The 71808-nt window shown below is 42.9% G+C and overlaps 1 protein-coding gene and 2 long non-coding RNA genes across 5 annotated transcripts; 1 reads left to right on the top strand and 2 right to left on the bottom strand.

Annotated features, from left to right (window-relative positions):
- Window positions 1–13256: 13256 nt before the first annotated feature.
- LOC148133417 (uncharacterized) lies at window positions 13257–37586 on the bottom strand. Of its 3 annotated transcripts, none has more exons than XR_015746767.1 (4): window positions 37224–37586; window positions 29312–29564; window positions 17370–17488; window positions 13257–14910 (listed from the first exon to the last, which is right to left on the bottom strand). It is a non-coding gene; the product is annotated as an uncharacterized LOC148133417 (long non-coding RNA). The 3 variants fall into 3 exon arrangements; XR_015746768.1 differs by lacking the exon at window positions 37224–37586 and adding an exon at window positions 29910–30790; XR_015746766.1 differs by lacking the exon at window positions 37224–37586 and having other exon boundaries at window positions 29312–29604.
- FOXG1 (forkhead box G1) lies at window positions 34153–37187 on the bottom strand. Its single transcript, XM_026664274.2, has one exon. It carries the CDS (start codon window positions 36691–36693, stop codon window positions 35260–35262), a length of 1434 nt encoding a protein of 477 aa, XP_026520059.1. The 5' UTR covers window positions 36694–37187; the 3' UTR covers window positions 34153–35259.
- A 26264-nt stretch (window positions 37587–63850) lies between the features above and the next one.
- Window positions 63851–67476, top strand: LOC148133416 (uncharacterized). Its single transcript, XR_015747385.1, has 2 exons — window positions 63851–63927; window positions 67379–67476. It is a non-coding gene; the product is annotated as an uncharacterized LOC148133416 (long non-coding RNA).
- The last annotated feature ends 4332 nt before the right edge of the window (window positions 67477–71808 follow it).

Genomic DNA, 71808 nt, shown 5'->3' with positions numbered 1-71808 from the left:
GAGGCCACCTACTTGAGGGAAAAGGGTCAGGAAGCTGATGATCATTTCCTTGGAATACCTCGGGAAAGAGAGTGAGCATATTAAAGAAGAAATGCTTTTCCTCTTCTAGGCTGGTTTCTCTATGTGTATTTCAAACTAGTTGAGAATGCATAGAGCATTGTACATTTTAAGAGTCCTGTCTGCCAAAATCCTTGATGCATTCTTAGTTCCCTGCCAGAGTTCTAGATCACATTTCACCATTCCAAGTTTCATTTTCTTGGCAGCCTAGTCAAGCCTAGAAGAGTTAAATAAGAAATTATATATGATTGAGGATGAGGGTTGAGAGGTTCATTGACATCAAAGTCAGTAGATAAGCATTCAGGTTGTTGTTGTTGTTCTTATTATTATTATTATTATTATTATTATTATTATTATTATTATTATTATTATTATTATTATTATTATTATTATTTGCAGTCAGCCAGATGTTCAGACTGGGTTTGGCATTTTTGTCTACCTATCGAGTCCTTACCAAGGACCTGGGAAAGGCAAATCTGGATGTTTGATGGTGTTACAAATATTACTGCAGGATGGAAGCTGTTGTTGTTGTTGTTGTTGTTGTTGCTGCTGCTGCTATTGTTGCTGTTGTTATTTAAAAATCCTATCAATGTGAAGCAACATATACCAGTGTGTTTGTTTTAGGAAAGCCAATCTTACTTTACAAGTACGATGTGGGCTCATTAATACAATGGGCCACAAGGAAGAAATTTATAGTTGTGTTTTTGTGCTCTTCAGGTTGTAGTAAAGGAACATGAGAATGTCTCAAAGTGTGATTGCCAGGGCTCTGACAAGTCATAACATCATGGATCTACAATAAATCTACATCTGCAATAAATGTGAAGTTTCCCTTGAAACCACTCAAGGAGAGAACAATTTTGGACAGAATTGTTGCATTATGCTTGTCTGTTTATTGTGTTCCTGATCCTCAGACTTAACCTGACTATCTTTCAGTCTTGAGCCTGACCTTCTTATTTGGACTGCTCATTAGAACACTTGACTTTCAGTTTGACCCTGAATAGAAGATAGGAATGTGATGTCTTACTTAAGAAGCAATTACAAAAGTAATTATGAGTGGTTTATCACTAGTCTGTTTATATTCAGCTGGAGCTGTGTTTGTTTGTGAAACTCAAAATCATTAGACCATGCTGCCCTTGGTAATCAAGTCCTTGCTGTTAAGCCTAGAGTGCTTCTGCCTCCTTCTAGCGATCTGCTAAGTACCAATGTCCATTTCCCTAACCACAGACATGCCTGCCCTGTTGATGACAACAGAAGAGGAAATGCCTGGCAAGAAATATGTTTTATTATGATTAAGCATGCATAGATACCCATCATGTTATTCCTTTTCAGAACAAGCAAAATTATGCAGAGTACACAAAAGGGAATCAGAAGTGATAAACAATTAATTAAAGGCAGATTTTAAAAAGGGAAAGGAAATATGGCGAAAACAGGCACTAGGAGCTCTTAATTACACTCACATGAGCATTCCTATAATTCTTGCAATCTGGTACAAAAAATATACTGATATAAACTGCACTGCATCTTGTTCTACCTTGGTATCAAGATGCAGTCCCTGCGATTTTAATATGGGACAATTCAAAAGCAGCAATTGTGGATTCCTTTGACTGTTTCCCCTCTGTTGCACATCCAGGGTCAATGCCAGGTAGGAAAATCACCATCATAGTCCTTAAGAGATTGTGGCCCAATCTCTTAAAGAAAGTTAGTTATATTTTTTTTGGGGGGGGAGATAAGTATGGAAGCTTTATCCACTTTTCATGTGGTTGGAGTTTGGTAAAGTAGGTTGTTGACAGTAATTGAGAAAATAAATAGAAGGGAAAGGGAGAACGTTTTAATGGATAGTTTTCTATGTATATATGTATGCATGTATGCACGTATGTGTGTTTTTCAAATTATATGACTGTCCATTTAAAATTCCTGACTTTGGCTATCAACAATTAAATATGTTTTTTTAAAAAAAAAAAAAACTATAAACTGATCTTCAGAATTAGCCTTTAATGCACTGCAAATTAACTGGATGTTCAGTTAATAACAGAACTTTGCCTGCCTCTAAAATTATATAATTTGCATCCCCAACCAGCAAACCTCTAACATGATTACAGGCATTTCTTATATATTTCACCAAAAATAAATTAGAAAATCAAAAGGACATCACACATCCCTGTCTTGTGTCCTAATCCATGTTGAGCTATTAGCTAACGGTTCTCTTTATTCTCATGCATTCCTTATTTCCTTCCAATAGCACATTTAACCAACCTTCAACACTATAGTCACTCAAAATGTTCCATTGTTCAGCTATTTGCCTTATCAGAAGCTTTTTCTATATCTGCAAACGTACAATAATTTATTTTTTCTCAGATCCATTTATTTCTCTATGACCTGATGAAGAGCAAAAAAAAAAAAAAAAATCTGATCCCACCTCTCTACCCAAGCATAAAACCACAGTAGACTTCACCAGATATTCTTTATTGTCAACTCTTGTACTCTTTCAGTGAGGATTTTGGCAAAGACTATCCTAGGCACATTCAGCAAAATAATCCCTCTCTAGAGATGTCCACTTTTGTTACCTTTCGCTTTGTGTATGAGAACAATCATAGCATTCTTACTATTGTAGAGTACCAACAAAGTCTTTACTCGCATGTCAAATATGTTGCACAATTATTCCATAAGCAAACCACATCCTTATTTTAATAGTTCTACATCTACACTGTGTATACCCACAGCTCTATCATTTTTCAACATTATTTTAACATGTATGCATTCCTCTTCTTTTTTCTTTCCTTGGGCACATATTTGAAAATGTGTCTTTCTATTCCATTTTTTCAATTACATCTGTCATCCCCATACAAAATTTTTAAATCTTCTTGGCAGCATTCTCTCAATTTAGTTTCATTGAAAATAAATCCATCATTTCTAGCTTTAATCCCATTCACAATGCTAAAGGTCCTTCTTTAGCCCTCTTCATCTATTTCTGAAAGATTTTTCTTTATTTGTATTAAAATCATTCTGCATATCTCCTAATACTTGATCTTGGTCATAACCATGTTGTGCTTTCTTTGACTACATGCTTAGCAAATATATTTTTCTCTATATACACATTTTCTTTCACTTTGCTACTTCAAGAAGCATCATTTTTCATGCTTCCCATTAATTTAACTCAACATGCTTGTGACACTCTTTGCATTCTCTTCCAAGTAGATTTCTAGTCCTCTTTCTTTATACCCATTTTCCATTCCTTCTATTAGAAGGTTAATTTGTCTTCGAGAACTTTTTTCGTTTTTTGGTGCTTTCTCTTCCTGCAGTCTATCCACTTATCGTTCCCTATGCTACTTTGTTTTTCTTCGAAGTCCATTTTCTTTTGTGTGCATTTTTTCTCCATTTTACCACTCTTGACACTTTTTAAAAAAAGGAATGAACTTTATAAACATCCAGAACTTTTCATTATTCTTGAATCTTTTACTGTATCTCAATTTTTTCATCATAATCAATTAAACCAGTTATGGTTTTTGATTAAATTTATTTTTATTTATTTATTTAGTCATCATTTCTATAGCTGCCCAACACAATCAAGTGACTCTGGGTGGCTTACAATTATATCATTATAAAACAATTAAAATAATTAAAAACAGTAAAACCACAAAATATATATTATATTGATTCCTTTCCCATGTTTATGTATGAATGTATGAATAGGCTTATGTTTAAGTCACATATGTATAACATGTCTCTTTCCAAACAGATATTCCCCACTCACCATACTTACTTCTGTTGTTCCAAACAGCCCAAACTTTTTTTTCATATTCTCTCTTCCCAACCCATTCATTATTCATGTCTCCTGACAGAATTCCCCTCTCCCATTCTTTATACCATGCTACTTCTTTGTGTAGGAAATTTATACGGCTCAGCAACTCAAATGATTGCAATTCCAGGTGGCACACACAATCAGCAAACAATAAACAGCAACAAACTTGCACCAATGGACAAGTACCTTGTAGAGTATGATATTCTATATTTATACATCCAGAGTACTGAAATACTTACAATGAGCAGCAGCAATTAATTGACTCAATTATCATGCTGTTGCACAATGTGCAGTGACACAGTCCATAGAAAATGTGGTGGACAGATTTAAGAAAAATTGTTAAACATACTAAGGAAGATCTCGTCAGGGTTGAATTTGAAAGGGATGTGGGTTCTGCAGTTTAGTCATTTCTTCAGCTCAATCACAGAGCATGGAGAGGAAAAGCTCAACCTTAAACACTAAAAGCTGGCTCTGTTTCACATGACTTTTCTGGGAGGCTTCAGTCTAGCCACAAAGAGTGCAAGCAAAGGCAATCATGGGAACAGAGATTTCAAGGTGGCCAGGCAATGGCAGATTAAGACCCACTGGTGCCCTAAGCACTGACAAATCTTGGTGCTCCCCTCCTTTTTTTATCGATTTTTTTACAAATCTTCATTGTTGTTGTTTTTCTTTCTCAACTGCCCCCTTTGGGCCTGGTGCCCTAAGCACGTGCTTAGTCTGCTTAATGGTTAATACATCACTGTGGGCAGAGAAGTCATCAGAGTGTGGGTTTGTGTAATGGTATTATCTTCTTTGAGGAAGGGAATTGCCCCTCTAGCTTTAAGGAAGGCCATATGAAAATGCTCCCTTCTTGAAAGACAATTGTTGGACTCTTCCACCCTGAACAATTATCAACTAGTTTCAAATCTTCCCTTTGTGGGAACGTTCATAGAGAGGTGGTTGGGTAGCAGCTACAGAGGATCTTGGGGCAGAAACAAGGGAAAATGATTACTTAGACCTGTTTCAGCCAGGCTTCAGATCAGGGTTCAGCATGGAGACAGCACTGTTCACACTATGATCTTTGGCAAATAGTGGTATTCTATCCTTGTGTTCATTGATTTCTTAGTGGCTTTTGAAACTGTTGACCATGGTACCCGTCTGGACCTGCTGCAGGGATTAGTAGTGTGGGGCATTGTTTTGCAATGGTTCACCTGCTTTCTCAGAAGTAGATTCCTGTGAGAGCTGTCAGATTGGAGAAATAGCTCCTGTGGCCCCTCATATGTGGCTCCTTTGGGATTCAATGCTCATATATATATATCTTCTGTTTAATAACTGTATAACATGGAGTGAAGTTTGGATATACCAGTTAAGGGGTTGATAGCACATAGTGATGCCACTTAAACTTATATACCACTACATAGTGTTTTACAACTCTCTCTAAGCAATTTACGGAGTCGGCACATTGGCTCCAACAATCTGGGTCTTCATTTTACTGCCCTTGGAAGAATGGAAGGCTGAGTCAATCCTGAGCCGGTCAGGATCGAACTACTGGCAGTTGGCAGAATTAGTTTGTGATACTGCATTCTAACCACTGCACTCTTGAAGTCATCAGTCCATGGATGAGATTCAATTGTATATCCTAATGCTGGCTGTACAGGTGTTATGGAAATGGCTGAAGTAAGGAGCATGACACTGAAGAGTAAAATCAAGCTTTATTGAAACAATTGTTGGATGTCTGCTTTACAAAAAAAAAAAGAGAACCCAAACAATAGAAAAGCAAATATTTTAGAGAAGGTGAGGCCTCCAGGGCAAAAAAAAAAAAATGCTATGGATCTGATTTGCTGGCCAGTTTGGGGAAGCTAAGTAGGTCCTTGTATCTGTACCTGGGATTATGTCTATTGTTAATCAAAGTAGTCCTTTCAGGAGGACAGCAGGACAGGAAATGTTAGAGGTAAAAGAGATGGAATGTTGAGGTCATCATCTGAAGAAAAAGAGAACACTGGAGTTTCTCTATGTTACAATTTCTCTCTAAGGACTATACTGTGAGCTGGTGGGGAGGCTTCCACTCTTTGATCTGGATGGTCTTGTAGGGAGGGCTTTATCTGGGGTCAGGAAGGGTCAATTTGGGTCTGATAGGATTAGGGCAGGCAACCCTTTTACTCTCAGAGATCTGCCTGCTGGGAGGAAATCCTTCGAATGGAACTAAAATGTTCATGATTTTCTCCCTATTCTTGCCACCTTCTCTTCCAGCTTCCCCAGAAAGTCAACGAGGAAGACAGCAAGGAAAGTTACAAGTGGAAGGACAGACGGGAATCCTGAAAAACTCTGTGGGGCTGCAGGAATGGAGTTGAAATCTTCAGGATTTCAATTCTGTTCCTACACCTTGCTGAAGGGTTTACTCTCCCCTCCCTGTGGAGAAGAAATCCTTTGTGGGGCTACAAGAATAGAGCTTGTATCTCCTACAACCCCACAAAGGATTTTAGCTCCCTTCCAACCCCTTTCCTTGTAATCCTCCCTGCCAACTTCCCAACTGACTTTCTGGGCAAGCTGGCAGAGATTGCAAATAGTGATCAAATGATTGTGGGGTGCTTAGCAACTGTGATAAATGCATGCCAGTTGCCAAATGCCAGAAACGTGGTCACAGGATCGTGGGGGGGGGGGAGGTTACATTTTGCAATGGCCAGAATGGGGTATAAAGCACCCTTTCCAAGGCTGTCATAACCTTGAATGGTGATTAAATGATCAGTCATAAGTCAAGGACTACCTGAAGGTGAAGCTGCCAATGTATTGTTTCCTGGAGGCTATTTGGGTATAAATGGGGAAGAACACATTTCAGTTCAATTTTGACAAAATTGAATAGCTGGGATCAGGTCAAGAATGTTTTAATTGTTATATTTTCACTGTTGCTAAAAATTGTTATATTTTCACTTTTGAGGCTGGGGCCGAATTTGAGGGAGGGTTCACAACTACTGGATTCACAACTACTGATGAGCAGAAAGCAGCTGTGACCAGAAGAGACTTTGCATAGGTTCATCTTGTGAAACAGTTAACAACCTTTCCTCAGCTGGGAAGCCCTTCAAACAATTACTCACCCCTCACCTTGGCACTGATTATTGCAATGCACTTTACATTTGGTTGCCATCCAGAAGCTACATCTGGTTTAACATATAGCAACGCAAGTAGTAATCAGCCCGGCATTGGTTACCAGTTGGCTTCCAGATATAATTCAAGGGGTTAGTCATTACCTATATAGCCCTTTGTGGCATAAGGCTGGTTATTTGCATAAATCCAATAGCTTCTGTCACCTAGTACATTCAGACAAAGTGGACGTGCTCCTGATCTCCTCAGTTAAATTTATGGATCCAAGAAGTACACATTCTCTGTTACAGTCCCTGCCATCTGGAATAGCATCCCCCAAGAAATATGTATGGTGCCCACTGCCCACTATTTTAATATTTTGAAAGGTTCTTAAGATCTGGCTTTGTTCCCAGGCCTGGAGTTAATGTGTCAATGGAGTTCCTGTCTTGTTTGTTGTTGGTGTTGGTGTTGGTGTTGGTGTTTGTTCTTGTTCTTGTTCTTTACCTATTATGCCTGCTGTCGTCGTCATCATCCTGACCATAGGAAAGCTTCACTACTGTGTGACAGAGCAGTTCTGGAGCTGTATTTATACAATGCCATTTTTATACAAGGCTGAAATAATACAACACTGAAATTATGGAACTAGCTCCCATGTCCAGCATAGAATATTGGAATGTTGATGTTTCCACTGTCTCCATATTGGCCAATTCCATTTGCAATTCCCTTTCAGAAAAAGATAATATTCTGCAGTTGGTCTATTTTAGTTCTTTACATGTGTATATAGGATAGTGCACTCCAGCCTCATCCATACTGGACCAGTTGGAGATGCAGTGTCATCATTATATATCTTTCCATTCTCCTCTGCCACTTACATAGCCTTTAGAAGAGGATAGAGAGAGACTTTGTGCATATGTGTATGTGGAAAAAGCAGACATTAACATGAGTAGAGAGAATGCAGGAGTTGGCACACACTGGGCAAGTTTGAATCAAACAGTACTCTTAGCAACACTAGCTGTCCAAATATAAAATAGGAAAGAGAGTGGGAGGAGAAGCCCTGCTGGCTGGTGACATGCTGAAGAGAGATGACAGCAAAGCTGAGGAGCAAACCAACTGCTTTGCCTATCACAGTTTATAAACACACAAATCAGGACAATACCATTGAGCAGACACAATAGAGGGACGATGTAGATTGGCAACAAGGACAGCAAAAATTATGCTGCTGTTATTTTCTATCTAAAAGGTTAGATAGCATTTTAATTCAGTTGTAAAGGAAGACCCAAGAATATTGGGTGAAGCTTACATCCCATAATGAGAAACCAAGAAGAACCAGCAGGGGTTTTTTCCCCCCTCTCCCCACCTCAATCTCCTTACTCATCTTATTTCATGTCGCTGTTTGTAGTCTATGGTGAAACCAGCTTCATTATTGGTGCAAACAAAAAGATATGTACCTCTTTGTTGGACTTCATTTGAATTTCATTCAACTTGCCACCTTGATTAATTCCACATTGCCAGGGGAAAAAAGGTAATCTGTCTTGGACTCGTGTCCCTTTAATTAATAAGATGATTCTTGTTTATTTAGATGAAGCTTGCAAAACAATAATTATCAGCAAAATATTCCAGTGTGACTTAGGTTATTTCTACATGCCCAGGAGAAGTCAATGGAAAGAATCCCAGAAAAGAGGCCTGGTCCTCTTCCCCTTATTGGCCTTCCACCCTTTGATAGGGACCCAAATAAATGGTTTGCCTCTATTCCAGTTCTTTAGGTTGCTTAGAAAGTGTTCCTTTTAGGTTTGGAACATGGAATTGCCAAAGTGTGGGAACCAGATCCTAAATGACCCTTTGAACTATCTAAGGCTACAAGGAAGGAGGAACAAATGGTTAAAACCCCTTTCTATAACCTACAATCTTCCAAGGTAGATTAGACTTAGGTCCTCATAAATCTAAGCCAAAACAGCTATTTGATGCAAATTAGAGGTGCTGAAGCTATTCATGACTAGAGGACTTTAAATTGAGGAATACTGGCATAGGCTACTCAAATCTTTCCTATCATGGTGAGTTAATCTAAAATTGAAACAGCTTATAGTCAGTCAACTCCAATCCTTTCTCACCATCATAATTCAAAACAAGAGTTCCAACTTAAATTTGAAACCTTCATTGAGGAAGAGTTTCTTCTTTCTTCCAACCACATTAAGTAGCAACAGCTAGTTGAATTTCAGTGCTGTGTATATTTAAAGTAGTTCACTATATTTCCTGGAAAACACTCCCAGATAAATATGGAGAGGGACTACCACTATTGAAACTGAAGCAGTATTCGTATACACATTAACTTCAGAATGGTATAGCTGCTGAAGAGTTAGATTAGCACTGGGGATTTTAATCCAGCTCAGTTTTAACTCAGATTTTTAGTCCATAGACAAACATGAAAATCCCCTGGAGAAATCTATCATCCATCTATCTATCTATCTATCTATCTATCTATCTATCTATCTATCTATCTATCTATCTATCATCTATCTATCTATCTATCATCTATCTATCCTTATAACATTGGGATGCTGCTTTCATCAGACTACCCAGCAATGGAAGGGATATCTTGTGTCATTTTGTAGTCCCTTCTATCCCTATTGTGTGGAGAGAAATAAGTGACTCTAGATGGTGTTTAGGGCATTTATTTCTTCGTGTGTTTTTATGTATATTCTTGCATAACAAATAAAATTTTAAAGGTAGTCCAATCAGTGGAAATTCAATTAGTCTGTTCAAACAAACAAATATAACATAGTTACTTACACCATTAATATATATATATATAAATATTTAAAAATATTAAAATGCGCAGAGATGGACAGATGAACACTAAAAACATGTACAATTTTTTTTTTCACTGAGAATAAAAAAAAAATGAAGGCAAATGAAATTGACATTATGATTTGCCATGGCCATTTTTAAGATGGGCTGTGGGTTGGCTTAAAAATCATGTCATTTCTTCCAGCAATTCTCCCAGGAAACAGGGTCAGTCTCTAACATGGTGTACTTGTTTACTAAAAGTAAATGAAAGCCTATTAAAGTCAGTGGGGAAGAAAGGTTAAAACAAAAGCCTGAAGCCCTTTGCAAAGAAAACTTTTCTCTTGCTGACTGTTTTGTGTCTCTTAGCTAAGAAGTACATTCCACTAAAGTCAGGAAGGTACGCAGTGGGAGCTTCCACAACACAGCCAAGGCAAGGAAATACTTTCCACCAAATCCATCTCTATGCTAAGAAGGCAACATTAAATCTATTGCGAGTATTTAAAAAAAAAAAACCTGTCACAATTGAAATGCTAAGGGAGAAATTCAGTTAATGTATATATTCTCCAATTTCCATATTTCAAAACCCATTAAGCTACAGCCCTTCAGTTTAAGTAGAAGTAAATTACTTCTCATTTCAGAGAAGATGAGTCTATCCATAACTATTAAGGAAACAGTTCTATGGGACTCCCATGTTGGAATATTGAGAAAGATGAGCGGAAAATCTTCGTTGTTGACTAGCTCAAAAGAGGGCATATATAAAAAAGTTCAAAAAAAGTCAAGACAGTGGGCACTATTGCAAGATCCTAACCCCACCCCTTTTGGGGGGTGCTTCATGAAGCCTTTGAAAATCAGACCCAACCATTAGGAAATGAAATCAACCTTGATGCTAAATTTGTATTTGTATGAGCTGCATGGATCTAACTGAGCTTTTTAGTAGTTGTCATCTGTTATTGGCTTGTCTCATATTCTGATTGCAATAACTGACCATCTCTCTGCATGTCTACATATTTGTTGTGTGATGATGCTTCGGACATCAGGTGCACAATAGTCTCTCCTTTCTTCTCTTCCTTAAAATAGTCCTTTTTCAAATAAGCCTGGAAAAAGGTGCCATTGCTTTAAAAAAAACCAACTCATTAAAGTTAACACACTTCTTAAAATAGTAGCACTATTTTATTTTATTTTATTTTTCCCAGGATCATGGGAAAACTGAAAAAAGAGAAGCCATTTTAATGAATAAAAGAATGGGGCTGTGCTTGCTTTTCAGCTTGCCTGAGGTCCAATTCCTTTTTTGAAATGTCCAGAGTCCTAATATACTGTGGGCCTTGTAGAAAGTGTTCCTTTCACAATGCCAGCATCCTCTCTGCACATTTTAGCCTGGTTTGAGAAAAGTTGCTTTATTTTGATTTAGGCCATTTCCTTACTTGCTTTTTAAATTCGCATCAGAATGCTCAAGCAATCCTACCATTTAGCCTAGAGTCACAATGCTGGCCTTGTCTTGTTCCCGGCCTGTACTTTTCAAAGACTTAAACTGATCAACTGCTAGAAAATAAATATTTTTCCCCTCCCTGAAAGGCCAGAGTAAGTGAACTTTGCTTCATTTTCACTCCTCTTGGGTGGGGGGGGGAGTTATGTTTATATGACAAATCCTGCCTTGATCAATCATTGATAGAAACCCCGGCCCTGACTCTTATTATGTGAACTGGCAAATACATATCGTTGGTAGTACCTTCTCCTATGATCACCATCTGTCAATCCTGCACAACTCTCTGCAGTTTTCTTGATATGATTTAAGAAGTGGCTTGCCTGCTTCTCAGGGCTGAGAGAGAATGACTGGCCGAAGGTTACCTAGTTGGCTTTGTGACTAAGATAGGAGTAGAACTTGATTTCTGGTGGGGTACCTTAACCACTACACCAAACTGGCTCTTATTACTATCACTGAAAAATATTATATTCATCCTGCAAGAACCAAAGAAACTTTGTCTTTTTGATCCTAAGCAGTGACCAGTGCTAAGCTATAATGTTAAAAGAAGCCCTTTTCAGTCATTTTCACAGGCAAAATATCTTCCTCCATTGCTCTTAACCCAACCTAAAATTTCAATGGCTCCAACTAGCCATTTCTAGTCTACCCTTCTCAGTCCCGAGAAGTGGGTAATGCAACCAAAAACTGGTGCTACTCTTATTGTGTACTTCAGGACAAAACTACCAATGAATTCCCCTGCCTATTGGAAGGCAAAATGGGGTGGATGTTCAGGTGGGCACTTGCAAACTCAGCTACCTCCTCCATTGCTCAGATAACAGGTTTCAGGCTCAGAAGTGTTCCATGCCTGTGGCTATAAGCTGAGCTCTTTCTAAATACAGATCTAGCTTTTCTGAAAGAGCACTAAGGACTGTGTCCAAAGATAGCCCAGCTGAACAGACAAGAAGGGAAAGAGCAGTCAAGAACAAATAAGCTCAGTTCTCGGCTAGCATTACAAAGGAATGACAGTGCTGGCAACAAGTCCGGGTCTGTTTTTGCAAATGGCAACAACCAGAAATAAATAGCCCATAGATGGCCGTAGAGCCAGACTGAAGTAGGCAAAATGATACTGCCTCCTCCTCTTCCTGTAATAAAAACAGTAAACATTACGGCTATGTGAAACCTTTTGTTGACAGAAGCAGAAAATCTGTAATGTACCTGAAGGTGACAGAATCAGAAAACACCAGCCCTATTTCCTGGTTTCAATCAACTAGCACAAGCATAGCACATTTTTTAATGATCACTTAAACCTTTGTTTACAGAAATCTGCAAATGTTATGAGAAGTACTCTAACATTACGTTCTCTCTCTCTCTCTCCTTCTCTCTCTCCCTCTCTCTCCCCTCCCCTTTCTCTCTCCCTCCCTCCCTCCCTCCTGCTCTCTCATCTCAGTTCTCCTGCAGAAGAGCCAAAACTGATAAGGAAAGTTCATTTCCAACAACCAACAGGAGAAGCTATGCCCATGGCTGCCTCAAGTGGCTCATAGGATCTCAAGCGCTTTAGCCCTGGTCAAATTAGCAACCATATATAACCAATGAAGCATGGTAGATTATACCCATGCCAAAAATAATATAGAGAGAACAGCAAAAACATGACTTGGAACCCAGGAAAGTTACCTCAGCTGTCAGCTGGGGATGAGGTGAAAGCAGTGAGGACGTGACATGTTAAAAAAAAAATATTTGAGCCCCAGTTGAAGGATTGAAAACCAAGGCAACATTTTGCATCATCAGCACTTCTGTGCAGACATGCTAACAATGCATAGAGGCTTTATATTATTCCAGCACTGACTGGGTGACTTGGTAAGATGCAAGAAAATAGATAAGTAAATGTTCTTAAATTATTGTATTGGTTTGCTATTGGGATCATTTGAAATAATTGTTTTGGAGCAATTTGTTTAAGGGATTGGAGTGGGGTTTTTTTTGTATGGAAGATGAAGCTGTGAGTCCTAATGAACCTTTAAAGAAACCATCCCCTTGAAGGAGATTTATTCCCAGGAAAAAAATTTATTCCCACTTTAGAATCAGACACAGAAATGTGTTGTATAAATCAAATCCATCATCGAGCAAGAATGACCAAAGAAGGGGATGGAAGACACAGCACAGAGGTATTTCCGGTAATATCCCAGAGCTTTTTTTTTTTAATAAATGAATGAGACATATGGGATCAGTAACTAGAAGTTTGATCTAGAGATGCAGCTGCTGGCTATATTTATTGCCTCTTCTGATTCTAAAGTGGCTCTCCTAAGAGATGAAGAAGGTAACTGAACTGGTTTGGAGATTTTTTTTCTTACAGCAAAATGAGATGATATATTTCTGGAGTGCAAGAATAGTTTGTGACACTTGGTGTTACAGATGGAGAAAAGAGTTTGACTATTGAAGATTTCTGATCTAACCACTGCTGTGCTAATTTAACACCAATAAAGAGAAGATTTATTTTATGATCACTACAATGATTAAATGGCATGTTAACATGCTATAAAAAGAAAGTTGTGTTCAAATCAAACAATCAAAGGGGTTTTAGCTCATTCTCACCTTCTGCTTCCAGGGTGATTAGGACATGAGGAAACACCTGAATGCATGTTTTTCTCTTCTTTTCCACCTGAAGTCCATCCCCCTACTTGGGAATCCACTCCCATCTTTTCTTTTCCTATCTTATCCTATCACTTGTGCTTGAACAGGTAAGTGAGAGTACTGTATGATTCTGGAAGCAAATCCAAAGTTGTGTAAGGTGTTTGTGGGTCCACCAATCTGAACTTTCTTCCCCAAGGCCCTTGTTCAAAAAACAAAATCACTTAGTCTGCAAACTATGAAGAGTTGATGCTATCAAGGGAAAGTGGCACAACTAAGTAATGAAAAATATTATTTTGTTAATCTTTCTTTCATGCAGACAGAACTGAATTCTTGTCCTGAAGCCCTAATCTGGCAGCTTTTGTGGAACATGGTCTTGGAAGTTGTCAGATCAATAGGGGATTCCGGGTGTCATTGTAGACATGTGAACAATGCACTGAGGGAACAAACACACACACATCCTTTCAGATGGCAAGATATCTGACTACCTTGACTTCTATCTATGGGACATGAGGTCTGCCATGTCTTCCTGTTTCTTCCAATGAATGGAACCTTGGGCTTCTGACCCAAAGTTCTGCCTGGATGAATGAAGCAAGCAGACCCTCCAGAAGCTTGTCTGAAATGACCTCAAGTGTGAACTGAAAAAGGCAGCCAATAGTAGATGCTGAGGCTCTGTGGAAAATAAGAAATTTGAATGAATAGAGTAGTGGCCATAGAGCTCCTGCAAGCTGTTCTAGGCAGGGGACCTCAGGGATAGTTTCTGGGTAACAGACAATTAACTTAGTCCATTCTTGGCCCACATCCTCTCTGACTCCTTGGTCTGTTCAGTCACAAAATGTACTCAACATTATTTAGCCACTGTTCCCCTGTAACCTTAACAATGTGCACAGAAAAGGACATGACACACCATCCGAAGGCCAGACTCTATTTCATTTACACTGTTTTAGTACCTTCCACCCTATCCCCAAAGCCAACAGTGTTCCCTTGTATGTGTGGCTCTTAACTCAATCCCCCACCCCTTTCAAGCCACTTTTCTCTTAAGAATTTTTTTCCCCACTGAGGGATGTCCGTTTGGCCACCTTAGGTTGTGGGTCTCTGCCCTGTAGCACTGGTTCTCCATTCTTGGAATTACCTGAAAGAAGCAAAAAAAACATGTTGGTAATCAATGCATATGACTTTCCTCTGCACCTGCTTTGGAAGAGCAAATAAGTGTCTGTGCATGCACGGGAAGAAGGGGACCTGCTTGGTCCCACAAATGAAAACATGATGTGTAACCATCATAACAAGAGCAACAAGAGCAGCAGCAGCAGAAACAGATTTTAAAAAATCTCAAGGAAAAGAGACACCACCCAGGGATCTGTCAGCAAATTCGCACACCCAGTCTTCCGTATTATGTTCTTCTCCCTCAGATGTCTTGACTTCACTTATTTAAAGGTTTTTGGGCCACCACTGAGGACTTCATTTTTCCTGTTCAGTAAAGGCGAGGGTAGATTGCACATACTTAGCTGGGAGCCTGCAAGAGAGGAGATCAAAGCAGATTTCAACTCGTACATGCTCAGAACATCTTGTGCTGAATCTGAGTAGCAGTGGGAGGAAACCAATAAACGAGCCAACTGCTGGGTTTGAATTTGAAATCCATAGCTGGCAATGCTTTTATTGGAATCAACCAAAGGGACACTGCAGAACAGTCCAAAAGGTGATACCCAGGTCAGTTTTTAGGGGAAACCTTTGCCCACACACCTTAAAGCCATTAGGACCAGTAGTCCCAATGAGTTGATATTTTCCACCATTCTTGCTGTGATTCTGATGTGCCAAGTTTATATTTGAATAAGTTGTGCAAGCTCGAATTAAGGAGAAGGGGCCTTAGCAAAGTATTTTCTTCCTCCAGGAACATGGGTGGAACACAGGTGGAAACCCATTACCTAGAAGCTTAACCATGCACCCAGGAAGGGAGTTGAAAGTGGTCAGGACATCTTCCATGCCCCTCCCCCTATTCTAGCTGCAACCAGCCATCCACCACAGGAATGCACTGAGTTGTGGGGATGGCAAAAGTGTTGGAGTAGAAGCAGAGACAGCTATATTCTAGTCCAGTGGTCACCCACCAGTGGGCCGCAGCCCACTGGTGGGCCCTGAGAAAATTTTGGTGGGCTGCAGAGAAATCTCACCCCCAGAGCACCCCCCCCCAAAGCAATTAATCCAGGCTGCACAGAAACACGAGGCTGTGCCGTCCACATGGCCCGCAGGAATGCTCCCCACCCACTCACTCCTTACCCTGCAAACTTGCCTGCTAAAATTGCTATTTTTCCTTTTTCCAACCATCATCTGTTCTGCTGTGCCGGGAGATTTAGATTAGCTAGGAAGCAGAAAATGGTTGGATTTCTTGCTTTCTAGCTAATCTTTAGATCTTCAGCTCTGCCAAACCTCCCTTAGGACTGAAGGTTTGTTTGCAAGCAAATTCAGTGCAGCCTCACAGCAAGCAAATTTGAGAGACTGAGCTAGCTGATGGCAGATAGATAGATCACTGAATGATTATGTGAGCAACTCAATCTGCCTGCTTTGCCTGATTTGGGGTAAAAATTGTTCTTTTTTATATAAAAAAATCAATATTTACATACATGGTGTGTTGTGAGTTAATTTTGTGAGTTTGCTTGCAAGCAAATTTTATGTGACAGACTGAGCTAGCCAATGGCAAATAGATAGATCTCTGAATGAATCTGTGATTCTGTGAGCAACTCAATCTGCCTGCCTGCTTTGCCTGATTTTGGGTAAAAGTTGCTCTTTTTTATAAAAAAAATTCAATATTTATATAAATATTTATAATATTTACATACAAGCCATGCCCAGCCAGTCACATGACCACCAAGCCACACCCACAAATTAGGCCATGCCCACAGAACCAGTTAGTGGTCCCTGGGATCAAAAATTATGAGTTTGGTGGTCCCTGAGGTCCAAAAGGTTGGCGACCCCTGTTCTAGTCCACCAACAACTAAGGAAGCCCCCTGGGTATCTCTGGGCTAATTTTTCTCTCTCAGTCCAATCTAGTTCACAGGATAGCTGCTGTCAGGAGAAATTGGAGGAGGAAGCACTCTTTGTACTTGCCTTTGTACTCGCCTTAAATGAAAGGCAGGACACATTGCTAAACAAATATTCTTCCCTGGTGAAGAATTCTGGATAAGTCACAAGCTTGTATAATTTTTGTCTTTGTCAGTTAAAGAACTATTAGGTCTAAGGGTGGATTTTTGGTTTTTCTTTCTTCTTCAGAAAGTCTCAATTTTTCCCAAGACAAAGTGAGCCGTTTTGGACAGGACCTTAAATACATCTTCCCAAGAGCACCTACAAATTCCTGGAGAGCTTTTAAAAAGTAGCAGGCATAGAATTCAATCTGCCTTCCTCCACTCCTATTTGTTATAGTCCTGTGAACGGTGTTAATAAAGGAATCAGAACCTCCATTTAATAGTCTGGCGTCCTGTAGGAAATCACTTTTTTTCCATATTTCCAGCCGGTTCAAACTGAATGTGGTTTAAGTCTCAGCCAGCAAAATACCTGGCTATTGCTGCTGAAGTGTCACAGAAACTGAAATCCTATACTCACCCAGCCAAAGTAAGCGCAGTGTGGCACTTCTGGGGAAAGGAGTGTCTAGACATTTGTGCTGGGAGAACTGCCTCCTGGTCATTGCATCGCTGCGCTAAACACAGATGATTTTTCACTGCCTGTTCAAGAAACAGTTGTTGTTGTTTAGATTGATCTTCACCTACTCAACGTTCTCAAGCCTTTTTAGCATTACTTTTTTAAATAGAAGTAACTTTTGGCCAATGGAACCTTTGCTGTACAAATACAGAATTTGCAAATATGTGGTACCCTATTTATTTAAAGTACTTCTGTTACACACATTCTTCCATGAGCTCAGGCTGGCTCAAAAGTAGGCAACATGTGGGTCTCCTTTATATACAGCTGAAATACTCTAATACAGCTATTTTTAAAATGTAGATTCAGATGTTTCACTATCTCCCCCCCATATACATTTTATTAAAAGTTTTTCAAATGAGTGGTTTCTCAGAGGTACAGTTAGGACCACAGTACTACCTACTACTGCTCTAGGAAACATCAAAAAATATTACCACGTGTTCTTTTCGTTATAAGAAGCTCCATTTCATTCCTATCCACCCAAAGGTAAATCCTGAATATCTGTGCAGTTTCTCAGTCATCCAGGTCATGGCTGTCCAAAAGTGCTTTTCCCAGAGACAAAAAGTCCAGTTGCTTCTTGAAAAAGCACCTTTGCCATAATAAAACCTGAATAGTTATCGCCTTTGAGGTAGCCATTCTCCCTCTCTCTGCCTTAGACTGGAAGAGGGAAAGGGAGAACCACGTCTGGCAATCTTGCCAAAACAAAACAAAATAAACCAACCCGGACCAGTTTATGAAGCCTACTCCCCCCACAAAAATAAATCAAGACTGGATCAAAAACTCTCCGCCCCCCACCCCCACGACACAACAATAATATATTCCATTGAATTGGGCAGAGAGGAGATCAGTCTTAGATTTGACCAGTAAATATTGGGTTTGGGTTTCCAGTACACTCATCCACCCCTACAGCACTCTGAACCTGAACGCGCCCGCCCGCAGAATTTTAGCTGATGGCTGTGTTCTATTTCCATAGAAATCGATTAGGCAGAATGTCCCACCTCTCGGCCGCGCCTCGTTCTGTTCCAAGAAGCAGAGTGCGCTCAGCAGCCTTGCCTCTGCTAGCGATGCCGAGATCGCATTACCTTGCTTTGCAAGGCAGTTTGCAAACCGGGCGCGTCGTATTTTTCTCCCACATACACACACACACACAGACCGCGCGGGACACACACCGACAGACTGAGTTAATCCAGCGCTCCCTCGTTCAATGTGTAAAAACCCTGCTAAATCATTAAAATCCATGAAGGGAAAGTTTACGGAATTGGGCGGAGAGGGACAGATGTATCAGTTACTAATCAGAGTTTGGGAATGAGCCGCCGGCTGCTGGCTGCCCTCGCTTGGCATGGCCAAACCCTATGAAAGGCGGTGGCTCTAAGATTTGGGGGACTGGGTCACTGTTGGTCAAGTGGGGGCCAGGGACAAGCCATAGGTTTGTTTGTTTTTTTTCTGTTGGGGGGGGGGGGGCGTCACTTCAAAATAATCTTGTCCTTAATTGCCGAAAATCTACTTTCCTTCTCGTCCGTGTTTTTTTGTTCCTTTCGAGGTTTTTCAATCCTATTTCAGAAGTGTCTGCGGACACTTCGTAGGTAGTAGGGTTAGAGTGAGTAGGAATCGCACCGAATAGCACGGAAGAAAGCTGGGAAATGCTTTCTATCTAAATACAAATTCTCTTTGGAGGAATAAAGTTTGGCGCCTGTATTTCTGCTAAGGAAATTCTAGGCGTATTTATCGCGATTTTGGCACCCCACTCAGGGACACCTCTGGCGTACAGGGTGGAGATGGGAGAAATTTTGTTCCTTAAAAGATGTGCCTTGAATGACTTCCGACTTACTTCCACCAGCTTGACTAAGTTTTGGAAACCAGACCCATAGATGTCCAAGGGGTTGCGGTGGAAGAGAAATACAACCTGGGGTAGTGGTAGTAATCCACCATTAGATTAGAGGTCGGGATGCCCTCCCCTTCTCCCCCCTCCCCGGCCAGGGAAATTCTCTGGCAATCCCCGGAAGCACCCCAGAAGTGCGGCTGAGTTGGGGCGGGGAGGAGGAAAAGTAAACCCGAGAAAAGGCTGGTTTGTTTGGTTGTGTTGCGTTCTTTGATAGGAACAACAGTCTGGACTCGCCGTTTTGTTTTGCAGCGCACCAAACGCCCCGCTTTCCCCCTAACACGACCTCAGCTAAAATATATTGGCAGTCAACTAAAACGAATGCCCTCTTGAGAGCTGGCAAGGAAGTCGGGAACGGTTGGAGGCCTGGTACACTGCTGTTGATGGCCTCGCTGCCTTATTTTATCCCACGGGCTTGAGGGTGAAGTGTTGGGCGGCAGGGAGATGGCTGTGTCCGCAAGGATGGAGACCTAAAGCCTCCTCTCCCCCCACCCCACCCCACCCCACAGCCCCAGCTTTCCTTTTCCTCCTTTCCAGTTCCCGGGCTGCACATTTTTACACCTTTTGGGGGGAAAGGGGTAAGTGGTGGCATGGGACAACCCTTCCCTTTCTTGTTCCTCTCTTCCTCCCTCCCTCCATCTTCTGAAATCAAGACTTTGGCGTGATGGCCAAGAACATGTTATGCTTAGGAGCCAAATAGGGATATCTACCATCTTTGGCCGGCAAGCACCAAAAAAAAAAAAAAAAAAAGACACTACTCACTCGTAATGCTTGAAAGAATCCTGACACAATGTGCCATTCAGCCCACATGTAGGGAAGGGGAACTGTTGTACCCCATTATTAAGTGTAGATAAAATAAAAAGATTTGGGGCATGGAGGGAGGGAGAAATATAATTTTAAATTGGGGGTGCTCTGCCTCCCCCACCTGGAAGTTGTCTTGTTTGGTAGGGTTTTCCCAAACACTGTTGAATTGATATTATAGCCATAAAGTCACACTTGATATCCAGGAAGCTAGATCTCTAGCATGAATAGAGCCCATTGGATCCTGGTGTCTGGGACTAATAAGCAACCCATCAAAGGCAAAGTTACCATCATCATCCTCACTCTTACCCTCATCGTCTTTTTATATTTGTTTCATCTCCATCCACCAGAAAATGTTGGGTTCAGTGCACGGTACTTTTTTCTTTATCGTTTTGTCCAGTAAGGGCTGAAATATAAATGACCCTGATTCACCCACCATTCGCTCCACAAGTAAGAACACCTTCCTTTTCAGAGTCTCCCTGGCAGGTCATCTCATAATGCACACATTGGGGAAGAGGTCCTGGTCATGTCCATGAACCCCAGTTGTATATTGTATGTTCTGGACTGTGGATTTCATTTGGGATTAGGAACTTATTTCTGTCTTATTTTCTACTTTTCCTCTAAATCATTGTTGATGACGGCACTGAGATGATGATGATGATGATAGAAAATGGGAGCAAAGAATATTTCTTTTCCACCCCACATCTTTTCCACATCAGTAGACCTGAGAATCCATTCTTCTCTTCTTTTACCAATTGCAAATTCTCGCATAGCGCCTTAACCAGGGGAACACCACATTCTGGCTAGTCAAAATTAACTTGATAAAACTTGAACCCCTTGAATGCTATGTGATCTCAAGGGTATTTTCCTACCAGCCTTTTTCTTATTGAAACATTTAAGAACACTACCTTTCTAAATGTATCTCCTTGGGGGTGGGGGGATTCCTCTTTTAAGGGACTTTTAAATGTTCATTTTTTACTTTATATTTCCATCTTCAGAATTTTTTTTTTTTTAAAAAAACCCAGCCAGTTCAATTATTGATTTAGATGAGGATGGGAACGAAGGGAGAGAGGATCAAGGAGTAGCACAAACACTGCAAGTTCAACTTTACCTCCATTATTTCATCTCCTTTCCAAAAAAAATAAAACAAGAAATCTGCGGAAAGTGGAAAAAAAAAAATTCTCTGCTGGAAAGGAGAACATGAAAATAAACACATATGATTCCAATAAATAAATAAATAAATAACAGCACAATCTATCTGGCTCTGAGAACCACTCCTTTCAGGGCAGCGTCTTAAATTATCTCCCAGTTTTCTTGATACAAAACTTAGCTTGGGGGATATTTTTGTTTTCCATAATTTAACAGATTTATATTTCTGGCAACAAATGGAAAACAATTTTGATTGTAACTGCTGAACCTGAGAGTTACGAAAACAGGAGACAAACTTACTGTTGGCTTCTTTCTTCTTTGCAGCCAGGGGGAGGGGGGGAGAGGTTTGAGGGGAGGCGGGAGATCCTGGCTGCAACCTGACATCACTTCTGCCCTTGATAAGCCTGAACTGTTTGTCTTTTAAACATCCATCTAAGGCTGCAACTTGATAAAGACCTGAGCTGAACGCTAGCCACGTTTTTCCTTCCCCCTCCCATCTGTCTCTCCCACACACACACCATTTTAAATTCTGGTCGCTGATGAAAAGTTCTGAGAATCTCAAAGTCTGCAACAATTTTCTAAACCTTTAGTTGATATAATCGGCTCATTGCCTTGCTCCTCACATTCTGCATACTATGGTGGCTTCAAGTATACCCCTAAGTAAGGAACCTCTTGCTCCCTCGCTGACAAGGATTAGGGTTGTTTAGAATTATAGCTTAAAACTGCCAAGTACACCCAATTCCCCCCCCCCCCCCAAAAAAAAAAAACTGTGCACAAACTCGCTGTCAAGTCAAATGTCTACGTCTTCCCATATACAAAATACCTACAACTGTTGTTACTATTTTTTTTATTTATATTCCTTTTATTCAGGCGCTAAGGCACATTTTCAATACAACCAGCTACGTGTTAACTTGGAAATAAAACCCACTGTGCTCAATATGTCAAATAATTTCCAAGTAAGGGTCCATCAACTTTCCGTTTGGAGCTCGTGTCCATTATATTAATACAAACCTCCCTCCCTACGAGGCACGTTTTTGGGATCGGGTTTAAACACATACAGTTAGGAAAACGTGCCAATAAGTAACGCTCAGAAGCCTACGACGCTTCCAAGGCTTTTTCCTTTAGTTTGATTTGGTTTCTGTATGTTCATCAACACTAAAGAAGATCACACTTAACTTCAGAAAATATTGTTATTTTCTATAATGGAGAAAATTGGGACTCCTGTGAGTTAGATCTGTGGTTTTTAGGGATATGATGCAAATTGGACTGACACCACTTTGCACTTTAACAATCGGATTTCGTCAGGATACAAGTTGTTTGTTTAACCCGACAGCTCCGTGCACCCCGTCGCATGCTTTACACACTCATTAAAACGATTATTCACGACCTGTCGAATGTTTTCCAGTTCATTCACAGAAAAGAGAGCCAGATAGGATCCAAGCAGACGCCGCCCTCTCTAGTCTTCCTATGATGTGGTACCATCTTTTCCCCCTTTTTTTACGATTTAAAAATAAATTATTAGCTCGTGTTTAATAGCGTTATTCCGTTGTGCTCATCATCCGGCTTTCTTTCCAATGCTTTATCTTTTTTTTTCTTCTTCTTCTCTAACTCGGATCGTTAAACGTAAGAAGTTGCATTCAGGGCTAGGAGAAAACATTTCAGGTTTACTCATATGGAAACCCTCCAGAACTTCTAGAGAATTTCTTTCCAAAGATCTGTGCCCCGAACTGATTTCCCATTTCCCCTGGGAGACTACTACCAGGGATTTCCAAGAGAAATGGTTTAGGGATTGCAAGACTTCTCAGAAACAGTTTTTGAACACTTCTTGGCCGGACCCCAAACAAACTTTCTTCTTCCCAACTTCTACAACCGATGAGGTCAATACAAGAACATTGGGGAACTTACCCCACTAATAAACCTATCCATAGATCCACTGGTTTAAACTATTACTATTGAGCTGAGATTGACAAGAGCACAACGGGTGAAGAAGGGGTGGGACTACCTATCGTCGTCCCTCCTCCAATCTCAGCTCAATATGCAGGATTCCCGAGAATCCACATGTGAAACAGCTGTGCTCTTGGGTCAAAAATTGCCCTCAATGCAAATTTTTACAAAGGAACCCCAAAGAGACCTGAAGGCACGGGAAACTCTGCAAGTCCGTTTCCCACCGCCACAAGCCCGATCGAAGCCAAAGGGATTTGTTCAGAGAAAGCATGTGTAAGATCCAGCGTCTCCGTACACTAAGGCTTGCGTGCTTTTTCCAGCCCCTACTCCCCGTTTTGCTTCAAAAGAGCGTAGGGACAAAAGGACTGTTAGAAGCCGGTCTCGGTCTCGGTCTCGGTCTCGGTCTCTCTCTCTCTCTCTCTCTCTGTGTATATATATGTGTGTGTGTGTGTGTATATATAGTATTCAGCTTTGTTCATCAGGCTTTTGTATTGTGTTCGTCTGTGAGTCAGACTTTTTAAAGTCTGACTCACAGACGAACACAATACAGAAGCCTGATGATGGCAGATGAGATTCTGCCGAAACGTTGCTACAACTTTAAAAGCACAACTATAATGACGTGGGAAAATACCCGAACAAAGCTGAATACCATACATATAAGTACCCGCGAAAACTTAAGAAAACAAATTTATATCTATAGATAGATAGATAGATAGATAGATAGATAGATAGATAGATAGATAGATAGATAGATAGATAGATAGATAGATAGATATCTCCCTGTTGTAATTGGGAAAGGAGTACAGAAAGATCGCGGGGGTGGGGGAGGAAACAACCGTACCATTCAAGAACATTTGTGATCCACGACGCTTTCCTTCCCCTTTCTTGAAGGGAAGCTGTTTGCGGTGTAACCGAAAGGCTTCTACTCCAGTTGTTGTGGGCTGGAGACTCGCGCACGTCTAAAAGCCGAGCGAGCAAGTACTATATACGGTTTTCCGGCTTAAGTCATATCCCCCCCCTCCCCCGCCCTCCTGGATTATAAAGTCATCGCTGTGCCAAAGCCACGGCAGTAAAAGTAGGCTTTCTGTCACGGCAACAATGATAAAGAGGGAACGGGACCGACTTTATCGCTGCGCTACTGAAGCTTGGTCTTCTAATATCTTGAATACGGAGTGGGCAGACAAACAATAGACGCAGGAAACTCTTAGCGCCCCTTGAATTATCTTGCTTGGATTGGGTAGGTGGGATGGGGTGGGGGCTTTGTTGTTTGTTTCAAGTTCTCCGCAATTAAGGTTATCTTAAATTTGAAGGAAAACATAAACGAATGCAAAAGTGACGCGAGGAAGGTTTTGTTCCCCCTCCCGCTTCCTTCATTCAGCTGGAAGCCCACAACCAGCAGGGGCTGCTTGTAATGTCCATACGTCGAGCTGCGAAGAACAGCTGGGCCAGGCCTATTTTTCCAGGCACGGGCTCATTCCAGGTTCGTTGCAGCCATTGAAATCAGTACATAAATCCCGCCTGTGAATACTCCGGATCGATCAAGAAGGTAGCCAGTTCTTATTCTGTTGCGGCCGATCGATTTTTGTCTCTTTGTCCAACCTACCGGGCTGACTGATCTGTAATTATTAGGATGGGGGCAGCCACAGGAGCGGGACGGTGGGGGGAGGCGGGAGAAGAGAGAGAAAGGCGAGATGCCTTTTCTTTTCACCTGCCTGGAAATCCGGTTTACTGACAAACGCAAGACGCAAACACCCAGAGATATTTCCCTTCCGTTCGCCTCAACAGGAAGGTGAATTCCTGTCGCACTAAAAGAAACAACGTGGGATAAATCGAAAAGGTTTTTTTGAAATCCTTTTGCAGGAAACACATCTTGGAAAAAAGATGCGGCCGTGTATAATAAGCTTGCTTTCTCTTTTTCTTCCGTCCCCAAACCCTAAATTATGCAATGGGAAAGACATACTGATTTTTGGTGTGAACTAGTTTCCCCCCCCCCCCCCTTCCTTGCAGTATTAATACAAAATCATCGAGGACGCTACTTTAAGCAACCCTAACCATTCCCACTTAAAGCCAAACAGGTTTTTTTTTCCAATTCTCTTTCCCCCCCCCCCTTTCAATTCTAATTTCCTCCCCCACAAGCAACCCTACCCGTTAAATAATTTAAATACCTTTAAATAAAGTAAGTACAGCTAACTTTAAAGAAAGATTGTTTTGATCTTTGAGCTGAAGGTTTAAAAAAAAACACCCAATACTGTAATGCTGGAAAAGAGAGAAAAGGGAACATCATTTCCTACTTTTCAAAAACTCCACTTTGTTACTTCGTTGTCCAAAACATTGCTAATTATCTCCTCCTCCCAGCATTGTATTTCGTACAATTTTCACGATGGAAACTGACTTGAATGATCACTCAAATGGCACCTTGGGGCCCTTTTTTTTGCCTACACCTTATCCCGAATTCCAGAAAAACATTGAATTCTGAAAAAGTTGAGAAACCACTGGAGGCTTTTTTTTTCTTTGCTCTGAGCACAGATTGGAAAGAAGGGAAAAGGCAACAAAGTGAGGCAAATATTTTTTTTCCTTTCCCACCATCCAAGTCCCTATTTATTTATATCTGTCAAATTCTCACTAGATTCAAGGAATCAATTTCATTTGGTGGAAACATACTGGATTAGTTAATCTACTGAACTACACACAGAGAGAGAAAGAGAGAGAGAGAGATGCTAAAATATTTAAATTAAGCATATTAACTTAGTTTAACATTGAACTAGGAAGGAAGGAAGGAAGGAAGGAAGGAAGGAAGGAAGGAAGGAGAAAGATAAAGAAAGAAAAAGAGAGCAAAAAGAGAAAGACAAAGGAGAAAGAGAAAGGAGGAGAAAGGAGGAGAAAGGGAGAGAAAGAAAAAGAAAGAAAGAAAGAAAGAAAGAAAGAAAGAAAGAAAGAAAGAAAGAAAGAAAGAAAGAAAGAAAGAAAGAAAACGCTCTTTGCTTTGCTTCCCTAATCTCAACCTCCCTGTTACCTTTCGGAGCAACGGGCATCATCTCGCCCAAGCGTCCGAACGACGATTGCTTGCTTGCCTATTTGATTGATGGAATTCGTGTGGAAGTGAGGGGTTGCTACCTGTCAGGTGATAACTCTCAAACGCTGAGATTCAAGCGAAACATCCTAATAACTGAGCTGAAAATGTATTTGTCAGCCAAATTTACAAAGAGAGGAAGAGATGAAATTTCAAACAGCTTTCCAAACTCCTGCTGAGTTAGCGAAAGGGCGTTAGGGTGACAGGAAGAGGGACTTGGCTGCATCCTTTGGGTCCCTGCCTTATAGGCTAACCACTCGGTTTTATTATTAATTTCTTTCCTTCTTTCCGTTTCTCTGCCCTGCTTGTGCCCTGCTCCCTCGGGCCTGCCTTCCATTATTGTTCCCGTTTCGGCCTGCCGGAAGCTGGGCAGTAGCGGCGCCTGAGTTTATGCAACCTGTTCTCCCGTTGATGCCATGGCAACGCAACACAAACCTCCCACCACGCTTTTTAAAGGTCGCCTTTGCTGTGGGAGGGCGCGGAAGCCGGCCCGGTCTTACGGAGAGATCTCCGGGGAGACCAAGGCGTTCTTTGGGTCAGACTCCCGGGAACAGGGGTTGGATCCAGGCGACGTCCTGCTTAAAGATCAGCCCCTGACAATGACGCCTGTCTAACTTGTGCCATTCCCGCCAATGGGTTTCTTCTAAGGAAGATTACTTCTGGGGTAACCCATTCAATTTTCCTATGGGAAGCATCTTGGGGGAATAATACCCGTGACTAGATTTTGGGCCCCAAAGAAAAAGCTCTGGTAAATCTGCAACGCGCAATGCGTAAACGTAATAATAATAATTAATAATAATAATAATAATAATAATAATAATAATAATAATAATAATAATAATAATAATAATAATAATAATAATAATAATAATAATAATAATAATAATAATAATAATAATAATAATAATAATAATAATAATAATAAATAGAGAAAGGAATTTTACATATTCATGTCTATACGGTACTCAAATGGTCTGAACCTCAAAAATTGAGCTTTGCTGTTTGGATATTAGGAAATACCAGGAAGGGTGGGGGGGGGAATGGAGCCGAGGTCTCTTGCGCTTGACAAGAGCGCCCTCGCCTTGCAATTTATAAAATGGCAGCCCCGCGCCGCCCGTCGGCGGGAATAACGCGCGCACTGCCGAGGCGGCCTAGCGCTCCCGAGAAAGCAAGCCCATTGACTTCAACCGCGTCTGTTTCCAGGCCAATGCAGGGAGGGCCGCGGCTAGCCGAAGAGATAAACCTGCAAATCACGGCAAGCTGCCGTTCATTTTAAGAAGCAGCGCGGGCAGTTGTCGTTATTGTAAAATGGAGGGAATAACATCTTAGACACGGAGAGAGAATAAAGTAGCGAAAGGGGGTTGGGGAACCCTGAGCGTTTATTTCTTTCCACCCTTTTCTAGATTTTTTTTTTTCCTTCACGCCAAAGGTTCAGCCTCTTTCTATTCCCTACAAGGGCCGGTGAATCTCTCAGCACCTCATTACCGCTGGCTCTGATTGCATTCAGCAGACGTGTTGTCTTTACTGCATTTGAGTTACTCAAATTGGGATATTAACAATTAATTATTTTCCTGAGATTTCAAATTGCAAGAGCAGGGGAATTTAAAAAAAAACAACTATGTACAACCATTTGCGGAGCAGAGTACAGCTAGCTTCGCTTTTTCCTTATTCCCCGTACTAACTGGGGGAGGAGAGTAGCAGTAATTAATAACCAAAAAAAGGAGGAAAAAACCACCACATATATAGGATAATTATTGTTTGGCATTTTGATTTTTTTTTTAATAGCCAGGCATGATTGTAAATGTAGATGGATAAATACTTCACAACCCACAATGCAAGTATTGTCCTTTCTTGACTGTATCAAGACTTTTATATCTTTCAATATAATCCTGAATATTGAAAGACCACAAATAAGTCTTCAGTCTTTTAGAATAATCCTCATTCCCTTGAAAAAAAATATATGCTGGATTGCAAGCTAAACCCCAGTAGAAATAATAAATTTCAGAGAACTCATCCTTAAGCATAGATACATCTACATGAGGAAGAACTACTAGTGCATTAACTATTCAGAAGTCAAATCCAAGCAACGGAGTTCAGGGTATATTTGAACAAGTAGAATATCATCCCCTGGAACTTTCCAATAAATAATTTGGTGCCTTTACTATGAAATGTTTTCTACTAAAACCAAGGGATTTTGCTAAAGAAAATACAGGTTTCTATCTAAACAATGGGAGGCTTCTGTTTCCTCATTAAGAATACATACTCAGATAAGCATGAATAAGTTTGCAACCTCAACTGACTTTTTATTGGTTAAAACATACATTATTTTTTTTTAAAAAAAATCAAAATTCTGTTGATTTGCTTGTGGTTTGCTATTCTTTAAATAAGATTCTACCTTTCTCCACCTTCCCTGCATTTGCTTAGATTTTCTTAAGCAAGTGCACTCCGAAGTCTGAAATCAGAGAGATTTTAAAACAATTATTCAGTCCTCAAAACATGTACATAGTATCTCAAAAATATGAGTTCCTTTTCATGTTGCATTCTAACACTTCTGAAGACAAAAGGGAGGTTCTAAAATATTTTGAGTGTTGAGCAGTGCAAAATTCGTTAAAACAACAAAAGGAGAAATATAAATGTGCAACCCTTATTTACAGGGAGGATTCCCCATAGAGAATCCCCTTTTTTGCAAGTTTGTTACTACAACTTCTTGGCCAATGCATTAAACTGGCCTGGAAGTATTTATTTTCTTGAATACATTTATCTAAACAAATTTGACCGAATAAGAGTTGAAAGTCACACTTCCCTTAAAAACAACAACAGATTTTAGAAAAATGTTTTCTTCAGTCATGCATTCCACCCCCACCCCCCCCCGCCCCCCAATGTATCAAGCAAGAGGAGAGAAGAGATTTACTACCGATGTAAAGAACCAATAAATTAGCACTGTGTAAAATTCTGGAAAGCAGAACTTTAAAACAAAAACTAGAAACAGAAACAACAGACACTCACCCGCTTGGAAAGAGGTGAAAAGACCGAACCCATGAAGCCGGCTGGTGTCTTCTGGTCCCGGCTGTTTCTTCGCGCCACAGGTCATTCTTCCCAGCCGCTTTCACAAGGCAAACAAAAGATGTCTCGGCTTTTGGGTCCCCTTGGCTCTCTTGCCTATTTGGCACGCTGAAATTCCTTGAAGTCTTCCGTTTCCTTGGGAGTTGGGAATAGATCTAGGTCAAGGGGAGAACCAGTGGTAAGCATTAGCCCGATCCTTAAGTAAGAAAGGAGAAAAGAACTATTTAAAAAGTGGGGGGTGGAGATGGCGGAGGATAATAATAATAATAAGAAGAAGAAGAACAATAATACGAGGAGGAGAGGAGGGAGAATCGCAAACGCTTCAAGGGCAGGTCCCCGCCAAACTTGTGGATCGAAGGCAGGTTTTAACCTTTCGCTGGCAGGGGAGGAGGGCGCAGCAAGAGTTGATTTGGGAGTCTGTGTGAGCGTTTGGGGGGAGGGGTCGGAAAGACCTGTAAGACGGAAGCCACCCACTGATCGTTTTCCCCGTCGCCCTGGGGAGAAAAGGGTAGCGTGGTGCCTAATTTTACAGCTCACCTACCCAACCACCGGGATGACTTCTTGCGTTCTTCCAGCAGGATTTGGTTTCGCCTTCCTGGAGGGTCCCTTCTTTTTGCCGACAGGTTCTTTTTTCTTCTTCCTCTCCCTCCGTTGAGGTAAAAAGAAAATCGCTGAAACGCCGTCCTCCGGGCAGGGTCACCCCAAGCCAGCCAAAAGAGCCGTAAGGCGCAGTCAGGCGGACCTCCAAACTTCTCCTGATCTTCACCTTCACCTTTCACTAACCCAGAGCTCCGCCACTTTCCGACGCAGAGATCCAGAACACAAAGCTGCAGCCAAGTCGTCCTGCGCGGGTCCTGAGCTTTACCTCTCTTCCTCCGCCCCCCCCCTCCCACTACCAAGGACCACTGAACTGAGTGGGCCTCCTTGAGGGAGCATAGCTGGCGGGATCGGCTTTGTCATTTCTCCGCCTCGCTCCCTCTCTTTCCTCCAAGTCACCTTCCCCAAGGCTGATCTGGCTTCAAGGACCGAAGAGAGGTTTGCCCAGGACCATCTACTGCAAAAGTATGCGGGGGGAGAAAGAGCACGCATTCATATGCAAATAGGTCTATGAAGATGAGAAGTTCATAAAAAACGGGGGGGCTGAGGTGAGGTGGGGAGAGAATGCTAGGTGTTCTGGTCTGGTTCAAATAATAAAACTGATGAGGCTGGGGATGGAACTGAGGGCCCCAAACTTTTTCACGATTTAAAGGACAAGGCCAGGTAAGTCCCACTGGATGGAGAAATGGGTTCAATTTATCCAGGCCTAGCAATAATAAAAAAAAATCATGAGAAGAAAGCGGGGAAAAATAGAAACTTAAGCAGCCTGAAACAGTGCCCTAGTGATTGAACAAAAGTACCCAGTTCTCATTTTAAAATAAAGCATTGGGGAGGGGTCTAAATTGTTTGACAGCTTAAGGTTCCCAGATTTCACTAAGCACCCTTATTATTTCAGCGGATATCAAAAGATCAAGTCCCAGACAAGCACCCCTCTTTTAAGACTGGAAAGGCCAAACCACCCAGCCTTTCCTCTAGTTGAGCTCAACAGCACCCTACCCTCTAAAAAAGAATTCCCTTTTTCTAAGACCATTATGGTTAGAGTATAAGTCAACATCCCGTACATTCTTCCTGCTCTTAGCTCTATACCCATTTACTAGGATGTAAGCTCTGCTAAGTCTAATGGTCTTACTCTGAGGATCATGTTGACTTATACTCTAACCATACTCTTAAAAGTCAACTTCTTAGTGGCCTGCCCTTTCAAAATATCTGCACATCATTTATGACGGTGAGAAACTACAATGTACTATTTCTTCTGACAGGCTGACTAGTTACTGACTAGTAACTTCCAAACAATTGTACAGTTAATCCAAACAATTAATTTAAATATTTGAATGAGAGGGAGGGAGAGAACATGGAGATCACTTTTAAAAGTCTAATAGGTTATCAGCATGCCATGACTATAGTAGTAACAAACGGTGGTGGATGTAATTACATGGTGAGATATTTAAGGGATATATTGGTAGCATTTATTCAGAAAATCCAGAATTTGGATCTTTGATTATATAAAGAGTGGGTGAGTCATTGCTAGAGAAGAACAAAAGATTTAGTAGTTTGGTTGAGAATTGGAGGTAGATAGACATAAGGGAAAGTTTGTGAAAAGAGTTTGGGGAGAGGAAGCTGATGGTTTTCACAACCAATACAGAAAAACACAGCTTAGTTATCTAGCTCCTTCCTTTCTTCCTTGATGGCATTTGAAAAAGTACTTTGCAACTACAATAGAAATAATAATGAGATAGGTAGATGCAACAGTTACGACTCCTTCTCCTCTGCTGGGACACCCTCCCTGCACCCTAGGAGAATGTTAAAAAAGGAAGAAGGAAAAGAAATGACACCTGAATGATTTAATCTGCAACAACCTGTTTCAGAAAGCATTCAAACAACAAGCTCCTGTTTACACCTTCAAGACGAAATACGTGCCTGCGGAGAAACACGCTATCGTCCCACCTTTTTCTCAGCCATGATTATCCACCAAGTTTACCTAATTAATGCTTATTAACCAAGGGGGGGGATTCCCCCCTCCTATGTCTTTGATTAGGCTTGCAATTATTGAACCAATCTGGCTTCTACATACCACGTCCCCTCACCCTTTCCACGACCTATGTCTGTACTCACATATTCACACATACGATTTGGAGCACACCCATTATGTCTTCCCCCTCCAAAAAAAAGCTATGAAATAGCAGGATTAATGTGTGCTGTTGGACTTCCCACAATATGCAATTCAGGACAAGAGTTAGATAACAACACACCAGGTACTTTGTCAATTGGACCTCCAGCCCCTTTTGCTGATTCATTTTGCTTCGGCAAGTGATGTCAGGCTAAGAATCTATCTGGGAATATAGATTCAGATATAGAGCCAGATAGTTCCATATATGTTAGATATAAAATCTGTAGATTATGAAGTCTATAGGGAAAAAATACCAACACAACAGTAGTTGTGTTTGTTTGTTTGTTTGACTCTAACTTTCTTTCCTTAAAAAATAATAATATTCCGAGGGGCTCATCAGATTTCCTAGCTTTGCAAACTAACCTAGCCTAATACCAATAGCAGAAGAGAGCAGGTTGCAGGAGAACTGGATATACAGACTTTTACAATTGTTGCTATTGTGTAGCCTGCTCATCTTCTTGAAAAAGTTAAGAAAACTTTGGATGCCACCTCTTCTCAACTGCCTCCATCTCTCTTTTCTTCCCGGTTTCTTAGGATAAGAACTTTGAATTTTCAACGTTCCTCAATGCCACCTTTTCACTTCTTAATGATGATATCAATCTCCCTGCATTTGCTCTTATCACTTGCCCACCCGAACTTCTGTTCCTTTTGTGCTGGCCCTTTCTCTCTCCTCCCCCCCCCTTTTTTTTCTGGGAGAGTGGAAGTCTCCTTTTTAAAGCATTTGGTGATAGCATCTCCAGGAAAGAGATTATTTTTCTTCCCCCGTGGTGAGAAGGGAGCCCGTTTATTGCCTTAGCCCAGGACATTTTGCAGACTACACAATTGTAACAAATGAAGAACTTGTCCTCAGCGGACTCTCCGCGGGATCCAATGGTGGGGGGGGGAGCCCTTGCACAAATTCTGCAGTGATTTGCAAGAACCGTTGCTCCCCTTCCTGAAATTGTCCCTAAAACCAGGTGTTTATTTTCCCCTCTCCACTCGTGTGGCCACAAAACAAACTCTCAAAAGCAGCATTTACCCCAGTCTTTTCCAACCAGCAATTGCGTTCAGGTTTAAGAAGCTAAAGTCTGTCCCTTTCATCGCAGAAATGGATGTCATTCCTAAGGATTTAAACGTTCAATTCTGCAGAGTCTATCACATCGCTTCAACATAGCTTTCTTCCCCTCTCCCCTTCCTTCTAACAAATCTTTGTATACTTCTTGACATTGTTCTCTAAAGAAAGAGAGAGAGAAAGAAGAAAGAAAAGGAGAGGGGGGGGCACCAAATATCCCTTTGAAAAAAGCATACATGTTTTAAAAATGGCATCAAGTATACACGCCTTTTGAAATTTAGAAACGGAATAACAAGAACTGCTTATGTCTATAACTCTACAGGCACAACATTCATACAGTTCACACTTCTACATTCACAAAGGGCCAGAAGGTTTTCCTTCGCATCCAAATGCTCAAGAGAGAGCCCAGACCTAAGCAGCTAGGCCCTGCTGAGTTCAGATGGCTTTATTTATGTGCAAGGCTAGGATTGCAAGGTCTCCTTAAAGTCAACGAGGTTTACTTCCTTCCGCAGTAAGTGCGACTCAAATGCTGGAGGGTTTGGATGTCAGCAGCAGCTCGGTTGGCATTCACATGGTCCTTAATATCACCTCCACACGGCTAGCCCTTGCAAGGAAAACTGCTTATAGTTAAGGGCAGAAGCTTTGCCAGGCAGCCCAACGAAAACGCCAACCACATGGTAGCACAAAAGCGGTTTTGTGGCTGCCCATTGCAAACTGTTTTTTATTGAAAACTTAGCAGCATTTTACTGATTCATAACTTGCAAGCAGAAAGAGACTTGGCATGCTGTATTTCTTTCCTGCCTGGAAATTTTGCCTGGAGCCATTGGTTATTTGGCCAACACTGCAAAAGCAGCGGGGACTGGAGGGAATTCGGCCCTAAGGTTTCAGCTTAAGTTTTTTTTTTCCAGTTTTAAAAATCTTCTGGGTATTTAAACGCCTGGATAAAAGAGACAAAAGCATTATGGAATATATATGAATTTAGCCTATTTTTTATTTCTGTGTGTTCATAGTAAACATTTTTTTTTGTAAGTGACAAACACGGGCATATGACCACAGTATCACAATCAAGTTTTTTTTTAAGACGACATTAACAATCACTCAAATTTATGCGGCATTTGCGCAACACAAGTTACATATTTGCAAGGTTTACCTATAAGTACAATAGGTATTAACATTTCACTACATTTAAAAAAAATAAAGGTGACCTGTTAGTGACCACATACATCTAAATATACACAACACAAACTGAAGGCAATTCATGATTTTCTGTCCCCTCGGATTCACTGAAATGGGCAGTGCTGCAAAACTGAAATGATATCATTCTGATGTATATTCCATATTTTAAAGAAAAGAAAATATTTCGCATACTGAGTGCATTTTCTAAAAACCCAATCTTTGGTCTAAAAGTAAACAAAAAGGAGGGAAAAAAATAAAGAGAGGGGAAATAGCTCTTTTTTTAAAAAAGCGGAGGACAAAAGAATTCATGGTTAAAACGTAATTCTTGAACTTCTCTGCCAAATTGCTTTGCATCTTATACAAATGACCATTTGCATCATGGGATTTATCCATTTTGTAGTTTTATTCCCACGATCTGCACCCACCAACATATTCATGGTAACTTATAATACTGCAAACATGGAAAATCTAGCAGCCCGGCATTTCTTACCGGAATCAAAATGGCCAAACGCATTTCAGATATACATCCTTATGAGATTTTACTATTAATACTCCCTTCCTTTTTCCCAAATGCATTGTCTACGAGGTATTCTTCCCATCTTGATGACTCGCCTCCCTGATCTGGAATCATAAACAACCCTAAAAAAATGAACAAACGTACAGAAAATGGGGGAGAGGGGAAAACTTAATAAAAAATACCTGGACTCTTTTTTTTCCTGGGTGAGTTTTTGTTTTTGTTTTGTTTTCGTTTCTGTTTTGTTCTTTTTTTATAGTCTCGCTCTCGTGCTCTTTCTCGCTCTCTCTCTCTCTCTCTCGCTCGCTCGCTCGCTCTCCTTTCACTATCATTTACAACGCAAAGGTGTGTAAAATGTTCACTTACAGTCTTGGCTCCCCTGGAGGTTAATGTATTAACGGGTTGGAGGAAGACCCCTGATTTTGATGTGTGAAATAATCAGAAAGTCCCCCCGACAATCCTGTGGTGAAACTCGGCAAGGAGGGTCTTAAGGACTCGCACGGGAGCGTGGAGGGCGCCTGAGGCGAAGTGGAGGAAGAGGCGGCCCGTCCCGTCATGGAAGAGCTGCTCTGCGAAGTCATGGAAGGGTGCGGGACGTGGGGGAAAAAGTAACTGGTCTGGCCGGCCGCCAGGAGGTTGACCGAGCAGGGGTTGAGGGAGTAGGTGCCCGAGCACGGCACCGACAAGCCGCAGGGCACCGAGGCGGCCAGGGCCGCCGCCGTGAGATGGTGAGTGGCGTAGGGCAGCTCGCCGTTGACCAGCCTGTCCACGCTCAGGCCGTTGGAGGCGGAGAAGGAGTGGTTGTTCCCCAAGGAGTTCTGGGTCAGGACTGAGCTGTAGGGCATGGGGTGGCTGGGGTAAGCCGACGTGCTCCCGTTGTAGCTCAGCGTGCTGCTGGCCCGCGGATGATGCAGGGACAGGAAGGGAGACATGGGCCAGTACAAGGAGCCCGCCCGGTCCATGAAGGTCAGGCCGGTGGAGGTCAGGCGGGCGCCCCGCTTGAAGGCCAGCTTGGCCCGGGAGGTGGTGGAGCGTCGCCGGAGCTTGCCGGTGGTGCCCCCGATGAAGACGTCGTCGCTGGACGGGTCCAACATCCAGTAGTTGCCTTTGCCCGGGTCGTCGTAGTGCCGCGGCACTTTGACGAAGCACTTATTGAGCGACAGGTTGTGGCGGATGGAGTTCTGCCAGCCTTGCTTGTTCTCCCGGTAGTAGGGAAAGTTTTTCATGATGAACTCGTAGATGCCGTTGAGGGTGAGGCGCTTCTCGGGGCTCTGACGGATGGCCATCATGATGAGCGCGTTGTAGCTGAAGGGCGGCTTCTCGTACTTGCCGTTCTTCTTCTCGCCCTCCTTGCCGCCGCCGCCGCCATCGGCCCCATCCTTGGCCCCTTCTGGCACCCCTTTCTTCTCCTCGGACGGCCCTTTCTCCTTGTCGTCCAGCTCGGCGGCTGAGCCGGCTTCCCCTTTGCCGGCCAAGAGGTCCCCTTTGGCTACCTCCAGGGGGCCCGAGGGGGCCGGCGCCCCGGCAGCCGCGGCCGCCCCCACCCCGGGGGGTTGCAGCAGAAGCTGGCTTTTTTCTTCCTCCTCGTCGTCCTCCGCTGGGGTGGCTCTCTGAGGCTGCGGCGTCTGGGCTGGGTGGTGGTGGTGATGGTGGTGGTGGTGATGGTGGTGGTGCGGGTGATGGTTATTGTGGTGGTGAGGATGGTGCTGCTGGTGGCTGTGGTTGTTGTCGCTCTGGACGGCTTCGGGCACCAGGCTATTGATGCTGAAGGACGACTTGGGCAGCATTTTCACTTCCTTCCTATCGCCCATGTCCAACATCACACTCTAGGCAGGAGGGGAAAGTCGCAGAGCCGGGAGGAAGGCGAGGCAACGGGCGCGGCGAGGTCCGTCCTGGAGGGCGAAGCGCCGGGCGGCAATGAGGCGGCGGGAGCGGCTGGCCACTTGCACACCCACCAGCTCCACAGCTTTGCAAGGCATGTAGCAAGGACCCGGAGCGCCCGTGCAGGGGATGGAAAAGACCAATTGGCTCCTAGCAAGGGAGCTGCAGCCAAAGCCACGGGAGGAGGGGGGAGAAAAGGGGGGGTGCCAAATGGTTGAAAAAAAGGTTTTCTTTTCCCCAAAGGGCACGAAAATATGACTGCGGCCCCCCCCTTCCAAAAAAAAAGAGCCCCAAGTCCTTCTGTCCAAACTACTTCATGGTGCCTGAACCCCCCTATTCCACCCGAGCAAGGGAGGGGGGGGAAATCAGCTGCCGGGCTGAGGCTGAGAGCAGCAGAGACGGCTTTAGCTACAATTAATTTCCGAGCTACAGACACACACTAGGGCTGTAAAAAAAATTTTGGTTTAACCTTTCTCACCAGCCGTCCAATCAAAGAGCCCGTCGTGCAGGGACGTCTCTCTTCCGGACGCCCAATCAGCGCGGGCTTTTCTCCGCCTCTTCCCCTTCGCTTTTTCGTCGACCTCCTTCCTTTCAGCCCCGCGCAGCCCTTACCGGAGGGCGTAAGGATACCAATGGGAGAGGCGCATCACCGCGGCAGGTTACCTTATACCCGCCTCTTCCTTCTTTTCTCTTTCCTGGCGACACCCCTCCCCCCCCCCCAGTCATGCCACTCTCCAATGAAAACCACATATATCTATATATATCTACAGTATATATGTATATAGGGTATGGCTGGAGGAACGGATGCATGTCTGTAACGCCCATATACACGTCTCCCATTTCTACTTGTGGGCGTAAACACCCCCCCACCCCGGTTCTTGCTGCCGGGGTGGGGGACGGGGGTGGGTGGGAAGGCGGTGGCCGAGAGGAGGGTAGAGGAAATGGAGGCCAGGGAGGGGGGGGGGAAGGCACTACTTTGCGGAACCAGCCGCGCCGCGCCGTCTCGCCGAGGCCCAACTTCCGCGGCCTCTCCCGCCTCGGCTCCCGCGGCCGCTCGTTGGCTGACTTCTTGAAAGGAAAGCGGCCGGGGTTGGGGAGGAGGGCGACCAGCCTTCCTTCGGCTGCGACGCACCTCACCTGCCGGAAGAGGGAGGGTGTCTTGTCCTGGGTCGGCGGGCGTGGACTCGGGGCTGGCGGGCTTTTGGCAACGGAGCTTGCGGCAAGGCCGGGGAACTGACGGGCGCTTCTCTCGAGTCCGGCCTGGTCCCTTTGGCCCGGGCGGGTGTGGGGAGGTGGGGAGAGAGAGAGAGGTAAATAAAATAATAAACGTTCTGCAGGTAAATCTTTCTTCGCCCGCTTCCCTCAGCTCCGTAATCTGGTCCCTCATGGTGAGGCGAGGTCCTCCCTCCGTCTCTCAGAGCGATGCCGGGCCAGCCCGCTTGACTCCGAAGGAAAGGCCGGCGAGGTGCCATCCGGACGAAACGGGGAGCTCTCCCTGACTTCCCTTTGCAAAGGCTCGCTTGGACTTTGCCTCTTCGCGGGAAAAGGCTTTCGGCTCAGGCGGAGGCTGCCCGTCGACTGGGAAGCGGGACTCGCTTCAAACGAGAAAGCGGGCGGAGTAGCTGCTAGCAGGCTTCAGGCGTTGGTTTTATTCTAAATACGGAAAGAAAGGGCTGCTTTCTCTTTTTTTTCCCCCCCGTTAGGAAAACCGACTCTTATTTGTTTCAATCTGATCGTAAACATACGCTTAGGTTGCACATTATTCATCGATGCTAACGTTCTTTTGCATCTTTTACGCTCGGAATTGCCTGGTTTGTTTTTGCTTTTAGGTTTATTCTTCCTCTGAGAGGATGCCGGGAGGCGGTAAAAGGTCGATTGGATAAAAGAACCCACTGCTTTTGTCCCACGCCATGAGGTTTTTTTTTTTTGCTTGTTTTTTTTTAAAAAATATTTTGTTAATACGGATGGAAAGACGCGAGCTTGCCAAGGTGAGGGTTTCCTTGAGAAGGGAATTAACCATCCGGATCAAATCCTCTCCCTTCCACCTGAACGAGGCGCGCAGTCTTTTGCCAGAGAAAGGAAGCCCAAATCCAGAGAGCAAAGTGTCCTCGGGAGTGGGTGGGCGTGGGTGGGTGTGTATTGAAGGGGGAGGGCAGGGGAATATCCGGATCAAAGCTAAAACGAAGCTGTCATCACTTTATCCTCATCAGCACATCAATAAGTTCAGAGCTTAGAAAATGTTGAGTTTGGGCTGCAAAACGATGCTGGTTTCAGGAACGGGAGGACAGAGCAGAGAGCTGTTTTATTATTTATTATTTATATTATTTATTAATGCTAAAGATTCACCAAAGAAAAATAAAAACTATCAGGGGAATAACCTGAACTTTGTGAGATAACCTGTGCAGGAGGAAGGGATGAACTAAAGAAGGCTGTGTAACAACAAGCATTCCCTTCCCTAAAGCAAGCAGTAAGAAGCGGCATTTAAAAGGATGGTTTAAAGTGATTTAATCCATGAACAACTATTGTGTCTCTTTCCCCACCCCGAACCTGAAATTTCATCATTCTTCAAAGGCTTGCTGCTTGCCTGTATTAAAATGGTGTAAAGTTGGGAGGTGTGAAAGATAAATAGCATATTGTCATTGTTATTTTTGTTATTGGTAGTTGGGACATAAGAGATTTTTTTTTTTAGAAAACTTCCCCTAAATCTCTCTTTCCTCCTCAAAATTCAGGGGGAAGAAGATAGCTTAGGTAAACATTTACTGATGTGGAGCAACCATACTATATGATATGCAGGAAGGAAAGTGTTGATTAACACAGAAGGGGGAAAAAGCGAAATTAGCTGATTGCATGCTCATAAGTGCAAGCTGTCATTGAACTGCTTTTAAAATAGACACAGCTGGGTGTTTGTGTTGCAAAAATTCTTGTGTTTTTGCTAATACTGAAATAAGCATGATTTTGTATACCAAACATTTTCGGATCATTAAAATTTGTAATCTGCTCTGGTTGTGAAACACAAAGAGAAGCAACCGATTCCTTTGGCTGCCACATTTGCTGATATGATATTAACTCAATCAGGTCTTGACAATTGGGTCCATTGTAACACGTCTGTTTTTTTAAAATCTTTTAATATACACAATGTCCAATATGCGTGTAGTATGTTAACATGGAATTGACCTCCCTCTAATGTTTTATTCCAAAAGAAAACTGAAGGAGAGGAATTGCATTTACTGTTATCATTGATACACTTTGTTGAAAATGAAAATGTTCTGAAGTGTTGTTCTTTTACATTGTTTTGAGATCTGGCATGAAAATGAAAAAAAAAAGGATAGACCTTTGGTAACGAATAATAGAAATAAATAATATTCTATTCCCAGGATCTTACTTAATCCTGTGATCAAAGCTGGGAAAGCTATACTTCCTTCCTCCTAAACATAGATATTACATTGATATGTAACATTTGAAATTGTTTCAGAGACCAGTCTGATTCTCAGTCCATTGTGAAACAAAGACTAAAATATTGCCAATCTCAACCATTGAGACAGGATCGCAGAATGGCACTCTAGATCCAGCACCAAACTCAATGAAAAGTTCATCTACATACAGGAAGAATGCAGGCTTGGAAAAAAATTTGCATTAGAAGCAGTTCAGAAGATCGTCTCTCTGCCACCCCATGCCCACCTCCCATGAAGGCTGAGATTGCCATTTCCAGACAGTTTATTTTTTCAAGGGTAGCGTCTGGTCACTCAATGTATTTTTTTAAAGACTCACTTAAAAATAACAAAACAAACCCGGTGGGAAAGTTCTGGTCACAGGTGCACTGTTAATCACCCACATTTAGAAACCCTGATTTGCACACACACACACACAATTTCATTCATTTTCATGAACCCAAGTGGTCCAGCCTCTCTTCTTCGACCAATTCAGACCAGTTTGGAGGATAGAATGGTTAAAATGACTAGTAATTACTGTTAAGATGCTGTGGGCCGAAATGTGGGGACACTTTTGGGCAAAATCAAACTTGAGCTCTTTCAGTCACGTTAGTTTTCTTGCAAGCAATAGTTTCTCCTGCAATCTTTCTTATTAAGATCATCAGTTAAGACCTCTGGAGTATTTTGCCAATTCTCTTCCTATGCCAGAGAACACAAAAAGTGAGAAGATCTGCAAGTTTTAGAAGCCCATCCCACCCAGACTTTCTTCTTTTTTGATCCTACAACAAAGATGAGCAGGTTAATACTTTTTTGAAACTATTGGGCAATGTAAACCCACCACCCATCACCCCAATCATTTCAGAAGTGAGAATTGGGGTGAGTCTTGGGATAATTAGAATAAGCATTTATTTGGGGTTGCCTTAAAACAGTGGTTTTCCGTCAACCTAAGAACTGGCTTCCTGAAGACTTTGGAGTAACTCAAGAGGCGAATAATCTGGAGGAGATGAATCTAGCAGGAAAAGGATACAAGAAAGGAAAAGCCCTTTTGCCTAAATTCTGGAGACTTCAATTCACCAATTGTCCACATTCCTTCTGAGTTCTGAGTAATGCGTGGCCTGGAAAACAATTTGTTGCTCCCATTTTAGGTTTGTGGGAAGAGAAGCCCATTTTTCCCATTCAGGACCCATGTGTACTTCAGAATATCACAAGGAGTGACCTCAACTCCTTCCGAGTGACTCCCAAGATGCCCAGAAAGGCCTGGGGGCCAACCGGAAATTAGCCTTCAATAGCCACCTTTCCACAAACGGAACTGCTTAGTGAAGGCCTGCTCTTCTGATGCTCAAGGCGAGGGGTTGGCGGTCCACATGACTAATGAAAACTCCAGAACTGAGGAGAAGGCCACCTCCTGGGCTTTGTAACTTGTGAGAAAACAGGGTATCTTTGGGAATAGTCTCAGCTGTGGGTTCGCAGAATCACTTTTTCGGGGACTGGGCTGCTCCATGGAAGCAAATCCTTTTGGAAGACCTTAGTTTTGACCATTCTCCCCTGCCTCCTTTCCAGATAATGGCCAACTGCATAGAAGAAATAATGTGGCTGCGAGTATTGGCCTTGACAGATCAAATTTAAAAAGCGAAGAAAGGGAGAAAATGGCTAATGTAACTCCCCCCCACACACAACCTAATGCTGTCGATATGTAAGGGCTACAACTCCCATCGATCTCAATCAATGGGCCCATATTGGCTGGATCTGGTGCGAGTTCTTCAACACAACTGAATGGCACCAAGTGGGCAAAGGCCACATGAGATGTTTCTAACTTGCAAAGAAAGGCTGAGGGCCAATAAAAGTAGGGAGGGGGAGAGAAGGCAGATCTCCCTCTCCCCCAGTTTTCAAAGGGGTCTCCTGCCAACTCTAGGCAACCCCGGTGTCATCCTGAGCAGCTGGGAACGGCGATAACGTTTAGCGATTAGAAGTTTCTCTCTTTAGCGTGTTATAGCTTTCTTCTCTGGGTTTTGGTTACAGGTTCTACCATTAGGTTGGCGAGAACAGTAGTGAACTAAACTTCCCAGTAAGAGGTCTTCACACCAGGGAAGTGTGACTTTGCCGCAGCAGCCCTGCCTCGTCACTCATTAGGAAGCCGCAGGTTGTCAGCGGCTTCTCCTCTTGGCGCGCACACGGGTGCGCGCGTTCACACACACAAACTGAAACCAAACGAAGGCGCACATGATTAAAAGACAAGCGTCTACGGGGCCTGTCATTTCAGCATCATTCCATCATAACATTGTGGCACAGGGAAATTTGTTTGAAACCCTTGGGGAAAAAAAATCGATGGAAGCGGGGGCCTGAGGTGGGGGAGGGCTTTCCATTTGAGCGAATTGCTGGCTCCGGATTGCCTTCTGTTGAAGAGGAAGAAGAGATACTGGCAAATACCAGGGGTCTCCAGGGGACTTCTTGGAAACCTCTGGAGGCATCACGGACTTCTCTTCGAGCAGGTAGGTGGGCATTGAGAAGAGACTCGGGAGAGGGGGTCTTAGTACGTCTTGAATTGAACCACTTAGTATATCGTACCACTTAGGATACATTATTTTTACATTATTTATGCATTATTTTACATTATTTAATGTATATCATACATTATTTTACATTATTTTAAGAAGACAGCACAGACTTAAATACATTCTTTAATAGAAAGACACGAGCCATGAGTGTGTTATGTTGTAGTTAGCACCTCCACTATATTATGAAATAAAAAACATTGCAAACTTCAGGAAAGAACGATCTACCGAGCCCAATTTCCCTCCAGCAGGTGTCGGAGAACTCCCCCTCCCTCCCAAAGGGGTAACTGACTGGGACACTCCGTTCCCCGTGACTAATGTTTGTTGGCAAGACTATGGAAGAAGAGGAGGCGACGCTGGAAGCGTCCGGACTCTTGTGATCAACACTCTTTTGAGGTGCAAACCTTCAAACAAGTCAAGGCTAGATCAGGGTTCTGTGTTTTCTGAGTTCTGCAGTCCACATCACGTCCCTCCCACCCCCAGCCCAAGAGTTTAATGCTCAGTTCCGCCGAGAAACTCACGGGGTGGCCGTAGAGGAGGCGCAATTCTCTAAGGCCCGCTTGGGAATCTTTGGAGAAGTTGGGCAGAGTTAACTCGGGGGACGTGGGGGAGGGGGGGGGGGGTACGGTCTGCTTCGGAGGCCCGTCCTGAATGCGGTGAGCTTGGAAGGAAATCCCGCCTGGCTTATCGCCAAGGAACAGCCGCGCTCTCCTTTGGCCGAGCTTGTCGGTTTTAGCCTCTCAAAACAGGTTGCAAGCTTTCCACTTACACAAGTCTCTTTTCAGAGGGAAAGAAAGAGAGACAAGAAAAGTGCAAGTAGGGTGCGTTGAAGAGAGACCGAGCAACAGCCCTGGATTCGCACTGAAGCTTTTTCAAGGCACTGAACTCAAAAGTGTGTGAATCGTAAATTATTGGCGGCCGGGTGGGGTGGGATGACTGCTAATCGTGGGGAGTGGTAGATCTGAAAGCGAGTTTCTTTCTTGCCTTCGGGAGAATTAGGGGAAGGGGATGCTGTGGTGGGGAGTGGGGGCGGGGAGAAAAAGGAGACAGACGGCCGCAGACAGCTTGTTTCCCGCCGTGAACCTAAGAGGGACGCATCCCCGTAAACTCTTTCGACTTTTAACTACCCTCGAAGGGCTGCGAGTTAAGTTTGAGCGCTCTAAAAATAACGGGCAGCGTCACGGTGTTACTACTTCGCCCCCAGGGCTGCGCTGCGAAGGGAGGGAGATTTGCGTCTAGGGATTCGGTGGTTGTTGAAATCGGAAAGCCGCAGCTAGTTTAGAAACAAAGGCCCAGCACTGTAGCCTTGTTGGAAAACAACCTTCTAGATAAAATGAGGTTGGGACGGAAGGGGAGAGAGAAAGTGCCTTTGTGTGTGTGTGTGTCACATAAGAGAAGCCCTGCATGGATCCCCCCCCCCAATATTTCAACAATACCAAAAATGAACTTTCCCATACTACCTTCTTGATGGATAATAGAAAAAAGAACCTTGCTTAGGTATCGCTGTGCATTGCTTTGGTTTGTTTGACGGGTGCTGGGATTAATTCAGGAAATAAGGTGCCAGTCCAGGTTGTCTCTCTCCTCGAGACACTTTCAGAACTGTTCCCCGCGCCTATTGCCAAAGGCTGCCCAAAAAGGATGCAAACGTTTCCTTGCAGATATGTTAGGTCGAATCCTTCACACAATTGATACGTGCGCCACGGAAAGGCAGCATCGTGGCAAAAGTTAACTATTAGAGTGGATGAAAAGAGGGAACTTTTGAAATTAGAAATCACCCTGGACTGGAAGGGAGGGAAGGGTGGAGTAACCTGGGAGTAAATTCCACTGAGACGGCTTGCTTCTTTCTGCAGAGAGTGACCGTAGAATGGATTTATTTCTCCGCAGTAGACTATACAAAACTTGGTAAATTATATCTAAGTAGTTATTTTCATTTCTGCTCAAGGGAAAGTTTGTAAACTTTCTGGTTAACTCGTGGGTGCTTATAATGGTTGAAATGGTAGATCTCAATTATTTTTGTCTTAATAAAATTTCGACAACCAACATAGAAGCATTTCTTTGGGTTCTTTCCACAACATTTTAACTGAACGCAGCCATGTACATAGATTTTTAGGGCAAAAAACAGGAGGCGTTTTTCTTCACCTTTCTTATCTCTTGTCTATGGAAGTTCTCAGCCATCCAGGTCCTGGTTGTCCCAAAGGTGCTTTTCCAAGCTGGATTTCTTTGTTTTTCTTTGAAGACGTTTTTCTTCGAAGACGTTTCGCTTCTCATCCAAGGATGAGAAGCGAAACGTCTTCGAAGAAAAATAAAGAAGTCCAGGTGCCTCTTAAAAAAACATTTTTGGGTTTCCTATCTCTTCTTCATAGAAGATAGAGCAAATTAACTCAAAGGCAAGGCTTCAGCTGGATTTAGGGGGGAAATACCTCACTTTTTCCTCAATCACGGAGGCTGTAATAAATTTGTATGGCTGGGTAATTCTCCCGATTCGAGCATTTGAGCATCCAAATCAAAGAGCGCAGAGGGCTTAACTGCTTGCCTAAAATCCGTCCGGATTTCAATCAAGGAATTGCAAACGTCCCATCTCTTTCCTGCAGAAATTTTGCAAACATCGGTAACTGCAGACCCGCTTTATCCCAGCACCTCCCTTGTCTCCTCAGCCCAAAAAGTAAGGCGCTCGGACGCTTGGACGCTCTGGTCTGGGCTTCCCAGCGCTGCTCTCTAATCTCACCAAGGTGGTTGTTTTGCTTTATCAAAGAAGAAACCGAATCTCCTTTTGTGGCTCGTGAAGGCCAAGTTTTGAAGCCACCAAATTCTGACCTTCCTCCACAAAAAGGTAGTAGAGGCGAACAACTTAGCCTTAGTCTTCTTTCCCTCATTTCTACCTTGAATTCTAGGACAGCGTGTGAATTTAGTTCAAAAGACCAAGCTGGAAGCACGAAACTCTCCCTCTCTCCCTCTCCCTCTCTCCCTCTCCCTCTCCCTCTCCCTCTCCCTCTCCCTCCTCTCTCCCTCCCTCCCTCCCTCTCTCTCTTTCTCCCTCTCTCCCCCCTCCGGGCCTGGTTGCGTGACTCTGGCTTTCACTTGGTTGGGTCTCCGTTGGGGTGGGGAAAAAAGATTCTGGGGAGGTACAGACTTCAAGGAGTTCAAAGGGCTCTTCAGAGCCTGGAAGACCTCCTGGGAGGGTTGGGGCTTGCTTCGGCTTAGCCGTCCTCCCTAGGACATCCGTTGGACCTCTCGTTCCCATTGACTTCAATGGAGAAATCTGCGCTGGTTGCCTTTTAGAACAGTCAACAATATTAAAAAAAGAGAGAGAGAGAGGGAAGAGGGGCCAAGCGAGCCAAAGAAAAGACCGCTCTGTCCACCCCTCCCAGGGTTCCCTTCTTGTTTAGCCCTCCCGCTGGTGAGAAGGGGTGTCAAAACTTTTTTTTTTTTGCAGGCCTCACCCGCCCCCCCCCCGCCCCTCACCCCTCCCGCCTTCTCTTTCTCTTATCCCACCTGCTACCCAGCGATGGAGAAAGTCGTCACGGGTCGCTCTTCCGGGCAACCAAGGCTAACGTTAGCTCGAGAGTTTTCCAGAGCCCTTTGTGTATTTTGGATTTCTTTTAGCACGGCAATTATAGTAACAGATTTTCTCCTCTGTAAACACAAACGGGGGGGCTGGGGGGAGTAGAAGAGGAGGAGGAAACTCCTCCATCGTGTTTTTGATTACTATTTTTGAAATCCACGGTACAAACAGCGAACTGAGCCATTGCATTATTTTGTAACCCGAGAAAACACTAGGCAAATCAAAGCGTCCTCCCGGGGGGCCTCTCTCTCTTGTTTGTGGCCCGGGTGCGCGCGTCTTGTGTTGAGAAATCGCCGGGATCGTTCGCACTTCGGCTCTCCATCCCCCCCGCCTTCTCGGTCTTCAACTTTAGCTTCAGAGGGGTTTTCCTGCGGAACTTTGAGATTAAGGACGCTTTGGTAGCTTTTACTCTTCCCGTGCAATATTTTAGCCATCCCCGCAAATCACAGGCCACAGTCCTCTGGATGGGAAGCTTGCTGAATTCAGTTAGAACCGCTTTGCTCAGCGGGCCTTCTCTGTAAATATCTGGCTTCTCCTGCCGAATTAAATCGTTTGTAAAATAATAATAATAATAATAATAAAATAAATTAAAAATATCTTTTTCACTCGGACACCTGTCTGGCTTTTGGTCCTCCTGTTTGAGAGCTGGAGTCACAGCAGGCAGAGCTGTCAACCCTTTGATATGGGCCAAAACATTTCTTAGGGCGGGAACCCGATCCCGAAGCCTGGCGCCTGCTTCTTAAGCAGCATTTTTTTTTTTTTTGAAAGGAGGTGGGGTGGGGGGTTAGCTGTAGCTTCTCTTACCTGACCGAGAAAAGCTCAGGCTTGTATCGATCTGTTTCTTTATAGGAGGGTCTCTGGGTGTGCCCGCCCCGCCCGCATCCCGCCCTGCAAGCAGAACACTTTCACTTGCGAGTGGGTTCCAGTTACAACAAATGGAGGGGGGCAATTTAAAGCCCCTGAAAAAGTTGGTTTGCAAAAGACCTTTCAAATATTTTCAGGCTAGCTTAGAAGGCTCTCAGGAGGACCACGACCATCCCAGTCTCTCTCTCTCTCTCTCTCTCTCCCTCCCTCCTCCCTCTCTCTCTCTCTTCCTCTCTCTTCTTCTCTCTTCCTTCTTCACTCCTCTCTCCCTGAACAAACGTTGACACTTTAGAAAAGCCACCAGGAGTCTTTCTTTTTTCTTTTGTTTTTTCTTTTCTTTTCCTTTCTAAAAAATATTTCCAACTTGCTACCTACCGATCTTTAAAAGCTACGTTAAACAAAGGGTATTGGCTAAAGAGCCCACAAAAAAGTGGGACTAAACGGAACTCCCACATTCAGAAGCAGTCTACCTCTAAGTATGTCATCCTTCTCCCCAGTATGCTTGTTTCTTGGGAGAACTTGGGTCCGGCTGCTTTGTGACTTAATATCAGCCAACAACAATTGAATTTTAGCTTTTACTTTTCAATCTCTTAATGTGTGTGTGTGAGAGAGAAAGGGGGGAGGGGGGAGGAGAGAGGGAGAGGGGAGGGGAGGGAGAGGTGGGTGTGGTAGGCTGAAACCTGAAAAGATAGGAAGGAAAGCTATCTGCTTCGGTCACCCATCTACCAAAGATCCCACGCACAGTTCCAAGCATCTTTATTAGCCAAGAGGCTGACGAAGGAGGCTTATTTATAAACCAAATGGGGATAAATAAGCCCCATTGGGGAGGCTCAGGTTCAATGTCTTCCTCGTTCCACACACAAACATTAATCCTCCCCCCGGTAACGCGTGTTAAATCCGTAAGCCGGACCTTGACCATCGTGGGGTTCGACCGGCTTGTTTCCCAGTCACAGACCCCAAAGTGGCAGACTTTCCCGGCCAATGAGGCCAGCTATTACGAAGGGCCGGTCGGAATCCTTGAGTGGTGCTACTGCTTTCTAGCCATTTAGAGGGTTTTTTAGGGGGTGGGTGGGTTCGTGGTGGTCCTCCACCCGCTTCCCTGGAAATAAGCCCTGTTGCATTCAAAGGGATTTGCCTCGGCCGTATAGGATCGCCCTGTAAGCCACCGGTGGCTTTGTTTGTGTAATTGAGTGCCCCCCCCAAAAAAAGCACATAGGAACAGTATGTAGATAGTTAGTCTAATTGCTTAGAGGAATGTAATTGGCGCTATATTTTTCCTGTAGCAGTGTGTGTGTATACCTCTTCTCCCTTGATAAATATATATTTAAAACGAAGTCCTCCCCTGCCTGTCTCGACATGTTCTTATGTTTTGAAGAATGGGAGAGGAACAACAAACCTATTACAATAGTCACCCCATCTGATTAGGCGTGTAATATTTTCTGTTTGCGCCTTTTACCCTTGAAAACAAATGGCTCCCCGGCTCCCCACCAATCTTTCTTTCGCATTTCGAAAACCTTTGGCTGTAAGGAGGTGGGCTTTTTTAAAAAAAACCGCCCCCCCTTTTTTTACTCACCCCCCCCCCACCCAATCCTCAGTACCGTCGTTGCCAAAAGAACCGAATTCTATTTATAAATGTTAGGGAAGTGTAAATTACTTCCCACCCAACAAAATAGAAACGGAGCGGCAATTTCCCAGCGAATACGATTCGAAAATATAGATTAAAAAAAGAAAAGAAAAAAAAAAAAGCGACGAAGTATAATTCAATCAAATTATAGAAAATTGCTTGAAAAATCCAGAGCAGGAGCGATCCATTATGTCTGTTTTATTAGTGACAAGTACAATTACACCAAACTAAAAGAAAACTAGTGAATATATAATTGGCCGTAATCATGTTAGTGTTTGAATAAAAATGACGGGGACGTTTAACACTTTGACAATAAAATCTTCAGGAGGAAAAAAAAAAAAAGGGGGGTTTGCGCTTATTTATTCGAGCTGGGTTTCAAAAAAAAAAAAAAAAAATTGTTACCACGTGAGAAAGGAGAAGCTCACTTTTGTTCCGGAGCGCGCATTCCCTACTTTCACCCAGTTTCCTGCGCCTCCAACGGGACCCAGAAAAGAATACCTGGGGTGGAGGCCGGGAGCCGCACCTGGGGCGCTGACACTTGGACTGCGACCCCATCCCTTATTGTTTAAGGCCGGGTGGGGGGTGGGGGCTTCCCAAAGAGGATGCCACCTACAGGGAAAGGTTGCTATCCGCTCCCCCGCCCCCCGTAGCCAATCACGGAAGAGAAGACGGTACCCGTGTTGCTATTCCTCCTTCCACTGCGTCCCCGAGTCCTCCCCGTCCGTCTCCCACCCCCCATCACAATATTTGCTTTGGAATTGCCTCGATTTGTTAACACCCGGCGCAATCGACGGAGGGGTCTCTCAGAAGAAGCTCCTCCCGTTTCGGTGGCGCTGAGTCTGCGGAGTTTAGCAACCAGGGAGGCAACGCAACAAGGCTGCTGGTAGACTGAGGAGACCCACACACGCACCAGACACAAACCACAGAACGTCTTTGCGTTACGTTCAAGCCCTTCTGGCGGTCGGTAAAACTTAAGGGCGTGAAAGATTTCTCGTAGGTCGATATTCTCAGCACACAAAGACATTGAACGCGAACAGCGGGAAGGCTTTGTAACTCTTCCTTCTGTCCTCCCTCCGTCCCTTTTCCCTTCCATCCATCCTTCTATCCTTCTATCCTTCCTTCCTTCCTTCCTTCCTTCCTTCCTTCCTTCCTTCCTTCCCTCTTCTTCCTCCTTTCTTCTCCCTCCCTCCCTTTCTCCTCCTTCCCTCTTTCCTTCCTTCCTTCTCTTCTTTTTCCTTCCTTCCTTCTCTTTTTCCTTCCCTCTTCATTCTCCTTTTTCCTCCCTCCCTCCCTTCCATCCTTCCATCCTTCCTTTTCTTCTTTTTCCTTCCTTCCTTCTCTTCCTTCCCTCTTCCTTCTTTTTCCTCCTCCTTCCATCTTCATTCTCCTTTTCTTCTCCTTCCTTCCTTCCTTCCCTTCCTTCCTTCCTTCCTTCCTTCCTTCCTTCCTTCCTTCCTTCCTTCCTTCCTTCCTTCCTTCCTTCCTTCCTTCCTGCCTCCTCCTCCCTCCCTCCCTTTTCCCTTCCATCCACCCTTCCATCCTTCCTTCCTTCCTTCCTTCCTTCCTTCCTTCCTTCCTTCCTTCCTTCCTTCCTTCCTTCCTTCCTTCCTTCCTATTCAATTGGAACATGTCCTTCAACTCAGCCAGTCACACAATATATATATTTTTAAAGCTCCGGTAGGAATCTAAACATAGAGCAGTCTTCAAAACTGTCATAGCTCTTATTTGTTCCTCCCAAAGCTGGGAAACTTTCGACAAAGGGACAGGACTAGCCTTTCTATTTAGCAGCACGAACCTTTCCACGATCACCCCCCCACCCAACAGTTGGCCTTTTTTCAGCAAAAAAAAATAAAAATGATTTGGACTGGTAAATCTTATAATTCTAATAGTGAAAACTCAAGCAATAATATTGTGTAACAACCGCGATAATAGCATCTCGAATACATTACATATACAAATATCAATTTATTAGGAGACCGCATTCTAGGAGTATTGCCCAGATTTATTTTCGCTCAGGAAAGAAGATAAAACCTATTTTAACCATAAGCAAAAATCCTACCTGAATTAACATTTTTAAGATGGGGTGGGCAGAATCTATCGATACGTGGAGGGAAAAAGTCTAAATTCACAAGAATGATAAAACAGGAACAAGAGAAAAAAAGAAGCAGATTTGCTTCACAGCGATTTTTTACCAGAACAATTATGGGATGTAAACATGTTTTTCTTTTCTTTTTAAACGCTTCTGTTTATTATTTTTCAGTTACTATAAATAGAGCAGTGGTTCTGTTCCATTGGAAGTTAATTGGGAACACCGTTTGAGGATAGCAGCATTGCGATTTTGATGTTGGATTGACGATTTTTTTTTTAAAAAAATCCCACCCAGGAAAGGAAATATTAAAGTCATATTTGACCAGATTAAAGGAGATAATTTAAAAACCACAACCGTCTCTCGCTGTGTCCTGTTTATCCTAAGTGGCTATACCTCTGAAAAGAAACTTAGGGAACCGTCTTGAAAGAACGAATGTGATTTACCTCGGAAACCGTCCTAAAAAAACATTTCTCTTCCTGATATTTAAAAAAAGCGTACTCCCCAGCAGCCTGCCATATTTTATGCTTTAGCTTCTTTTTACGGGAAGAGAATCGGCCCATTTTAATGAGAGGGTCTAGAATTTCTTCATTTGAATTTTATTCAGTGACAGATGTTCATCTTTTGTTACACTTTCCCGGCTGTGTAACTCGGGGATCCACAAGATAGGGTCAAAAAAGTCAAGATGGCGTCCAGGCCGGTGAGTTCCAAGCTCCCTCCCTGCCCCCCACCATATAAAAACCTGGAGCTTTGATTGCACCCACTTTGGCTGCCACACTGACCAAAGCGAGGCAGTCAGGCCCACAAACAGTCAGCTTTATGACCCGCACTCCACAGGTACCTTCCACTCCCAGGACAGAATTAAAAACTACCCAGGGACTGGACATTTCTGAGACAAGGGAGAAGATGGACGGGCGAAATCTCCTATTGGCGCCCGTAGCCTCCAGTTCGTCTCCCGAGGAGAAGCCAGCATCCAGCTCACAAAGAAACCTGGGCAGGCAATCCCTTCCCGGTGAGGAAAACATGACAAGATCGTTCGCCTTCGACCTAGTTGAACTAATTCTTGGTCTTCAAGGCGAGAAGTTGGGGGCAAATATTTTTTTTCTCTTTGAGCGTGGCCTTGAATGGATCTGACCTTGTTGTTGTTGTCGTTTTGGCGGCAATGAAGCATTTTAGGAGATTATGGGAATGTTTTCTTTCCCGGAGGTCACTGTACCCCCACCTCCTTTCTCGGGATGTGGGGGTGCGTTTCGGCGCACTCGGCGGGGCTGAATTTGGCTAGAGGAGAACAAAGCTGCAGCCATAAAGCAAAGCGCCCAAGAAAATAAAAGCCGCCGGGCGAGAAACCGACTCTGAACTTTTCTTATCCCCGAAAAGCTACCGCTTTCTCCTCCTCCTCCTCCTCCTTTTACATTTACAGAAAGGTTTTCTTTTTCTTTTCTGTTCCTTTTCCAGGAGGATGATAAGGCGATCTATTACAAATAAATGTTTATGTTCTGCAAAGGTTTTTTGGGGGGAAAGAAAGTTTCCCCACAAAGTGGCTGGGTTGCGCCTCTGGAGTTATTTAAATTGCACCAGCGCCATCTAGTGGGGGAAACGTGATCTGCCAGCTTTGTGGTTCGAAACGGCGAGGCAAGAAAGAACGGGCGTCATAAACAGGCTGAGCGCGCCTTCCTTGGGAGCTCACCCATTGAATTTCATGATAAATCGGAATAAAAACGCACGGTTACTCTTGCCTCATCCGGAGCGAACTTTTCCATGAGATCTTAGATCTTACAGATCTTCAGATTTGGCTGGGGAGCTTCTATTTCTCCCTCCAAGAGGGGTTATTTCCTACCAAAAATACAGTCTAGTAAAAATAAGCGTCTCTTATCCTCTAGGATCAGCAGAAAAGTCCAAGATAGGTTAGGCTAGCATTCCAATGACTCTGAGGCAGAGTGCTTGCCTGACATATAGACTTGCTTGACACATTCAGAGGGAGCTAAGTTGAGACACCTTTACTTTGAATTCTCCTAATGTAAGAGGGTTGTTCCAAGTGAATTAGGATCATTGCTAGTTAAAGCAATTCAGTCTCTCCGTCCTAGGGGCTGTACCCATTCTAAACCCAACTATAGTTTAATTTTTTTTTCTGCTGTGTCCTCAGCCCAAAAGCTTTACTTGTTCTTAACCTTGGTTAAAAGTATTATTTTCCCCTTAAACTGACAGCTTTCAATAGCAGCCAGCAGGGACCACAAGGTGTACAAAATAAGTTTGGCTTTGTCATCCATTCCCCTTGCAAGATTACTCAGATCTCTGACTGTGAAAGGTAATACAGACAATAAGAGGCAGAATGGGGATCATCAACCATGAGAACAAGTTTGGCATATCTTTCTGCCAAATCAAGGATGGACAGATAGCAATATGTCAGCGGTGGAGAAAGGAGGTCATGAAACTGACCACAAATGAATACTATTCACTGAAAGGATCAGCCAGCCTGGGACAGCAAAAAAGTTTCAATTACTGAACCAGAATCTCATACAGTTGGTCATTCCCTTGGGAGCATTTATAGAAATTCAACTTAACATACCTACCAAGGGATCAAGTTACCTTTTTCTGGATCATTCAGAGATCCAGTGCAAATCTATGTCTACAGTCTGAATGCATGCATACAAAGCTAAATTTTTAAAAAAGCAACCAAAGAACCTTATATTTTAATCACCAGCTGCAACGTCTTTATCCCCGAGGGTGCAAGATCACCCAGATGTCCATCAGGAGAACAAATGCCGTGTGCTCCCAGATCAGAAACCACCAGCAAAGCATTCTGGCAATAATACCAGTGCCAGCACCACAAATTTGTGTATGACCACTTTGAAATCAAGTCACAATCAAATCCCTTGGCTGCTACAGTTCTACATCCACTAAAACATAGGAAGAACGACTGCAGGATTTGGGCTTGGCTAGTCTAAAGAAAAGAAGAATTGCGGGGGATATAATAGCAGTATCTCAGTATTTGAGAGGCTGCGACAAAGAAGAAGGAGTCAAATTATTCTCCAAACATTGGGGGGCAGGAGAAGAAACAATGGTTGGAAAGTAATCAGAGAGAAGCAACCTGGAATTAAGGAGAGACTTCCTAACAGTGAGGACAATTAAACAGTGGGCCAGCTTGCCTTCAGAAATCATGGGTGCTCCATAGACTCGTCTTTAAGAAGAGTCTAGAATACTTACTCATCTAAATTGGTATAGGAAGCTGGACACACATCCTTCACATTCTATACAATTGAATTGAAACCCCCTGATATTGCATTAATATTGTACTATAAAGTAGAATTCAACAGAGTTATTTCCCTGGGATAGAAGTTGTTTTTCAGCCTATTTATTCTTGTTTTTATGATCCTGTACCATCTGCCAGATGGTAATAGTTAAAAAAAAAAGGGGTGCCCTGAGATGGATCTTTACGAAGTCTGCATGAGACCTCCAAAGTCTCTTCCACCTTATTCTATACTACTTCATTTATCTTTTTTTCTTATTAAAATCCATGGGGGGTAATTTCTGACTAGGTAATCAAAAAACCTGCAGAGAGACTCCCCTGATGCTTAAGCTGAAATATAAATATAAGGCAAAGTAAATAAATACATTTATTACACTCCGAAACCAGCAATGTTTCATATGTGGTAGGGAGTATACTTGCGGATAATAGGCAGATCTGCAAATACTCTTTTACCGGTGTTTCTTAGCTAGCACACCTCTAAGCAACAGCAAGTTGTCTATCTGATCAAAAAAGTATGAAACGTAACCCTAATCTGGACGGAAGAGTTAATAAAAGAAGTAAAACCAGTCCATTGCATATCTTTACAAAAGAAAGAATAGAGGGCAGGGAGTCATTTCAACAGCTCCAGAACCATAAAGCCAAATGCTTTCATTAAGAAGGATAACTTATTAAATCTACCACCTAAGCAAAGCAGGGTAGTAAAATGGTTTATGTTTATGGTCATTGGGACAAAAAAAGAAAAAGAAAAGAAAAGGAAGAAAAGGGTTGGTTCTTATCTAGAATTTGGTCATCCGGATTTGAAAGGTCAAATTCTCCACCTAAATCATAATTGCCACATCCCCACAACCTAAAAGATGCTGCCTTGTAGCCCTGTCACAGAGTCACAGAGTAGGAGTCCTTTGTGAACAGTAGTTCCCCTGCAGTGGTTTTCATCCAGCTTGTTGAATGAAGATTAACAGTCTGTCAGAATAGCCAGTTTAGTTTAGTTTACTTTATTTTATTGTCATTGCATCCTGTACAATGAAATTAAATGCCATCTTCAGTGTACATCATATAACTATAAAAAATAAAACACACACATCCTTCACATTCTATACAACTGAATTGAAACCCCCGATATTGCATTAATATTGTACTATAAAGTAGAATTCAATAGAGTTATTGCCCTGGGATAGAAGTTGTTTTTCAGCCTATTTATTCTTGTTTTTATGATCCTGTACCATCTGCCAGATGGTAATAGTTAAAAAAAAAGGGGGTGCCCTGAGATGGATCTTTAAGAAGTCCACATGAGAGAGAAGAAACTTTAACCTTAAACATGTGAATGTTTTGCTTTCTTTGCCTTTAACTCCCAGCAATCCAGTTTCATGCTACTAGTGGCCTATGATGCTCAGAACTTAAGATTCCCAGAACTTAGACTATTCACTCACGTGGTGCAGAAAAAAAATGGAATTGTGCTCCATAAAAAGTTGGATTCTTTCTTTTTCCACAAAGAACGTTATGGCTGCTGGTACAAATCACCATCGTTCAGAGCTACCACATTCTTTTGAGCTGGGAAAGTCTTGTCTTCAACCTTTTTGCTTGCTTAAAGGCATGCAATATTAGAAACATTTCACTTGAGCAATACCATCATAATGAACTCCCCACCACTATTCTTTAGCAAAGAACATTGGTCTGTTCTAGAAATTGGCTAAAAGGCAAATAGCAACGGTGGCAGTCCAGGGCTGATTAGGAGCCCTTCAGACTCCTATAGAAGACCTCAAAGTTACCAACCTATAAGAGAGCCATTTCTTCACTAGATAGGAGGATGAAGTCCCAACTCTTTAAACCCTTTAACTAACACAACTTGCTTATCTGTTAATTTGACCTCTTACTATTTCTCCAGGAACAAAAAGCAACTTACAGAGAAATCACTTTATTTGAAAAAGAAGAACCTTGTGAAGTCCAGAGTTTTGTGGGAGAGGGAGAAGAAAGAGGGGGAGGGAGGGAGGGAGGGAGGGAGGGAGGGAGATAGATAGATAGAGAGAGAGAGAGAGAGAGAGAGAGTGAGTGTGTCTGGCTCAACATTGCCAAATGGATTTCTACCTCTGAAAGTTGACTTGATCCTGGATCTATTTGGACCTCTCTGGCAAGGTTTTTCAGAACAGATTTGCAATTTCTTCCATCTTAGGACTGAGAGAAAATAACTGGTTCAAAGTGACTAGATGGCTTCATGTCTTAGGCAGGACTAGACTTATAGTCTCATGGTTTCTAGGCTGATTCCTTAATCACTACATCAAATAGGCTCTTTGTTTTTTATTTTTTTTTAATATATACTAACACTAATAATGCAGTATTAGAACTGCATTAAAAATGGCTTTGTCATAACATCTTCACATTTGTGTGGTTAAATAATTCACGTTTGAGCAAAATCAACTGCCTTGTCTATTGGCAAGACCTTAACATTTCTCCACGGGGTTTCCATGAGAGGGAATCAAAAGCAGTCCTGAAATGAACGAAATTGCTAGCTGTGGCCTTGTGACTGAAAGTCCACCCATTTTATGAGCATCACATGCCCTGTGCACCCAAACAACAGGTTGTTGCTCAGATTATGCAGTTGTGGCTGCCATTTTGACTTTTTTAAAAAAAACTCTTCCTCCATGGCTGTGGACATACCTACATGGGATATAGTGCCTTTAAAAAAAACCTTTCATGTTTATATCTGACTTGCCCTCTAACAGAGTGGTTACACTGTTAAAATTATAACAAAAGAATAGTTATCCCAAATGCATTGTTAAATGTCTCAAAATTTGGGATAACCATGACTTGGATGACTAAGAATCTCCATAGACATTGTTGTTGTTAGTTCCGAAGTCTTGTGTCCGACCCATCGTGACCCCATGGACAACGTTCCTGCAGGCCTTCCTGTCTTCTACCATCTTCTGGAGTTCATTTAAGCTTACACCTACTGTTTCAGTGACTCCATCCAGCCACCTTGTTCTCTGTCATCCTCTTCTTCTATTGCCTTCAATCTTTCCCAGCATGAGTCCTTCCTTCTTTCTTATTAGGTGGCCAAAGTATTTGAGTTTCATCTTCAGGACCTGGCCTTCTAAAGAGCAGTCAGGGTTGATCTCCTCTAGGACTGACCAGTTTGATTGCCTTGCAGTCCAAGGACTTACAGGAGTCTTCTCCAGCACCATAGTTCAAAGGCCTCAATTCTTTGGCACTCAGCCTTTCTTATGGTCCAACCTTCAAAGCCATACATTGCAACTGGGAAAACCATACCCTTGACTATATGCACTTTTGTTGGCAGAAACACAGACATGTACATAAAGAATAATTAATATAATTAAATATTATATCAATAATATTAACAAGTATTAATATTTTAATAAATTGTAATAATTAATGAATAACAACATAGACATAAAGAATAATTAATACATGTCTTTAAAAATCATCTTCTGCATTAAACCTCCCAGATCTAAGCAATACCTTCAGCTAGTATCCAAAGTAGGAAAAATATGCATGGAGTCTAGAGCCCTCATTTCTTTGGAAAAGTGTGGAATTGGGAAGTTTAGAACCCCACACAAAGTGATGTGTTGATCTTACACAAACCTAATCTGCCTCCCCCATGTTCTCTAGAAGTGTTGATCTATTGACAGACCTATGTGGGTTTCTTACCACCGCCTTCTTCTCGGACGTGGTTTCAGATTTCCAGACTTGCATTCAGCTGTGAAATTTCCTGATGATGTCCTAGTGAAGTCTTACCTTGCTTAGCTTTTTCAAAATCACCCATCAATTCAGTGGATGAGACAGGCTGGTGTGACCTAATAGTTGTTGGAAGAAGTACCTACTTTCATTTTTTTTTTTTTTAAAAAAATGTCCAGTCCTTCACATTAGCCTCTAGCACAGGGGTCCCCAAACTTGGCAACTTTAAGACTTGTGGACTTCAACTCCCAGAATTATGGCTGGAGAATTCTAGGAGTTGAAGTCCACAAGTTTTAAAGTTGCCAAGTTTGGGGACCTCTGCTCTAGTGCTTGCTTTCAGAGTTGCTGTCCAGATCTAAGAGCGTGACAGAGACAAGACCTTTTGACAGGACCATACTCCCCCATCCTTTGCCCCAGGTTCTCCTTAAAAGATATGTGTGGTTATTGGTTAACTTTCCAAAGGGCACCAATCCCCTTTCTAATTCATTCTACCTTGGATTTTGGTGATACACTGAGGGACACCTTGTTCAAGCGACTTTGAAGTTCCATTTTTAATTAGAATGAGCTAAATGACTGAATGAAGGGTGTCTGTATCATTAACTGTAGCTTGTTAGTGTTGTGTTTATACTAAGAAGTCACTGATGTTGAGATCAACCCAAGTTTTAAAGGATTCCTCAGCTGCACTTTCAGGATTATGAAGTGCTTTGTGAAGGTGTGTGCTCGACAAATGAGACACCAAGAATGGAATGTAGGAATATATGGACTAGATCAAGGGTTTCCAACCTTGGCAACTTTAAGGCTTGTGGACTTCAATTCCCTGAGTTCCTCAGCCAGCTTTGCACAAGTCTGGACTAGATCTCTCTCTCTCTCTTTTTGGGCAAAAGGCAGACTGGAATGCATGGAGACCATCAACCAAAATTTAGTCCTGTCACTTTCAGGAAATCCGATTTGTTTTCAGCCTTCTTTTGAAAAGAAGAAAATCTGGACCCAGACCATGATAGGGATGAAGGTCTTGTGTGATAGGAAAAATGGCTTCAGTTTTTTCCTCAAGTCATGAGATCTAGAAATTTAGTTTTTGGTGTGTGTTTTTTTTTAATGCAAATGGTCTTCGTTTTTTAAAAAGACAATTTTCCCCCTACTGTACATGGAGTCTGAAAATATTTAAAAAGAGAATTCTTCATTCTCTACTCCAATTAACTAATTTTCCTTTCTAAACAGATGCCAAATTGTTGGAAGGAGGCTCTCAAAATGCAAGGAATGAAAAGGGAAGTGACTCTCTACATATGTTCAAAGGCAGCATATTATTTACTCCTCCAGTTTTTAAGAGAGTCTAGCAAGGAAAACTGCATAAAAATCAAAGTATTCATAAAACTGTTCAAAGCCAGATTTTCTTTTCTTTTTTCTTTTCTTTTCTTTTCTTTTCTTTTCTTTTCTTTTCTTTTCTTTCTTTTCTTTTTTCTTTTCTGAAAATAACCTCTTTCCCTCTTCCGGATCTCTCCCCCACTCCTTTCCTGGCATTCTCATATACCAAGCCGGACAGCAGGTTTTGACAGGAAGGACAGGAAGCCCGCAAGGAATTCGCTGGGCCCTGGCATTCACCTTTTCAAGGTGGGTCTTGCTATTTTGAGGGCAGGCCAAACAGCAGCGGGCCCTCGCTGATCATCTGCCTACCTGCTTCCAACTGACACGAGGGAGAGGGCTTAAGAAAAGTGAGCTGCGAGGAGTGGGGGGGGGGGATCTGCTATTTATCCCATTTCCTAGCCGCGTTGGAAATCAGCACGGGAAATACTGGTGACTTTTTCAGCCTCGTTTGTGGCCTCCTGTGTCCTTCCGATTCCAAAGTCCACCCAGAAGTCCTCAAAGCAAACCAGCCTTCTCCTCCGCCGGCGGGCCGATCCGCTGCTTCAATATGAAATGTTCTGTTGGGCGGAACCACGACCAACCCAGGGAGGCGTCAGGCTCGACCGTGCTTTGCCCCCCCCACCGCCCGAAGAGGCTCTTCTAACTTTCTGCGAGCGCGACTCCCTCCCTCCCATGCGTACATTTGGCTCCAGAGAGAACCTGCAAGCAGGGTTCCCCCCCTCTCCCCCTTTGCTGCCTTCTCTTGCTTTGCGCGAAGTGTTTTGGGACGGGGTGGCGGTGGGGGGAGGGGGAGGAGTGGAGGTGGAAGGGGAGGGGAAAAAGCTGGCAGGCTACCCACCTCCACCCCTACCCCTACCCCCACCTCCCTCCAACCAGAACTCCGAGCTTGGTCTCCAGTTGGCGAAGCTCGTTATCATGCTGGGCTCACTCGCAACCGGGGCGGGTGGAGGCGGAGGAGGAGGAGGAGGAAGGAGGAGGAGAAGAAAGAGAATGCGGGGGTTTGGAGGGAGGCAAAAGCGCCCGCCAACCCACCGCAAACAAAGCCCACGCAGCTGTATATGAGCTGGCCCCAGCGCTAAGCAAGACGTGCTGCCGTCTCGTTGGGCTGGCCGCTACCCAGGTTTCTGCGCCGGGCAGAGTTAGCGATCGGAGAAGGAAGGGAGGGGGCTCGCCTCGAGAAAGACCCGAAGGGAAGGGCGGTGTGTGTGCGTGTGTGTGCCTGTCCCGAGAGAGGGACGCTGGCTATGACAATGGGATGATGGCTGGAGGTTGTCGTGTGCCAAATGTAACGGAGGGGGACTGGGAGAGTTCCCGACACGAGTTGGGAAACCGAACGTGAAGACGGGACCTTGGGCGGCGGCGGGGGGTTGGTCCTCCTGAGCGCCGGGAGGGGCGCTTTTTCTTCCTGCCTCCCTGCCTCCTCCCGCTCCCTCGCGCAGATGCACCCAGTGATGGATTAAGGTTCACTGGTGCCCTAAGCACTGACAAATCTTGGTGCTCCCCCCCCCCACTTCATTGGTTATTTTTCTTTCTCAACTTTGTGGTGCCCCCTTTGGGCTTGGTGCCCTAAGCATGTGCTTCGTCTGCATAATGGTTAATACACCACCGGGTACACCGAATGACCCCCCCACCCCCGTGAGCCTTGCCAACTGAAGGGGTTGCTAATCAGCAGGGCTGCGAAAACAGCTCCCCCACTCCCCGCCAACTCCGCTCCGCGTGGTTTTCAGCCAAGGAGGCTCAAGGCCCAAGAAGGCCCAGGGAGTCGACGGGGCTCCCTCTCGCTTCGCCCTGCTTTGTCGCCTGCAAGCGGTCGGTCGTTCCTGCTTGAAGAGAGTAAGAGACCCACGGTTTGGGGTTTTGACCCTCGGGAGCAGCCCATGTCCGGCCGCTCAACTTTCTCGGTTTTGTTTCCCTCAAAGGGCAGAAAGAGAAACTTGGGAGGCTTTGTGTGCTGATTTTGTGTATTTCCAAGCAACCTTATTGTTCCAGAAGAACCGGGGCTGGATCTCTGCGGCCCAGCCTTTCAGCTGGTTGATTTCAGCTCACCAAAGTGAAAGGGGGGAGGGGAAGCAATTAAAGTGGATTTAATTATTGGCCTAACTCCAACAAGCAAAGGAAATTGTTCTATGTGTGGTACATGTACACACGGGGACATCACTAGCCAAACCTTGTACTGTATTGTGTAGCTGCAGTTGGTGCATATTTAAGAAGACTGGGGCATTTTTAGATAAATGTGTTTTAGGTGTCGAATTTTCTGAGGCTGATGGGAATCTCCCTCTTTCCTCTTTCCTAGTGGAAAGTTTGGTGTGTTTGCATTCCAAGGTACCTATTTTGCTGGTAATATTCAGTAATAACCTCTAAATCCTTAAAGATTCAAGGCACAATTATTTGTTATGTATAAACTCTATGCATGAAGTTGTGCAGACCTATATACACAAGAGGAAAAAAAACAACTACCCCCCAAAGTACATTTTGTAACAAAAAGCTGGTATCTTTGTTCAAAATGTTCAAGAAAGAAGACATTTGGAATAGTTCAGAATTTCTCCCCTTTTCACTTGGACAGTAACACTGAACAGTTCCATGAGTAATTATACACAGCGAATCCTTCCTAGTACAGAACTTCAGGCTAGAAGGCAAAAAGAAATGCAAAAGCTTAATAAAAGCAACAATCTAACCTTTTCTGCAGCGCTTGAAACCAAATTTTTATGGATTCCCTCTGAGACAGACCCATGATCCTAGGAATCTGAGTGCTATACAACTTTAATTATTTATTTAGGGAATTTATATTGCCGCCTATTCGCACAGGGTGACTGTCAGGCAGTGCTCCATTCAAAATCCAAGAAAGAAATACTTAGACTCTTTTAATTAGAGAAAATATATATTTTACTGGAAATGAAGTGGTAGCAACAATAGAATTCTGAATCTGAGGAATTAGGTGCGTAAACCACATATACAAAGTGATGGAAATGTTCCCACCCCCAATAGTTCAGATGAGTCTTCCAATTACAAGTTGTGAATATGATCATGTGGACATCCTCAGGTGGTGATGAGGCTTCTGTCCGTTGACCTTGGCATACTTTGGTAAAAGTTTGCAGTTGCGCAGAGGAAAGAAAGCTAAGCAAGAAATAGAAACCTAAGCAAGAATGTCCTCTCCCCCCTCCTCATTTTATACAACACTAGTGTTACACCTCCAGCTCGCTTCCCAGACTTTACCCACCTCTTCCCCCCATTACTTATGACAGCCGAAAGATGCAAAGCAATAGTAGAAGAACTTGAAGGCTGACAGTGACTCAAGGTGATTTACAGAATATAAAACTTCATATAAAAGCAATAAAACAAATAAGAGTCATATAATAATATAATAAAATCACCCCTGCCCACACCCTGGCCATTGCACCTCACATGAACCATTGAATGGGCTCTATCTCACTCAGGGTCCCCCAGGCCCGCTGGCAGAACCAGGTCTTCAGTGCCTTCCAGAAGAGTCCTAGGGTGGGGGCCATTCTAATCTTGTGGAGATGATGTTCCAGAGAGAGATTTTCTCCTGGATTCGCTGCTTCCACCTCAATTCTGAATCCAAAGCAGTGTGTCATTTCCATTAGTATAGGATCAATTCCCTGGCCTAGGAATAGCCATGCCAGAGAGGGCCTTTCCCCTGTTAAATTCCAGAGTTCTGCACTCATCACCTGAGTCAGCAGAAAGTTAAAGCAAAATCTATTTGGAGGTCTTTCTTGTTGACTCCTGTCTCTGTATAGCTTTTGTTCTCAGTCTTCGAGATAACAAGTTTAACAGCTTATACACCCAGTGTAGCTGCTATTGGGGGATGCCAATAGCTTAAAAAAGTAACAGAGTTGGAAGGGACCTTCCAGTTAGAAGCTCTCCTGGTCAGAAGCTTACGAGACAAACTTCTATTATAACACCAGTGCAATTAAGGATGATTTCAGCCTGTATTACTTATAAGCAGGAGACAGATAAAGGCCATATTATGAGGCCATAGCAGATTTTTTTTTATCATGATATGTTTGTGGTTAGATGAACATGACCTTAAAAAGACTTTAAAAACTGGGCCTTGAGATGATTGTTTTCTGCACCTTAGCAACTTTAAGATGTGTGGGCTTCAACTCCCAGAATTTCCCAGCTAGCCATGTTTTATGTTTCCGCAGCTTACCCATGATGGCTGGAGAAATCTGGGAATTGACATCCACACATCTTAAAAGTTGCCAGGGTTGAGAAACAGGTCTTAAGGTTGTTTTGGCCAAAGTATTTCCATGGAAGTGGGAAGAGGAAGTTATAATAGTCCAGCTAAAAAGCCAAAGCAACTGCTTGCGTCTAAAGGAAGGAAGGAGGAAGGAAGGAGGAAGGAAGGGTTAAATCAACACCCTTTACCAAGTGGATCAGTGGTGGGATTCAACATTTTTTACTACTGGTTCTGTGGTGAGCATGGTGTGGTTTGGTGGGCATGGCGTGGTTTGGTGACCATGGCTTGGAGGACACGGCAAGGATACTGCAAAATCCCATTCCCTCCCCACCCCACTAACCTGCTTTCCAGCTTCATTCTCCTGTGCAGGGCAACAAAAGAAGACCCAGCCGATCAACTGGGACTCAGGAGGCACAGAATACATGGGGGTGGGGCCAGTCAGAGGTGGTGTTTGCCGGTTCTCTGAACCACTCAAAATTTCTGCTACCAGTTCTCCAGATCTGGTCAGAACCTGCTGAATACCACCTCTGAAGTGAATCCCGTTATGAAGCCAAGTAAAAAAGGTAATCTAAAAACCTCAGCATGCTTTCAAATTCTCCATCTTTGTTTACCATCAGACAAGAAGATAAAGCAAACCAACCAATGCAAGGGGCAAGAGAAGAAGGGCTGGTATAGAGGCCAGGAGATCTTGCAGTTGGACTGTGTGAGGCTCAATTGAGAGAATGTTTTCCAAAAGGGCTTTAGTAAGGTCTTCTAATGACCTCCAGCTACACTTCCTCTGTCTCTAGGCTGGGGTGGGTGGGTGGAGGATGAAGAAGTAAACAAATCATTGGTCCCACCCCTCATTATTACAAATATGATATGGAAGCCAAATTGAAAAGCTGTGGTCAGCTGGGATCCCAGACAAATTGATTCCAGGGTGTGAAGAGTGTTAGGCAAAAGAAGGGCAGTTTGTATGCCGCTTCTTATCCTCAAAGCAAGTGACTTCGTGGCAAACTTTGGGGCTCAAGGACTCATTCCTGTTGATGCTGCCTCTCTCACAGGTCGCTTGCAGTTTTGTCCCTTCTCTCATGTGGTCTTCATTTGCTAACCCTGCAGTGAAGTTTCAGCCCCTGTCCCACTCTTGTTCCAGCAAAATGGTGCGGTTTCTTATACCCAAATCCTACAGGGTTGGAGAAGGACTGAATAACCAGACCCCAAAGTTCCTATGGGTCTTGCACAGGGTTAGAGTTAGCCTTAATCTTACCCATTTCCAATCAGAACTGACATTGGTTCCTCTATTTCCTGTGGTCCAGGTCTCTCATCTAGAAGGGCAAAGAAGTTTTCTGTCAGTCTGCTGCCAGGCGCCTGGTTCCAACAGCACCTGGTCCAGGAAGTTTGAGATCTTTCCCCCTCCTCTCCTCATTCTTTTCTTTGTAATGGTTCTAAATTTTGATGTCAATTCTAAAAGAGCCAAGGATTGAAACTGATCCCAGTCTGGAAAGAGAGATGCGATCAGTGTTTGTGTCTGCAACAACATTTGGTGCCTGATACTTTAATTACAGTGATTTGCTTTATTGTTGTGGTTGTTGAACTTCCTTCATCGCTTTAAATCACATCACCATTTTGTTTTGTTTTTCTCTTTAAAACACAAAAGTCAGAAAATGGGTATGGCAAAGATGTCACCAGTGGCCTCATCCGCCAAAAATGGACCAAGTTCTTTTCAAAATAAATACTCTTTGAATACCATTTTCTAGGACTGAACAACTTTGGAGGGCAATTGCTGTTTTGTCCATTCTTTATAAACTTATCAGAAGCATCTGGCTTCCTGAATTGGACTACATGGCTCCTTGGACTGATTTATACTTTACTGTCTCATTGGCCATATGTTTGGAGTCAGTATCCCTGTTGCTGGAGGCAAACAATGTAGCAGGCCGATTGACTTCATGCCAAGCTTGCTAATTTTCAAAAGCAGCTGGCCGGTCATTGCTGTTCACAGAACATTGGACTTCAAGCCAGCAAGCCTGTTCTTATAGTTGGATGCTACAGCTCTTCACCCTGTTTCATTTATAAAACATTTCCAGTTCTTTCTTAACCATGCTTTCCTAGGCATGCTTTCCTTTACTTCTCTCTACTTGAGACCTAGACAAAAACCCCATTGGTTTCTACCCACTTAATGACAACTGCAAGATTTAAATCAATTTTGCCAGCTTGTCTGGGAAGCTTCTTTCATTTCAGCCTTACAATAAACCTGGGAAGGAGGTTGGGCCAAGAGAAAGAAACTCAACAATGAGTTTTGTGGCTGAGAATGGGCTAGAACCAGGGTGTCCCACCTGCTAGTTTAACTCCAACTATTTCACCATTTTAGCTTTAAGATTTATAGGGAGAGCATACTTTGCAAGTCCAATCCATTAACATCAAGAGAGCTTACATTTACACAATAATGGACCCAATAATTGTATTTTCTTCTTTATTTATTAGATTTTTATCCCACCTTTATTACTTTATAAGTAAGGCAGCAAACATACATAATATTCCTTTATCCTCTTGTTTTCCCTACAAGAAACGACACTGTGATGTTGGGTCAGGCTGAGAGAGAAAGTGATTGGCCCAATAATAGATGGTTGAGTCCCTAGGTCAAAAGGCTGAAGGTCTCTATCAGAAGCTTTCTGGTCCTTTATACCAGGGGTCTCCAACCTTGACTACTTTAAGACTTGTGGACTTCAACTCCCAGAGTTCCTCAGCCAGTTTTGCTGGCTGAAGAATTCTGGGAGATGAAGTCCACAATCTTAAAGTGGCCAAGGTTGGAGACCCCTGCTTTATACAATAAGCCCATCCCCTTACAGGGAGTGGAGGTTCCTACTAGTTTTTGCTGCCATGGCCTATGTACCTCACGTGTATATAGGAGAATCAGGACTCTGACAATCAGTATTGCCTTTCTGCCAATAAAAATATGTAAAAATAATTTAAAATAGTGCCTCTTCCTGTCAACATAGTAAGGATTCATCCTTTCTTTTTAGGACATAAAAGAGATAAAAAAAAACCACTTCTTTTTTTTTAAAGAATGTCCCCCCCTTTAAGTATAGGAGAACAAAAATTGGAGCTGCCCAGTTCATGGTCATCATTTCCTCTTAAAATAAAATGTAAAAGAATACAAGGCACTGGACAAAATGCAAGATAGTTCTGGACTGCTAGAAATAGAGCAGTTCCTATCAGAATCTCAGCAGAAGCAGAAATTCCAAATTGTATTAGAAACTGCAAGGAGATTCTAGATAATATGGCAAGTTAATACTTAGTGACTACCAAAGGCTCTGCCCTCAGGGAATCAAGGCTTCCGCATCTCTTAGTGATTTTGTCATCCAAATGCTATGGAAATTGATCACAGAATAAGTCATGGGTTATTATAGGATATTTACCTCTGCAGTGCCAGAATGTTTGATATGGAGTGAAGAGCACGGAACTGAATGTAATAGGATGGGGAATATAGGGTGTGTGTTATTTGTATAGATATGTTCTGGGATTATAACAATTAGAAGTTGGCAATAACAAGAGGGATGCCAGTCATGAAACTCTATTTAGTAATAATTCTGGAATTCCAAAGCTTCATTACCATGTATTATACCTTTCCTTTTTTATAAGAGAAAACTGGAACCCTGATTTCATAAACTAATCATGCAGATGAACTGATAATAATGGGAGAAATAATAGCTTAATCAAATGTGAATGGAATCCAGTGATGCTTGTGCAGAACAAAGGAAATCCATCATATACATAGTCAAGATGAACTTATATCTCATTGATTTCAGTGGTCTACTCTGGCCATAACTAAATAGAGATCTAGCTTAGTGTCGATACAATTATTTTCAATTTTTTCCTTCATTACTCCTGGATGTCCTATAGGATAAAGGAAAGCTATGTCCTTTAATATCTATGTTCCTATATACATTGGTCTATATTTGTATCTGTGTCATCTATCATGAAACAGATTGGAGGTTTCCACACTCTTCATGACACAAATTTTGTTGTCTTTCTCAGGGCTTTGTTTTGGATGGCGCAGTCCAATTTCTCCACTTTTCTGTTTCCGGAAGCATTGTGAAGAGGTCAGTTCAATTGATGGGAGACTCATTTTTTTTTTAAATAAAGCATATTCAACAACATGTTCTACATGCAAAGCATGACTTCTGTGATTAAAAGGCTTTTCTATTGCTTTAATGAAAGGCTTGATTCAAAACTTTAGCAAAGCAACATATTCCTGCATACTCCTGAAGGATGTCTCCGCATTCCATGTCCATGTACGTAGCAGCTTTGTCCCAACCCTTTCACAATGTAATCCTCAAGCATATCCTTAGTTTTTCAGCTCCACAATCCAATGGCAGTCAGTGGTGTATTAACCATTAAGCAGACTAAGCACATGCTTAGGACACCAGACCCGAAAGGGGCACTACAAAGTTGAAAAAGAAAAAAAAACAATGAAGATTTGTAAAAAATCTTGTATGTACAAAGGAGGGGGCACCGAGATTTGTCAGTGCTTAGGGCACCAGTGAGCCTTAATCCACCATTGATGGCAGTGGATTACTTGTACAGGAGAAACAGACTATTAAAGTAGCATTTGAATCCATCCTATTTGACAATGGAGCCTCAATGGCTTTGTTTCAATCTCTGTTCCACTTCTCAATGGCTACTGATATGTAAAGGTCAGTCAAAGGTAGTGTTTTAAAGGGCTTTTCCATGCTGCGCCCTTAAGCTACCATACACCTATGTTTACACCTTCTGCAATGAAGCCAGCTTGAGAAGTCCATTTTCAGATTTCTGATTTGGCCAAGGGAATGTCCCAGTGTTCTGTCTTGGCTATGTTTAATATGATCCTTGATGATGGGTTTGCAGGATTTCCAGGCCAGGAAAGCCAGCACCAATTCAGGGGTGTCTATAGGAAATACACAGGGACAAAAAAAGGGTTAAGATGGCAGCCCGGATGGTATAATTGAAGCACTGCCTGTTTTTTTCTTCTTTTTTAAGTGTGGATACCCCTGCACCAGTTGCTTTCTTTTGCATTGGCAGGTCTTTGAGGACATGTATATTTCAACTTACGTAATTCCCTTTCTGTTGAGAACTTTGTACCTGACAACTTCCTTTGGGATGCATCCACAAGTAGACCAGTGAAAAGACAAGACTAGTTTTATCATCTCTCTGACTCTTGAGCTAGAAGAAACAATTGGCAGACATCTTCTCAACTTCATCAGTGATCGGAAGAAGTCCATGACTCCAACACAGAAGATGTTTTTTAAAAGGTTCAATGGTTGAGACAGGGTCCTGCTGAACATAACAGCTGTGTAGGGCAGTTCACAGTTACTAAAGCTGAGAGGCCATTCCAGCCATTTGGATGAATGGCTATAATGAAATAGAGCTACAGGTTCTTGTTTTGGCAGAAGTCCAAACAACGTGTCTGGCAGAAAACATGACTTTTGATATGTAACAGGAAAAGATAGGAGGAAGTTGGCTTCCCAGTGGATCCAGGAGAAGCAGTGGAATGGATTATGCATCTTTTGCTCTTGAGCAATGGCAAATGAGCTGCACCAAACCTGAAGAATCTGGCAAGACGAGTCAGCTCTGAAACTGAATAAAAAGAGAGAGAAAAGATGAAGAGAAGCCTTTATTCAAATGGAATGAGAAATCTCTATTCTTATTTTTTTAGCTTTGCCACGCTTATAGTACACCCTCTTTTGGCCATGTCCATCTTCACCCTTGTCCCAAACATATGTAGGCTATTTCATAGGTTTTACCTGTGGCTCTCAAGCATTACAACTTTGCACATTCTTTCTTTCCACCCGCTTATTCCTGATCATAATCCCCCCCCCCCCGAAGAACAGGATAAAAGTCTCTGGGAACCAAAAAGGGGCAATGAAGTTGTTCTTTTGTTTTGGTTTCTGTAACCTTTTCTGTCCCGCCTACAGCAGAATACCGACATGCTATGGGAAGAAATGCTGAGAAGCAACTTTGCTGTATAAATTAATAACTTTATTATTAGGCATCATGACCCGTGATGGACCATAAACACAGAACTAATAAGTGTTACCTATTTACGATGATCCCTAAACTTTGAGCTATTGCACTTTGAGATGTAGCCTCACTTTTTTTATTTCTATGGGTTGGAGGGTCTTAGACCCAGCCTGAGGACATCATTCATTGCATCCTGATTTTCACTGAAGGAAGCATTTTGAAAAAAAAAATGAAAATGTGATCCTCCGAATTTAGTTGTAATCTAAGCACAATTATTTATACTTTACAGTTTGTTTTTCCATCACAAACAAGGGTCAATCAACATTTCAAAATATCTCACAACTGTACTCATTTTAATTTGAATGTATTCTTCTAACATTTGTGTGACTGCCCAAGAAAATCTGCGCCAGATAATAACAGGAATAAATTGTCCAAAGAATAGCAATTTCTTTAATCAAGGGAACATGATGATTAAATCAAAAGCTTTAGACAGGTCTTTTGATATCATCAATGTTCTTTTGTCTACTAATAATGACATATCGTTGATGAATTTTAAAAAGGCATTTACCATGGTGCACAATGTCTAAATCTAGACTGGAAAAAGGTCAGAACTGTATTTTTTTTGCAATTAAACCCATTAACTGTAGCGTAGATAGATTTTTCAAGTGATTTGGATTAAAATATATTAGTGGGATGTGAAAATACTTACCAAGAAAGATGCCGTTTTTCAAAATATAGAAATACAAGGACCCTGCAATTTTACCATATCCTCCCATTCTGAGTCTGTAATATTGTAAGTGGAATAATCATAGCATAAATGAAATCATAAAAAGTAAAATAAGGTCATTCCATTCTACCCACTTTTTTGAGATAGTTACATAGGACAGCAATGGGCTCAGCTGAAGAAACTGGACAAGAATGGTATGTTTCTCATAGCTCTTCAAAGGAACCTTGCTTGTTGTATTAACCCTATACTTGAACCATGAGATGGGTCACATATAAACTTAATAATAACGAGAAGAAAAAGAATGTGCTATATATTCCATGTATGCTGTCAGTTATGAAAAGAAGAATCACCTGGTGAAATTTTTTGGGGAAGTAGTTTGAAATGTAACCAAACATCAGAAGTTGTCTGGTAGCATTTTTTTTTTTAAAAAAAAACAATTTTGTTTAAAAGTTATTTGGCTTTGCAACTGCAATTCACTTCATCAGATGTACAGAATGGCTAAACTGATGTGGGATTTGAATTGGGGTGGAGGGAAGGGAAGGGCGGGGAAGACAGATTGGTTATGCAGGAGCAGCTGACATATGAGACAGATTACCAGTATCTTCTCAATTAAGTACTATACTCTTGTTAAAAAGCTATTTGCATATTGAGACCTTCCAAGATTGCCTGAAACCTTTTGATTTATACTAGTTCAGTAACCTCTCACTCTCTGGTGGAGTTAAAGGTCCATTGTTCTAAAACAGCCACTTTGAGATCTGCCTTGGAGCAACTTGGGAAGTTTAAATATCTTCATACTTGGTCCACGTTTGAATCCTAATGTCAGATTTATGTCCATTAATTCTTTTGTACAAAGTTTGTCCTATTTGCCTTCTTGATCTCTGTGTGTAATATATTTTATTAATCATTTTATCATTTTCTGTAAGGCCTTTGAATACTAGCAGTAAGTCTAGGGAGATGTGGGCATTCTTGGTGGGGTAGGAGTACCTTTGCTTATGAGTGTCTCATCCTGTTTTGATTCTGCAAGTTTAGAAGGAACAGGAAAATGGGTGAAAGTTCAAGGTACACAGTTGTGCTTTCTCATGGGACTTTCCAAACTTTCCTATGAGACTTTCCGTGGCTGTATGATCTCATCCTAGCAAGGTAACATCTGGGACTTTCCAAGATTGTGTGTTCTCATGCTGGTGAAGTAATCTCCTGTTGAGGTCATTGTTTTCTGAATATGCAGACTGTATTTTGCTTGTGTTTTTCTCAATAAATACTGCTACCTGAGTTCTCTCAGGGTTGGCATTTTCTCAGAGACAGTTCCCTGTGTCTCATTTCAAATGTCAATCCACCATAAATGGTGACCCCGACGTGATAGCTTGGAAGGCTATACGTTTCCGCATCCTATACTCATCGTCGCGGACGTCGACTGGGCCCTCATCTTCTTCGCTGGACGAAGATAGATTCTTTCGTGAGTATGGGGGAGATCTCTCGAAGGCTCAGAAAGAGCACATCAGGGAATTGAGAGGGATCATTGGGAATAGTTTTGGGTTTGGAATTGGCAGTAGGGTTGTGCTGTAGGAAAGAAAGAAATTGAGGACTTACTACAGTATGTTTGGAAAAATATTAAGTCATATCCGGAGGGAGGTAGTATTAAAGTAGAGTCCTGGAAAAGATAGGAAATTTTTGCACGAGGAACCTCGTGCCCCTTCTTCAATTTTGTTAACCTGGAGGGTGATTATGGATGCGTTAGCTACTT

This window comes from Notechis scutatus, chromosome 1 (assembly GCF_049901735.1).
Source record: "Notechis scutatus isolate UNSWTSFEM ecotype Mainland chromosome 1, rNotScu1.2, whole genome shotgun sequence".
Classification (NCBI taxonomy): Eukaryota; Metazoa; Chordata; class Lepidosauria; order Squamata; family Elapidae; genus Notechis; species Notechis scutatus.
Note: the sequence above shows the minus strand (reverse complement) of the source record. Positions and strands in the feature narration are given on the sequence as shown.

Excerpts from the sequence above, each read along its gene's own strand:
- FOXG1 (XM_026664274.2), bottom strand. The coding sequence starts at position 36,693 with ATGTTGGACATGGGCGATAGGAAGGAAGTGAAAATGCTGCCCAAGTCG.